Source organism: Armigeres subalbatus, chromosome 1 (assembly GCF_024139115.2).
Source record: "Armigeres subalbatus isolate Guangzhou_Male chromosome 1, GZ_Asu_2, whole genome shotgun sequence".
In the NCBI taxonomy this organism is placed as follows: Eukaryota; Metazoa; Arthropoda; class Insecta; order Diptera; family Culicidae; genus Armigeres; species Armigeres subalbatus.
In genome coordinates this window covers 59,413,536-59,485,624 of record NC_085139.1, presented here as the reverse complement: position 1 = coordinate 59,485,624, position 72,089 = coordinate 59,413,536, and the positions used below count along the sequence as shown (strand labels likewise).

Sequence of the window (72,089 nt, the reverse complement as noted above, 5' to 3'; positions counted from 1 at the left end):
TTCGCGTTATAGACAATTTTTTTCCCATTGCGTAGTGTATAAAGGGCTATGCGACAAATAATCAAAAGGACAAAACGTCTAATGGATAAATTTGCAAAATGGCCGTCCCAACATATTCGAAACAAAATGTTGTATAATATGTTAGGAATATGCTTTCAAACTAGAATCTAGAGTCTGAAGGCACGGATGCCTTCACTTGAGAGGCATGCGAGCTTTTTTTTTCGAAATGTTCAGTTGCTTCTGTACAAGAGAATTGGAAGCATCCTTTTATGCTTTTCGGAAGTCTACTTTCAAGAGATTCGGGAGACTCCTTTCAAGAGGCCCAGAACCTTCCTTTCAAGAGGTTAGAAAGCCTCCTTTCAAGAGGTTTGGAAAGCTTTTTCAAAAGGCTCCTTTCGAGAGGCTCGGAAGCTTCCTTTCAATAGACTCGGAATTCTTCTTTCAAGAGGCTCAGAAGCATCTTTTCAAGATGCTCAAAAGCCTCCTTTCAAGTGGTTCGAAAGCCTCCTTTCAAGAGGCTCGGAAGCCTTCCATCAAGAGATTTGGAAGTCTCCCTTCAAGAGACGCGGAAACCTACTTTAAAGAGGCTCAGAAGCCTCCTTTTAAGTTGCTCGAAAGCTACCTTTCAAGAGGCTCGGAAGCCTTCCTTCAAGAGATTACTTTCAACAGGCTCAGAACACTTACTTATTTATGGATCCTGTACACCTCCGGTATTGCAAAGGGCCGACTTGAAAGATCTTCATCCTGAGCGTTGCCCGGCTATTGCTTTAACCTGTTGCCAGGTTAGATTTCGGTCGACTTCTTTTATTTCTAGGCTCAGAAGCCTTTTTTTTAGTGACTTGAAAGCTGCCTTTCAAGAGGCTCCGATGCCTTTATTCAAGAGATTCGGAAGTCTCCCTTCAAGAAGCCTCTTTTAAGTGGCTCGAAAGCTGTCTTTCTAGAGGCTTGGAAGCCTCCCTTCAGGATGCTCGGAAGCCTCTTATTAAGAGGTGCGGAAGCCTACATTCAAGAAGCTCGGGAGGCTCCTTCAAGAAGACTAGTAAGCATCTTTTCAAGAGGCTCGAAAGCTTCCCTTCAAGAGGCTCGAAATTTGTCTTGCAAGAGGCTCGGAAGCCTTTTTTCCAAGAGGCTAGGAAGCCTTTTTTCAAGAAGCTTGGAAACCGCCTTTTAAGAAGCGTGGGAGTCTCCAATAGTCATAAGTCCTGTAGGAAGCTTGATGGTAAAAGCTAATAAAATTAATTTTACGTAATAATGAAAATTTTAGCCAACTTTATGGAGAGCCATATATCCCATTAGTATTCAGGTCCGTTTTTCCAGGTCCGTTTACTTCAATTAATGCAAAAGCTCGAAAGGGTTCCTCTCAAGAAAAAGGTTGAGAAGCGGCTCTGTTTCAAGGAATGTCCTTTACGAACAAGATTGACGACAAATGAGCTGCGCACAATCAACCATCCCTAGTTCGTAAAGTTTTTCAGTGAAATTCATGGAATTTACTACAGAAATTATGAAGTTGAACCACAGAAGTTCTCGGTACATTTGCTGATGGATTAAATCAGCAATCATTATTGAATTCGGTAATGTTTTCTGATGAAACAGTGGTTAAGTTGTTGAAAGTGGATTGCATTACATATATCGAATTTAGATTAATTCGAACTGATATCTTTGTCTCACCATATAAGGATAGGTCCTTATCTCCATTCTTTGCCCTCCATACATTTCGAAACCCTTATCTGACTCTGAGTGTATTGCGCCATGCCCAGAGAGCCTTGGTAGCAAAAGCTTTAGGATACCCACTCAAGGGACAACGGACAGAAATGGTAGGGACGCATCCCGACTCTCTGCATATAGCGTCCTAAACACGGATGTTACTAATTGAAGCAATATTAAGCACAGGAAGCATGTAAAATTCGAAAAGAACACAAAGTTGAACATCAGGCCAAGTTCCAGTATGAACGTAGAACCACAAAAGATAAAAAAGAGGCCCGTTAGGCCAAAGGGGGCTGGTTATCAACAAATTTTCAATTTCCCCTTTCATAGAGTACGCTACTCACTTACTGTTGCCGAGTCATGTTGATCGCCGTGACTCGGCATATAAACAATGATGCCGCGTTAAACTGATTTTTGAGCACAGGAAATCTTATCAAATGCCGTTGATTGCGTGTGTATCTATTCGACTGCATTCTTCTAGGGTACTCCTGAAATAATTATGAATTTTGGTAAATGGTCTGAAGATATTTGATGATTTTTTGAAGAGAAAAGATGCATGCGTTTTTGAAGGCTCTTACTGGAGCAAGTCCTAAACCCTAGAATTCCTGGAAAATTTATAAAAGCATCCCTGGATGATTTCCTGAATATGATTTCTTGAAGAACTCAGGTATTGTTTTTTGCTTGAAGTTCCGTGAAGTTTGAAATTACTTCAGTTCTCCACTTGTCATGATATCGCTAGTGCTAAGGGAGCATCTGACAGGGGAGGTGGCTTAAAGCAGCGACTCTCAGGTCCAACCTAGGGTCCTTTCGCAAGCAAAAAATACAACACATAATAATTACCAAGGCAAGGCAAGAACTTCACACTTAAAAAAAACATTCAAATTCGGTAGGACTGTAAAAGCTATGCAACGATATGACGAAAACTCAGGACAAAAGACATCAATCACGGTTGTCTTTCACGGTGGGGAGTTGCCATCGACAAAATTTGGCCGGGTGGCCAACTATGGCTGTACGGATACCCAGGAATGTAATGGTTGAAACGCGCTGTTCTCCGCAGTTGAATCGCTGCATCCGGATAATCAACAAACAATTTAAGGTGATTATAGAATGAAGTCAGTGGTGAATTTCAAATTTACCACACGTGTATCTACATATTTTTAGCTGAAGAAGCCTATTTTAGTTTTAAAAGCGCTTTACTCGTCTTTAATGTTTGTTAGGTAGGAAACCCAAACTCAGCGTATGACATCGATCAATAAGGAAAACTTTTCGAAGTGAAGAATTTCTGCAAAACTATTTTGATCGGAGGATTTCCGCAATAAACTGACCAGATGATTTCAGATCGCAGTCAAGCACAAAAAGAAATCGCGGAACAGAAAAATTGCTCACTCTGGAAGCGTCAGTTGTGGCAGTGTTTCGGGCGGTTTTGTAGCACAGCAGTAACATTGACTGAATCAGTCAGAACAAGGACCGGTTTATCGGAGGGTGTGGTAGCGGAAATAAACATAGCCGAAATTTCCACCGAGAAGACATTGCATTGTTCAGGAAGGCTATCCGCCACCGTTAGGTTGTTCCTGTGCCGCCTAAGTTGACCTTCTCTTCTCTCGAAAGGAAGCCGTCAGTGTAGCGATGCTCGGGGTTTCTTAACTCGGTGCTTTGCATCTTGGTGACGGATCTATGCTAACAAGCTCCCGAGTCCTGACGTACTACACAAGTCAACTCCAGTTCGTACTGCAGTCTGCTGTCAATCAATGCTTACGATACCGAATTTATTTTTATTTTATTAATTTCGTCAACCGTCGTAGACTAGTACATATAAATATACATAATTTTTTCATTTCTTAATGCTAATATACATAAATTGTGAAGTATTTACCATATATTTATAATAAAAATTAACTAGAGATTAAATAGTACAGATAAAAATGTTATATCTTTTGTCTTATGTGTCTATTAAAATATGTTTTAAGATTCTGCCGAGACATTGTAAAGTCGATAGCTTCGCAGTGTTGATTGTAGATGTTCATTATTCGATTCAAAGGTCCAAATTTGGCATAATTTGTTCGATGATAGTTTGTTATAAATAAGGTGCGATTACGAAGTTGCCTTGAAGGAATATAAAAGTTTAATTTTGATAAGATTTCAGGTGAATCAACACGTTGCGAAACGATATCATTTACGAAGGAAACCATTGCTATTTCACGCCGCTCTTTCAAAGTCTGTATGTCAATAAGCATGCAGCGTGCTTTGTATGATGGGAGTGGAAATGATGTCCAGCCTAATTTACGAAGAGCAAATAGTAAAAATTGCTTTTGTACAGATTCTAATCTCTCTTCGTGCGTGATTGAGAAAGGAGACCATACAATACTGCAATATTCCATTATTGATCTAACATAAGCTACATAAAGTGTTTTAATTGTATATGGGTCATGAAAGTTATAGCAGAAACGCTTTATGAACCCTAGCATGTTATTAGCCCTGTGAATGATTGTGTTGAAGTGGTCTACGAAAGAAAGTTTAGAGTCTAAGATTACTCCTAAGTCCCTTACTCTTTCACATTTTTCCAAATACTGATTTCCTAATGCGATTGAAATGTTTGGTATTGTTCTTTTTCTGCTAAATGATATTAAGTTGCATTTCTTTGCATTCAGTTCTAATAGGCTTTTCTTGCACCATATGTAGAATTTGTCTATTTCATTGCGGAATACATTGATGTCGACTTCATTTCTTATTTCCATAAAGAGCTTCATATCATCGGCATAAATTAACACTTTAATGTTTTTCAGAATGAAGGAAATGTCGTTTACGTACAAGATAAAAAGAAGAGGGCCCAAATGAGAGCCTTGAGGGACTCCTGAAGTGACTTGAATTGGTTTTGATTTGTGTCCATTAAATTTGATAATTTGTTGGCGGTCAGTTAGGTATGATTCAAGCCATTTCAGGAGTCGTGGTTCAATTCCAATTTTGTGTAGTTTAAAAAGCAGCATCGGTATATCAATGCGATCGAATGCCTTGCTAAAGTCCGTATATAGAGCTTCTACATGGTTGCCGTTATCCATTGCATTCAATGAAAAATCTACGAATTGAAGGAGATTTGTTGAGGTCGAGCGACCTTTAAAAAAGCCGTGTTGTGTGTCAGTTACTCTGTTTTTGATTTGCAAAAATAGCTTCTCGTTGACAATTGCCTCGAAAAGTTTTGGAATGCAAGAGATAAGGGCTATGCCACGATAATTACGTACGTCTGATTTTCGACCAGATTTAAATATTGGTACTAGAAAAGAGCTTTTCCATATTTTTGGGAAGATTCCAGATTCCAGAGACTTATTGAAAAGCCAATATAGAGGAGTAGTGAGTTCTTTTGCTATTTTTTTTAATAAATACTGGTGGAATCGTGTCCGGGCCAGGTCAGGTCCCTTTGAAGCATCAAAGTTCATTAGAGCGACGAAAATTTTCTGCACTTGAATTTGATTTACACCAACATCGCTGGAAAATTCTGGATAAAACGCAAAATAATCGCGATCGCGATCTTCTTCCGAAAATGTAGTATAGATGTCTTGGAAAAAATTGGCAAATAAATTACAGTTTTTTCCAAGCTATCCCCAACATTTTCGTCCAGATGCATTACTGTTGGAAAATTGTTTGATTATAATTTTGTTTTACGTAATTGAAAAAGTTTTTGGACAGGACTTTATTTCAAGCTCAATTTTGAATTATATTTTTCAAGTGCATTACTGATGGCTAGATTCAGTTGGTCGCAGATTTCCAAATATTTCGCTAAGTTTCAATCACTCTCTTCTTTCTTGTAGATTTTATGTGCTTTTAGTTTGCGATTTTTCAAATTTTGATTTGACTATTGTACCAGCTTGGACTTTTTGTATTTCTTTGTCGTCGTTTTTCTTAAGTGGAATTTCTTGTTCAATTATTTGCTGTAAAGTTTCGTTAAAAGTGTATGCAGCAGTATCGATGTTTCCTTCATTCCTTATAATTGACTGCCAATTAATACTATTTAATCTTAGTTTAATTCTTTCATAGTCTGCTGAATGGTATTCGAAGATTTCCTCGTACTCATAGTCGTTGGGTCTTTCGTGAGCAAGAATGAATAGGAAATATTCATTTGTTGGTTGAAACACCTCATTTTTCCACAATGGATTTAATGACTCAGTCAGACAGAAATCTTCATATATGTAAGTTAATAATAATAATCCAAATAACATTGCTGAATGGTATGGTTAATTTAATTCAGCCCAAATTATGAAGTAGAGTCGAAAATAAATTGCAATGTTTCATTGTCCCCAACGACTGGCAGTAGAATACTTTCATTTTCAGAGTCCAGAATGAAATCGGCATTGCGTTGGTTAAAGTCACCGTAGATGTGAATTTTAACCTCTGGAGGAAGTTGTGATATATGTAATTTGTTCAGCACATTGGAAACAACTTACATACGTGATTTTATGAGCATGTCAGGTGGGAGAATACACTGAGCCAAACACGTGTGTTTCACCTGCTAATGTATGATTTCACCTAAACATGCTCAAATTCTTTAAACTTAGATGTAGGAATTATTTCTGCATTAAAAGTAGTCGAAATAGCTACAAGAACTCCCCACATGATTTTCTATTGGACACATGAAAATTCCTGTCGTTTCGAAATACATTAAAGCCGCTTCCAAAAACTTCTTCACTTTTTACGCTTTCGTCCCAGCTAGTTTCGGTAGCCAAAATTGCCAAAAAGACGTGCTCAAAATGTTTTTATAAATTTCCTTCATTTTAGCTGGACTTTTCATGCGATTGAAATATTTTTAGTATAGAACTATAATGGCCCTGTTATTTGTCCTATGCGGTCTTGAAAAGGGTTTAACATGATTATTCCTCAATCTGCTGCTAGCTTTGACTGCTTGAAAATGAGGGGCGAAGGGTAGTCCTCGGTCGATGGAGACTCTGAGAACGTTGACGAGTTTACGGTTTGCCGCCTGTTGAACACATGTCCGCCTACGCTTTTCCAGGCCGACATGGTGGAGCCAACCACTGTTTATGTTCGGATACGCGTTCGAGCGCAGTGTCTTCGACGACCACAGGCAGGATTGAAGGACATGTTTGCTGGGGCTCGGCTGTGCGAATCTCGGTAAAAGTTCAACAATTTGCTGAGATCCTGATAAAAAAATAAGTGTTCATGGATTTATTCATAGAGATTAACTAGTACTAATTTGAAAGACAGCATCTGGTCGTTTTTTAGCTAGCGAGAAAAAAATGAAGAACAAAAGCAAATTTTCTGCTTTTCAAGACGTGTTGTATATCATCACTTTTTGGCTGAATAGTTCAATAATCTGTTGGAAGGGTCATGGGTTCAAGTCCCATCGAAGGGAAAGTGGTTACCTCCAATACATTTTCCAAATCAATATCTTCCACATAACGTACATATTCACATATGAGTTTTCATAACATTGTAAATTAACGTCCAAGTCGGGTGGTTTAATCCCCGGAAATAGGAAATTACCTTTGATTGAACTGTTGGAAGCATTTTTCGAAACTATTCTTGATACAGCTTTTCATTTAAATAGATCTTCTTCTTCTTCTTCATTGGCATTATATTTCCCACTGAGACATTGCCCTCTCGCAGCTTAGTGTTTATTAAGCACTTCCACCGTTATTAACTGCGAGGTTTCTAAGCCAAGTTACCTGCCAAAACTAGTATAGAAAGAACTGAAAAGGCATTGAAATATTTTCGAGTTTTGTATAAACGTAAAGTATTTCAGATTCTCCAAAACGTCCTGGAATTCAGAACACGTGATCTCTACCGGATCAATCAAGTCATGAAGGATTTATCCGTTCAGATGAGCTAAGCTCAATGGATCCTCCTTGAGTCGATGCTTTTAGACTCAATTTTAACTTGTGGAGGCATATAGTTCTATACCAAAAATATTTACTAGAGATACTCGAATGCTGAAGGTGGCTGGGTTCTAATTCCGGTCGCAGTCTAGGACATTTTCTCGTATCATCGTGCTAGCCTCATAATATACGAATACAGTGGCTTCTGTTCACATTTCTGAACTTCTGAACGCACTGGTTCTAACCCAACAACCCAACCCAACAAAAAAGTCCATGTCTGCATTCGATTGAACATTGCTCAACCATACACTTCCTTAGTCATTGTACATCTGCTAGATACCTTAATCTTAACTCAAGATCATTTTAGAAGACCTTAAACATCCCAAGTTCAAAGAAATTTGAATCATATGCTTATTGAACCGGATTGGATATATACCGATGTCGAGGACATTCCAAAAGCCTTGGATGGTCTGGTAGAAACTATGGGCTGATCTCGGGGGTGTTTTGGGGTACGTTGAACATCTCACATTCAATAGAATTGGGTATACATTATGCGCATATTTTTATTGCACCAGATTAAATACATACCGACGATGAGGATATTGCAAAAGTCTTGGCTGATCTGGTAGTACCGTGGGCTGAACTCGAAAATATATTGGAGAACCTTGAGTATCTCGCATTCCTGAAAAATTGTCTTCAGGGTATAGTCACACTTCATCTCCGATATTTTTTCTGTAAATCCAACATCCTGATGAACAACTTTGCTGAGGAAAGTGAGGACCTGGCTCTTTTCTGTGATTTTAGTGTGGTAGCACTTATCACTCGGGTTGAAGTGTCCAGAAAGCCCAGGATGGTTGTAGACTAAGCTTTGTTGTTATAAATACGACACCAATACTACGGTATATGAAAATTTCATTGCACCAATATATTCAAAGTTTTGTCATGAGTACCTCAGAATAAATCTACTTTGAATATGCTATTATAGAATATTCTATTGTCAGTCAACAACAGAAACTAATGAAATTATTGTAGAGCCGTACCTAGACGTCAAATCGGATCATTACAAGTTTGTTAAGATGGGTTGGCAGGAAGCCTGAGGAAATATACTTCCACCTGACCCAGTTTCTATCAGGTCGCAACTTCTATAGAAGTTAAGTAAAGAAGTAAAATCACAAATCGACCTCCTTCAGATTGATGGAGGGCACTTCTCCGAGATTATCGACGTCAGGACCTATCGTGGCGCTAACATCGATTCTGACCACTGATGATGATAAAACTGCGCCCAAAACAATCCGTAATAAAAAATGTTCGGTACCGACGTATGAGCGCCAAGCGCATGCGGTCGCAGGCAGCAAGGGACCCGACGGAACGCTATGGACGGAAAGGAAGGCAATAGACCCTCCTCTTTCAATTGAAAAAACTCGGTCAGTAAGAAGCGAAGTGCGGGAAAATAGAACAGCTGTACGGTTCTAAAGAAACACACTAGTTCAATCAGAAGATCAACGCATGCCGCAAAGGTTTCGTGACGAGATGTGAAGTAATAAGGATTGGAGCTTTTTGGCTGTCGCGAGTGAAGTGATCGAAAGGTGGAAACAGCATTTCGTGGAACACTCGAATGGCGCTGAGGGTACAGACAGTAAATGTCTAGGTGGTGGAGACCAATAAAGCAGCTGGTAAGAATGGTAGCAGAAGATGGGCCTTCGTTCAAAAATTCTTCTAAGAATTCGTTCGAAATTTCAGAATTTCGGAGATAACTTCCTAAAGAGTTTTGTATGGATTTAGAAGAATTACCGAAAGAAGTCTTAAGGAAAAATCCGAAGGATTTCCTAAAATATCTTCCAAAGAAGGAATCACATCCACCATTTTCATAATCTGGGCAAACGCCTACTTTTAACGAAGGGATCACATCTACTATTGCCTCAATCCGGGTAAGCGCAACTTTGAAAGAAGGAATCACATTCACCATTGTCATAATCCCGGCAAGCACCTTCATTTAAAGAAGGGATCACATCCTCCATTGCCATAATCCATGCAAGCGGTTACTTTTAAAGATGGGATCTAATGTACCATGGCCTCAATCCGGGCAAGCGCCTTCTTTCAAAGAAGGAATCACATCCACCATTGTCATAACCCGGGCAAGCGCCTACTTTTAAAGAAGGGATCACATCCTCCATTACCATAATCCATGCAAGCGCCTTTTTTTAAAGAAGGGATCGCATCCACCATGACCTTAATCCGGGCAAGCGTCTATTTTCAAAGAAAAGTTCATATTCTCCATTGCCATAATTAGAGCAAGCACCTACTTTTAAGGAAGGGATTACATCCACCATTGCTCTTATCCGGGCATGCGCCTACTTTTGCATTGTATTGAAAATGCATTATTTCCACGAGAGGATAATGTCTTTTTAATATTGGTATCGACGGGTGCTTTATTTACTATTCCGGGGTGTTTCCCGCACTACTTAGTCACCATTTAGCGAACGCAAAGAAAAGTTATGCAAAATGTCCATTATACCAAAAGACCTTTACTTTTGGCGCTGGTCACAATTATGCCAAATGTCCGTTATGCCGAATGACCGTTATGCCAAATGGCCTTTATGCCAAATGACCTTATGCCAAATGGCGTTATGCCAAATGGCCCGTTCCCGGTTAAATGCAACATTCGTGTAATCCGCCAATAGCAAAGTTTGAGACCATTTTAAGAGAAATTGAAGGCACCTCAAGCTTTTTGTCTTTCGATAAGAAGAACATTTTCTTGAAATGTCATCAGAAACAGGTGCATTTGATTTTGAAAAATAGGGTATCTGTTCCCATATTAATAACAGCCCGTATATTAATCCCAACCGTCGATAAAACAAATAAAAACCCAACTTAATTCACCGAGTGGTGATATTGCCTTTCTCGCATTTAGCCAAGACACCAACCTTATATGGTGTTTATATAGTTCAATTCATTAAATTAATAACTTTCAAACGCAATGGTCAATCGTTATCAAATTCAATAAAAGAGAAAATCGAATAAGAATTACTATATGAAAAAGTGGCTAATGTTTTTGGTTTTCGTGTGCACACACACACACATACACACGGACAGACAGACATTTGTTCAGTTCGACGAGCTGAGTCGATTGGTTTATAACATCATGGGTCTCCGAGACTTCTATAAAAAGTTCGATTGTGGAGTGAAATGATAGCCTTTCGGTACAACTTTGTTGTACGAGAAAGGCAAAAACCAATTTAATTACAATTTCTCACATCGTATGTACACAATAATAGATGTGTGATGATAATAATAGTTTGGAATATTATTCAAGATTCTTTTAAAGTAATGTTTTAATGCATAAGAATCAAATTATTGAAAGATAAAATTATAAAAGCACTTTTATTTTCATTTTCCTACCTCTGAGCTGTTGGTTTCACGCACTGCCCGATTGCTACTAGCAGATTCATCTGTTTTCACGCTAAAAAAAATTCTATCCCTTCAAAATTCACTTCACAACGCATAAAGCACATCACATTTTCACTATACATATAATTATATTTGAAAAACTAACGCGATTTCCTATAGTTTGATATAGGTTTATTTCGAACAATGTCTAAATTCTCCTTGTCCGTATTCCAAACTGTTTACATGCCTTGCAGTACTCTCAAGGGTTGCCGATCTAGATTTTTATTTCAAAAATGCTTGAATGAACTTTCATTGTGAAATTAAACTTTTATGTTTGTAAAATAAGATATATCGAAAAGATAATTTATGACAAACATAAAATTAAACTGATAAGTTTAAAATCTGAAATTTTGTAATTATATTTCAACTGAAATACAAAACGCTGTAGAATTCGGCATCACTGCAATCATATCGTTACGTGTACACTAGAGTGGGTCGTCATGGTCATTTTTTCAAATCAATGGTTTTTCGAAGCCATTCTGGGTCCTGAACAACTGTGCAGAATTTGGGACCGATTGGTTGCTTCCTCGCTTTCCGCATCGCGTTTGAAGTTTGTATGGAAATTAGTATGGGAGAACGTATATTTTTGAATTTCTACTACTAAAGGCTTCAGTTCATCGTAAACCAAGTGGCACATTGCGTTAAAGTATAACCCAAAGGATGCCGAAAAACTTTGCTGAAGAAGGCACGTTGCTGGAACGTCCATGAAAAAAGTTATAACGCTTAGAACATTGAGTGTTCAAACCATATGAAAAACATCTTTTATTCTGCCAGCACTGCCGTACTACGTAGACCAATAATTTAATTGAGTGTTATTTCAAAATAATTGATCTTATAGGGCTTTAGAGCTAATAAGAGCTATCCGGAATCATTTCACAAAGAAAAAAATCCGACGAGAAGGAAGATGGGTTTTGCCCTACGAGGACCATAGGTTATCCGGTAGTGCTGGCAGAAACATTGATTTCTTGCATATGGTTTACACAATCAATTTTCGAAACGTAATAACATTTTTTGTAGACTTTCCAGCTACGTACCTTCTTCGGCAAAGTCTTTCAGCATCTTCCAGACTAGATGCTAACGTATTGCGTCACGTGATTGATGATAAATTGAAGCCGCTAAGAGCAAAAATGTAAAAAAGTACGTTTTCCCATACTAATCTCCATGTAAATTTAAAACGCGATGCGGCATGCGAGGTTGCAACCAATCGAGCCCATATTTTGCACAGTTGATTGGGGTCCCAAAACGATTCAGAAAAACCTTGATCTCACTTGATCGGACGAAGTTGGCGTTTTTCCATACAACTGCGCCCCACTCTAGTACACACAAGTAATAGTGTGCGTATTTTATGTTGGAAACAGTATTATTGATATAGGTACAAGCATAGAATTAACTATTTTTGAATGTTATTGAAATAGGTGCATGGCGGTGATGATGTTTTTAGCTAAATACTTCTATAATAAGATAATAATTTCATTTTGAAGTTACCAAATTGTTTTCAATTAAAAATTACATGAGCCGAGCATAATTATTCTCATGTTTCTTGATTATTGGGTGAGAAATCAATACATTTTATATGCGCATTGCCTTATTGTTATTGATATATACCGCCGGAAATAAGTATAAAGACAAGCATGATTTTCATACATTTTCATCATGATTGAGGATCGATATCTCGATTCGTAGCGATTCGATTTGGCTGAAATTTCACTAGGCACCTGTTTTTAACTTGAACTTTAGATCTTTGAGTAAATTGAATACATCTCTGTTGATTTTGACCTCAAAATCTGGAAATAATTATAAAGACACCACTTTTTTATATGGAGCTCCATACAACGCAACTGTCTTTATAATTATTTCCATCAGAAACGCGTATAACCAGAATATATGCATAAATGTAACTATCATTGAACAAAAATTCAAGTCATTTTAGGCTTGTTGGCAAAAAATCACCCCAATCGAATCGCTAAGAATCGAGATATTGACTTCCCAATATGGCCATTTTGTATGGAAACCGAGCTTGTCTTTATACTTATTTCCACCAGTGTAGGAACAGATACCCTATATGAAATATATTTATAAAAATAAATTACTCAATGTCACTCTTTCCTTCTGGAAATAAATTTGAAAGCCTCGAACGATTTTGTCACCACAATTTTTTTTGAAAATTTTAGTCGTAATTTTTTGTTTCGTGAATAATACCGCAAACAACAATGATTTTCATGAAATAAGGTTCATCGCCTGTGGTTTATTATGAATCATTTCTGACTGTCTGTGAAGGATTTTGTAAGCCTTTTTGACAGGAGATGACAGAAATCGTATACACATTTTGTAATTCTTAGGGTAACCGTACTCTTAGTGAAGGTAACACCAATATTGGAGGTTGTGGGATTTTAATGAGATTTATCATAATCATACTCTTTATGATGGTTTCAGTTGATAAAACGTGCTATAAAGATAATCGTGTATTTGCAGCAGAAAAAAATTGATGAATTTTCGACGTCTTGCCTTTCCCGTATACAAAGTATACTTAAAGGCTATGTGTTCGCACTAAAACCAAACTTTTTATTGCAGGTTCTGAGACCTATAGTGAGATTATGTCTGTTGTGTGTGTGTGTATGTGTGTGCGCACCAAAAGTGCAAAAAGTATAGCTCGCTTTTTGGTACTTATCCTCAACCGATTTATTTACAACAAGTTCCATTCGACGCAGAATCCTGTCTCAGGGAACCCTATTGAAAATTTGGCAGATCACACTATAGGCACAGAGAACAGACATGGAGGCTCGAACAAAATTTCTTGCAAAACATGTGCAAAACACACCGAACCTCAACGCCACCGACGTCGACATTGCAACTCACAATCTCATATTCACAACACGATGGCGCTGGTATGCTTTTGCATGCATAACGACACAAGCGCACAGTGGCATTTTTTGATGACGCTAGCGCTGATTATGCACGGGATAACGTCGACATTCCAAAGTTATTCAAAATGAACAGTATCACAACATAGCGAGTTCAGCTTCAACGTCTGTTCTCTGTGCCATAGGCTCAGAAATTGAGGAAATACTTTTTGTTATAAAAAAAGCGCGTAAAAAGGTCTATCTCACTTTTAATGCACTTACTCTCAACCGATTTACTCGCAACAAGCTACATTCGACGCAAAATCCGGTCTCATTAAACTCTTTTGACAATTTGACAAATCAGACTATGGGCTTGGAAGCTATGGCCAAAATACTTTGTGTTATAAAAAGCGCTTAAAAAAGTCTAGCTCACTTTTGGTACTTTTCCTAAACCGATTTACTTGCAACAAGTTTCATTCTTTTATTTAATTAAAAATCGCCTGAAAAAGTCTTACTCGCTTTAATGCACGTACCCTCCACCGATTTACTTGCAGCAAGTTGCATTAGACATTGCACCCTTTCCTATTATTTCCTATTGAAAATTTGGCAGATCAGACCATGGGTTTGTAAATTATGGCCAAAATACTTTTTGTTATGAAAAAAGGGCGTCAAAAAGGCTAGCTCACTTTTAATGCACTTACGCAAATCGATTTACTCGCAATAAATTGCATTGGACGCGGAATCCTGTTCCTTTTTTTCTATTGAAAATTGGCCAGATTGGACTATTCCCTTAAAAATAATGGTCAAAATAGTTGTTTTGCTTTTCTCGTGCAACAAAGTTGTACCGGAAGGCCATTTTTCTATTTTACTCCTAACTTCTAGCTCATCTATTTTCGAGCGCACACATTTTACAAAGGTCGAGAAAGGTAACATCAAAGCTAGGTGCATTAATTTGGTTATTTTATCCCACTTCCCCAAATGAAAAATCCTAAAATTTTGCCCAACATTTTTTCTACGTAGTCAAAGAAACTTTCGGAAAACATCAATACAATTTTCGATAACTGGCTGAAAAAAAACAATGCACTATGGTCTAGGATACAGATTTACGTGTTGTTCTACAAAATTGTTCGGAATAGTGAGGCCATCATTATGGTGCTATCAAAAAATAGGGTGGCCCATTATACAAAACAAGTTAATTTTTTTTGATTTCTTGGATTGCTGACGATGACATATAGTGTTCTACAAAGTTGTAGCGCAGCTCATTCCAATAAATTTTTGCTAAAAAAGCTTTCTCTGTAGCAACATTTTTGGATGACTTTTAGAGCTCAAAAATGCAACTTTTGATTGGTGGAGTCTCAGTAAGCTATGCTGAAATGCGGACGCAAAATTTATATCTGTCTTCAAAATGAAGTGTGGTTGGTTTTTGGTTTAGACAGTGTTGTAGTTGAGGACCGGCTCTGCCCAAGGACCCTATTCCCGAAGTTGATAAGACCACAGCGCTACAGCCATGACCTACATTAGTGAAGAGCTTGGGAGGCATACATCAGGATTCTGCATTGTGAATCAAAATGGCTTTTTCAAGAACACCCGACCACCAAACGAACGAATTTCTCAGTGAAATAGACTGATGCCCCACATCCTCTGCAAGTCTTCAACATCGTACGATCCGGGGATACTGTAGACGGCGGCAACTCACCTATTCAAGTAAGATCGGACCAATTACTTTAGACCTGACCTTTAGAACTCCATTAACATATAACAATTAGAAGGAAAAAGGTGTTTTGTTATGCAAATTGAAAAAAAAAATGGTTCCATTTTTGAGATTTTTTCTTTTACAAATATTTACGTACGACCCTTGTCCATAGATTCTTTTTTTCTGACAATATGTGAATAATGTAAACTTTTTTTTTCTTTCAAATGTGCGCCACCAATTGTGTTTGCTTATTTGATCTTATTTTATGTGTTGTTATTTTGCAAGATTTTTTAGAATTTATTAATTAATTTATTTATTTGTTAATCGAAAACACAATCGTTACAGAATGGAATTACAGAATGGACACAATCGTTACAATGCCTTACGGACGTTATGCTCAATAATCGATTCAACTCAAAACATCCATGCGGTGAATAGAATTAATGCTCTCTCTTTCTTGGTAATTTGCTTCTCACGTCCAACTCGCGTGTGCCATATATTATTTTTTTGCATAATAAGGGAACCACCCCTACACTGTGTATAACCCATTAATAATTTCCAATGTGTCTATTATACTAAACAAACAAATTCTTTTTCATATCCATTCATTATATCAATTCTTTTTATAGCGTTATTAATACGCTATGTCCAGAAAGGTTGTCCTGAAAACATCCTGGTCCAGGCAGTGAACCCGAATATTGATAATGTGTAATACATTGGGTAATTCGCCAAATGTTAAACGACTAATTTCTTCGCTTATTGTTGAAAGCACGTGCATTTCTTATGAGAGTTCAACAATAGGTGACATTTGGTGGTTTCCCTACTTCCTTGAGCTTATTAACGATGCGCTCTGTGAATTTAAAGCTCGAATGGTAGTTGATTACACTTTTGCCTGCTAGTAACGATTTTTGTTAAGCTGAATAGTCCATACTCCATGGCTATATGTTAATAAAAAAAAACAAACCGCTTATTTTTCTTATATTCATTTTCTTTTGATTATCATTTAATGTTTTAATTTAATATACATTTGATGCTTGTTATTATGTTTGATACTGCCATCCACTTTTCCCCATCCTTTCAGGATTCAAGATTTTTCATCCTTGAAAGACTTCGGATATCTGGTTCCTCAATCAAGTTATTGGTTCATAATGAAACATACCATCAGGATATTCATCGAAAGGAAATTTGGTGAGCTAATTCCAATATATATTTTAAACAATTTATATCTGATATTGATTATGAAACCATTATATGAAACCACCAGGGCACCCGATTGAAGCGATTTGGATAGGAAGAGTGGAATCGCCAACTTCCTATTGTTAACATCTCGTGGATAAAGGGCGGGCTCTTCTCCCCATCTATTGGGTCAATCTGGGAAACGAGGGCTAGATTATATTATTGTATGTACGAACTTTCTTCTGGAAGGAGATTCTCTATTCATCCCGTGGATTCGCATAAGTGTCTCTGCTTATGGAACCACCCCACCCATTTTGGCCCTTCATACAGGAGTTTGATGAAATACAAACAATAGTATAATCATGATCAAATCGTTTGTCAGATATGGCCAGTGCTATCGGCAGGTGCCTTGCTACAATAGATGGTAGTATCATCATCATCATCATCATCAAAAATGCAACTTTTGATTGGTAAATTAAGCATATGCGGTATTCCGAAAAAATTCGTTTCAAGTGGTTCGAAACGAAACTACGCGGAATTTCGCGGAATTTGAGCATGGCGAAATCTGATTTCTTGATTTCGTTTCGTTTCGTTAATTTGCATAAATTTCGTCATCAAAAACTAGCTTTAAACGAAATTTAACGGAATTCCGCGGAATTTCTAAACTAACTTAAACTCATATCATGCTTCAAATTACTCAAAATTTTCTGTTTTTTAAATTTTGTTGTCTATATATTGACGTCTACTATTTACGCTACCCCATTCCAAGTCGATAAATACGTAATTAATTTTCTTCTAGAAAACGTCTTCAGTGTTTTGTTGCAAATGTTCAATAGAAAACAAATAGCATCTTTTACTTTTTTTGAGATTGTCCTATTTTAACGAAAATGAGTCGGATTTAACGCAACTTTAGTATGTCAGGCTTTGAGTGTAAATGTTAGTAATAAGAATTAGTTTTACTGATAACTTTGTCTAGCAGGCAAAGTCGTGGATACCTGGCGCCTTTGACGAAGTCTTTTCTGGGCGCCTCTTTCTTACTAAAGGCCTTCACCTCCACTTAGGCCTTAAACCAGGTTTAAGCGTATGAGTAAGCACCGTTCAATAGTTAAGCGAGCATGAAGAAGGCCCTAAGGAAAACAAAATGTGCAACATTTCACATTCAAACTACAATTTGAATCTCACCGAAAGTAAGAATAAAATTTTTAGAGGATTGAAGATGCTCCATATAACTTATCTGTGAAGTAACAGTCAACAAAACTAAATATAAATACAGTCCTTAATAAGGTTTGAAATTGTGTCGTATTGTTTGATTACTTGCAAAATATGTAAGTAACAGTGCAGAGTCGTGTGTATTTCTAGATCTTTGTATGGAATTTACCAAAGTCCAGAACGGATTGAAAGATCAGTAGAATTGCTGAAAGTAAAGACTTCAGGTTCAGCTCATACTGTTCATAGCAGCTGTTTCTTGCACTTAAGGAGGAACAAAGATTGGCATCAAACCACTACACAAATCCATATTTTTTGAATGAGTGTTTGTGATATTTCTCAATTTTGCACTACTGTAATATCAATTTTTCAAAGGACGGAAAGAAACAGACGACACAACGCCGGTGGTAAATCATTCAGAAAGCACTTTTCATCGTCCAACTTTTCTTTAGCCTTAATTGAAGAAGTCGACGTACTTTATAGTACATCACGGAGAAGAGGGCTTTTAAAACATGACAAATAGTGAGAAATCATATCTCGTGCATAATTTCATAAAAGCGTGACTGTATTGATCGAAACTCATAGATTTTTTCTGTCGTTAATAACGCTTCGTTGCTTCTGAAGCAAGATGCAACCATTCTTAACAAACTTAAACTCTAAAATCTATGACACGCTGTCTAAATTCGTAGTTACGCCCTTTTGATCATAAGCGCGAGATACACAAATTTCAGATGGTTAGCCACCTCTGAGGTGGATCGATCGAATTCGCTATCGAACCTCTGATGGCTAGTGCAGATTGTATTGCGAATTCACTTTGCTCATCGTTAGTATGCTTTAGCATAATCAATTAAGTTAAAGGTGAAATAAGGGTTTTAACAGCATTATATCCGTTATGTGCTCGTCACGAGAAGAATTGCAAACTGATATAAAACTAATCATATTCGGGCCATACGCTTCAAGATAAAATTCTTTTCAAACCGTCTCCATAACCTGCTTCTTCTGTTACTAAAACTTCATCTGTTGCATGACAGTTAGGACAATACAAATATTTTAAAACAATTATCTCTCCCCTCTTCTCGGATTTTTTTGTCCAAAAATAATATTTTGAGGGGTCAACAAAAAAAAATCGGGTAATTTTGAGGATTTTCAAAACATTCTTTAACAAATCCGAGGAGTTTTTTTATTTTTTTTTTGTTGTTTCCCGCTCCTTTAACCCACCCTGAACCTTTCGGAGACCGGTAGGACATAATTTAATCGCGTACGTAAACAATTTAACAAACATTCCGCGGAAAAAAAATGAAAATTTCGTTTCGTATCAAAAAATTTCGAGTTAAATTGACTTTGATTTCGTATCGTTTCGTGGTATCGAAAGTAAATCTATATTTCGTTTCGCTTCGTTTCGAATCAACATAGACATTTTAAATTTCGTTTCGTTTCGTTTCGCCAAGAAAAAGTGTATTATTGCAAACCCTTATGGTAAATATGCTCAATATCTTTTGATGATCGAAAGTTATATTCGTTGTTCTGTTAAAATCACATTTCTTTCAAAAGTTGATATCTCCGATTAGGGCAGATCAAAAAATATGTTTTCACGGCTTTTGGAAGAACAATTCATATCTTTTGTTATGTAAAAAAATTGGAAATATGGTATTTTTTTCTCAAGTTTTACCAATTTTACTAAAATCATATTTTTTAAAGTTAATTGATATAACTCGACAACGGTAGAAGATACGGAAGATGTTCTTATGGGAAAACATGCGTCTAAAAGTCTTCAGAAGGTGACATTCGTGAAAATGGAAATGGAGCTTCAAAAGTCACCACTTGTCCAAAAATCGATAACAAAAAGTAGATAAAAATACTGTTTTTTGGAGCACCCTAATCCAAGTAGATAGAATTGCTCTAAATCAGCCAAGTCAAAAGCTTTTTAGAGCAAGAAAAAGCTTTAGCAAAACTAATTGGAGTAAGCTGCGCTATAACTTTGTATAACATTGTATGTCAGTATTCCGCAAAAAAAATTAATTCATTTTTGTTTATATGATGAACCACCCTATTTTTTGATAGCACCATAATGATGGCCTTGCTATTCCGAACAATTTTGTAGAACAACTTTTTTTCTTAAAGTTATAGTTTTGGTGTAAAATGCATCTTTCCGTGTAAATCTGTATACTGGACCATAATGTAATGCTGCAGAAAATTCTAATTTTCTTGGTTGTTCTTGAGTTGTCGCTCCTGAAATATATATCAAATGAAAGCTCTTTAGTTGCTCTATTGTTCTACAGGTTTAGTTTTTTATCAAAGATCTGTTGGTAAAAATATTTTCTTTGGAAAACCGACTATTTTCTCTCGTTAAAAAACATTTTTTCTGAAAATAAAAGATTTTATAACCATATAAACTACTTGTCATAAAGTGCTAATTAAGCAGAGAAAGCATGCAAAATTTGAACAAAATCGGACAATCACCGCCAAAGTTATTGCATTTTTTAGATTCTCGCATTTTTTTTACATTTATTTTTGAAAAACTGTTTTACTCCACTCTCCCTTTAGGTAAAAATATAAAAATTTCCAAAATTTCTTATTTTACATATTAAAACATATCCTGAAAACTTCAGACAAATCGGAGAACATCGTTGCAATGTCCCTTGGAAAGAAGTGACTAGGAACCCAGAGGAAGCAGATTAGGTTCGACGAAGATATTTTCAAATATTTAATAAAAATAAAAAAAAAACCTGATAAATCCACAAAGGTTCTTTATTTAATTGTGAATTCAATTCATCAGCATCGCTTCCATATTTGATACATTCATAAAGCACAAATTCTCAACAAGGGATTAATTCCATTCAAAAAAATGTGTACGGCTTTAAATTCTTTGAAAATAAATTAACAGCGTAACTAATTTCTAACATCACAATTTCACAACTGAATTTGGTATTGCAACCTACCGATAACCGATGAGAGCATCACCACTACTGCTTCCAAAAAACCATTGCGCTCAATAAATTCGCTATAAATAAGCACACAAGCCACACGAACTGAGAGTACACATCAAAACCAGTTCTCGCGTTAGTCGTTCACTGACCACGGTCAAATACGGTTACAAATTAATAAATGGGGCTACTGAATACGGTGATTTTCTTGGTGCTGCCAGCTGTATGGCTGTTGTACATCTACTTCCGTAGAAAGTATTCGTACTGGGCCGACAGAAATGTCCCTCAGGCGCCTGGATCGTTGCCCTTGGGGACGTTCAACGGAATGGGATCCAAGTACCATTTCACCGAAGTGTTGCAACAAGTGTACGATCAGTATCACAAAGCTCACAAAGCGGTTGGAGTGTATCTATCGGTGAGACCGATTTTGTTTGTTAACGATTTGGATTTGGTTAAACAAATCTTGGTGAAGGACTTTAACAGCTTCCGCGATCGGGGCATGTATTACAACGAAAAAGACGATCCCCTATCGGCACACTTATTCTCGATCGAAGGTGAGAAATGGCGTTTTTTGCGAAACAAGCTGAGCCCCACATTTACGTCTGGTAAGATTAAATACATGTTCCTGACGATGTGCGAAATTGGTGACGAGTTATTGGCGTGCTTCGAGAAGTATGTGGGTCGGGAGGACCCAGTCGATATTAAGCCACTGGCTCAACGGTTTACTAGTGACGTGATTTCTTCTGTGGCGTTCGGGTTTAAGTCAAATGCGTTGCAAAACGAGGGCTCGGAGTTGCTGCGGAAAGGAGATAAGGTTTTCAAACCTGGACGTTGGGAAACTATTCGCATGTTTGCCGTGTCGAGTTATCGTGACCTAGCTAAGAAATTAGGCATGCGACAGCTACCCAAAGACGTGACAGATTACTTCATGGACGTCATCACCGGAACGGTGGACTATCGAGAGAAAAATAATGTGACGCGACAGGATTTTCTGCAACTGCTTTTACAGTTGAAGAACAAGGGAACGGTCGAAGAACATGAGCAGGAATCGAAGGAGAAAATAACATTGGATGAATTGGCAGCCCAAGCATTCCTGTTCTTCATCGCAGGTTTCGATACTACTTCCACGACTGTTTCATTTGCGCTTTTTGAATTGGCTAGCAACCCAGACGTTCAGGAAAAGGCTCGACAGGAAGTCAAACGAGTCCTCGCAAACCACGACGGACATATCACGTACGATGCACTGAAGGACATGACCTATCTAGAACAGGTCGTCAATGGTGAGTTCAATTCAATCAACTTTCTAAGAACAATCTGATTGTACTTTAATGATTGCAGAAACCCTTCGAAAGCATCCTCCGGTGGGAAATTTGATTCGTTTGGCAAATGGACCATACAAACTGGATTGCCTCAATACGACACTCGAACCGAACACCATGATAATGATCCCGGTACATCCAATCCACCATGATCCGGAAATCTATCCCAATCCATCCCGCTTCGATCCGGATCGCTTCACGCCGGAAGCGATCAACGCCCGCCACTCGCACAGTTTCCTCCCGTTCGGAGATGGGCCGCGAAACTGCATCGGAATGCGATTTGGCCTGGTCGAGGTCAAGTTCGGCATCGCTAAATTGTTGAACCAATTGCGCTTCACGGTTCATGAGAAGACGCAGCTCCCGATGCGTTACGAGGCCAAGTCACAGTTGGCCGATGCGAAAGGTGGCATCTGGTTGAATGTGGAGCGGGTTTAGTGGATTGCGTCGTTTACGCTATACCACAGAAAGAGAAGAGTCGATTTGTGAATATGAGAGAAGCGGACGTGAGTAAATAATTAGGCGCACCACAGCCAGAACGGAAAAAGAGCAGTTGATTCGCTGTTTGGCGCACCATGTGACGATGGAATCGTATTTTGATATAATAATTCATGGGTAGAAGAGATTTCAACTGATACAAATACTGAGAGCCATAATAAAAAAAAATATCGATGGGAAATAGTTTGTGTTCTTGTAACAGCGCATATGCAGTTTTTGATTTTAATGTGGCGAAGCCAGTTTTCAAGAATGGAATAGAAAACATCAGATAAGAACGATAAGAAGCAGTTAGGGAAGTTTTTTCATAATTGAATACGAAAAATATTAAAAGAAACCTTACCACAAATGATGAGCACACTGTGTAAATAGCATAGCATAGCATAGCATAGCATGAACACGCGCACAAATCGTAGATGGAGTTGCAGATATACGCATATTCATTATTATTGAAGATTTCGCCAATATCTGCAATAATGTAGACTCGATTCTCTCTGCACACCTGGCCACGTACTTACGAATGTTTTTATGTTTTATATTCCAGAGGCAACTCTGCTATGATGTGTGATGTTTTTGGTTATCGATATTACGTTTTTACGTATTGTCATTGAGTTTTAAATTTGTGCTTGAATGTTCTGTGATGTTTAACAGCACCGTTTCTCTACTGATTCATTTAAATTTCAATCAATCGCTGAGTAATAACTGTTTTGTTCTTACTAATTTATTACGCGAAGTTATTAATCAGCATTATTTATTGCTATACTATAAGATAGTTCTATTCAATGTATGTACATCGAAACGCCTCCTGCCGGAGAATAGCGGAACATCGTAGCACATTCCATCGTTTTAGTCAGTTCCTGTTGTCTACCAATCAGGCGAACACGCAATGGGAAAAATTTGCGCCGAATGCAGTGATGCTATCACAGGCATTGATTTTGTTGTTTGTCGTGGTTACTGTGGGCCTGTGTGTAGAGGTGTGCGCCGGTCCGATATTCGCGGGGGTGGCGTTGGTCAGAATTTTGGTCGGCGGCGGCATGAATCGGCGTGGCGATTTTTTATTACGGTTCTTTAAGATTTTCTTTTATTTTTTTCGGGATATTTTCAAGACATTAACGGAAGAATCTTTTAAATTTCGTTTGAAAATCTTTAAGTTTTCCAAAATATTCATTTGGAAATTATTTTCGGATTTTCCACGAGAACTACTTTCGCGATTTTTTTTTGATGAGAAATTCCAAGTTTTTTTGAAATCACGAAGAAAATTGTTTGGAATTTCAGCAAGAGATTCTTTGGAATTTACAATCGTTCCAAATTTCTAACGAAAATGTATGGAATCCCACGGAAAGTTCCTGTTGAGTTCCTGTTGAATATTTTTCGAAACTTACACAGAAAACTCTTCAAAATTGAATAAGAATGCGGCTGGTAGAATAGGTGTTGTAACAACGATGGCTTGCTCAGTCTAGAATAATTATCACGGCTAGTTTGTCATGGCCAACGATAAGACAGAAAATTCTTCAAAATATCCGCGAGACAGTCCATATAGATTTCAAGGAAGATTCTCTGAAGTTTTCACGAGACATTTTCCAGAATTTCAACGCAATTTTTTTAGTATTGTTTAAAATAAAATCTTTAGATTTCAACGGAAAATTGCCCGGAACTTTTAAGGAAATTCTTTGGATTTACAAGAGAAATTCTTGGTTTTTTTGGAAGTTATGTTTAATTTTGATACATAGTTAAGTTTGCCATTTTAAAGGTGTTTTATGAGATATTGCGTAAAAAGATTCGGCTGCCGATGAGACTTGAACCCACACTATTCCATTAAGTACACGGCCGTATTACCAATTATACAACAGCTGGTCCCACTGGCAGCCAAATCTTTTTTCGCAATATCTCATAAAAACACCTTAAAATGGCAACAAGTCATCAATTGTAACTGCTAGTGACGTTCGTCGACTATACAGTGGACATCCACACGTCCCAAACAGGCTCACCGTTGGGGTTCTCAGGGCTGCCTTACCTGCTCAAGGGATTCACGAGGGGATAGCAGAAAGAGGACAAGACAACGACGCACTTACATGCATAGGGATAGCGTATAAAAGAAGTTTACTGTTGAAATACATTTTTACTTATAATTTATTTTTTTCCAATTCATAGTGCCAGGAGTGGGTTAGTAAACAGAGATAAGGAATGGATGCGCCCGATTAAAACATGGCGGCCCATTGGCGACATGCGCGCGGTTGACGTACCTTGGATGACTTTTCATTACCGCCGATAGCCAGCTGGGCTGCTAGTTGGACACGAAAACAAGGTGGTGGGGTTCGACGAGCGGGTTGGTCTGCAGGCGGGACCGGATTTCGGTTTCACGAAGTGGACAGCCGGCGGGGCCGTACACACTTAATTTTTTTGACGGGCTCGGTTATCAGATTACCGAATTCTCAACAGCTGAGCTCTCGGTAGTCACCTCGGTAGACCCCATCGACAACCGATTACTCGGTACTGCATTCTATCCGTTGAAATGTCAAAATTTTACTGATATGCTCGGTAAAATCTACTGAGCTCTCGTTATACTTTTGTACCGAACATCCCGGTAATTTAAATGCCAAAGAACACAATTTTGCCGATTACTCAGTACTTTTTAACAATTATTCTGTTTTTTTTTACGGGTCACCAAAAAATCCTTTAATAACTAATTTGCGCATTTGCTTATAGCGAGGAGAATGACTGAGAATGAAAGACAGCATATCTTGTTCAGGTTTTCCCGGGTTTTGTCATCTTTTTCTTATTTGGAGAAATTGGGTCACTACCCTCGGCTTAGTCATGTCTGAGATGGCTGCCCCTCGGGAAAATATTGGGCTTGAAATCTCCTGCTTTTAACCCTTTCCTTCCCATGGTAGCTGTAGAGCTCCATCAAATTTTGTAATTTCTAACATTCATCGAATTGTTTCAACAACAGAAAGCAGTATTTGGCACCACTTTATGGTTCCATTAGACTTTAAATATAATCAATTTTGGGTAAAATAGTGAAACTATTGAAAACAATCAAGTAACTATTGATTTGGAATGTTATTAATTTGAATTCAGGTGCTGCGAGACACTAAGTTTAAAATTTAAAAATATAAATTGTTGAATTGACATTTGAATTGGCTAATATATCAAAACTGCTATTATTTTGAACAATTTGACCTAGTGCGTAATTTTTGAACGCGTCATTCGAAAAAAAATGATACGTAGTATATGTAAATTTCATCATATTTATAGTTCACTGCCAAAAATTAAGCTCAATCGGTCATCGGGGTACAAAGTTACAGCTTGTCAAAGCTGACCATTTTGTATGAAAAACGGCTTCCGCTGCTATTATTCTGAACGCAGGTGTATGTGTTTTTAACTGAGTTAACAATTTTATTACTTGCCACATGCAAAACAATCGTATTAATTGCCTAGGAAAATTTGACACACCGCTTAAAAATATTTTTTTTTCCACTCATGCAGCCTTTTGGCTTTACACGTAAAGATTTATAAAAAATGGCGCTTTATCAGGCATCACGCTAGATCAATCCTAGATAACTGAGAACTCGCTTCAAAATTTAACGAAATCGGTATAATGAATTACGGAACACGGTAAAAAATACACATTTCTATGGAAACTGAGGATCTCGGTTATTAATTACATTATTAATTACATTATGACCTTTCATTTTACGGTGAGATCGGTGGCGGTGGCTTCGTGGCGAGAACAGCCGGCGTGGCCGCAATGGACAAGCACGAGGACGAGGGTTTTGCAATTTGCCAACGATTCTGCTTCTCGGGTTGCCTTTCGGCGGTACCGAGGTTTCTTCTTCTCGGCGGGTTTGCTGTCGACGGGTCGGATCGTGGCTTCGTGAAGAGAACTGCCGGCGTGGCCGTAGTTATTAAACTTGAGAACGAGGGCTTTCTACTCGCCGAGGCTTCTTCTCGGCGGGTCCGGATCGTAGATTTGCGGAGAGAACAGAAAGCGTGGCCGCAAGCACGAGGACGAAGGCTTTGCAATTTTGTCAACGGGACTGGATCGTGGCTCGTAGAGGGAACAGCCGGCGTGGCCGTAGTGGTAAAATACGAGGACGAAGACTTAGCTACTTGTCGAGACTTCTTCTCGGCACACTCGGCACTTAAGCTCTATCTGGAATAAGGGCGAATGTCGCAAGAGAGGATTCTCTTCTTCGACTTCCCCTCTTTTTAATAAAAGTGACAAGCAACGGATTTCTTAGTGATTTATCACCTAAGCACAATAGAAAACAATGCGAACTTGCTTTCTGATGTGATAAACTGCAAAGGAATCCTCTGCTTGTCACTTTTATTTAAAAGAGGGGAAGTCGACGAAGAGAATTCTCTCTTGTGACATTCGCCCTTTTTCCAGATAGAGCTTGACTTAACGACGCGCAAGGGTTTCTTTGTCGGTCCCGCGTGTTTTTCGGGAATTTAACCCTTCGATGATTGGAAGCCACTCACGAACACTGTCTGCACTACTTGGCTCCGTACCACGTGAGTATGAATCTATATTTTCTACGGGAATTTTAATAATTTGCAGGTCTTTTCTAGACGGCTATCTGATCACGACTCCGGCTTTTTCGATTCTCTCCTACCCTATTCGTTGTTCGGCTACGGCAGCGGATATGGTGTTGCCTTTTCTTTTGAATCGGGCGATAGGACAGATTTCCACTTTAAATAGCAAAGTAGGCCAAATGCCTCGAAATTATTCCCTTAACGGTATGCAACGGTGACGATGTTTGTCCGTTGGTACCATTTTCAGTAACACAGTCAAGAAAAAATCTTTGTATAGTAGACGTTTGATAACAAGCAAGTCATATAACTGCAATGCTTTTTAACTGAAATACGATAGGTGCAAAAGTTTTGCAGATATCGGGCCGCTGAACTTCAAAACGATGTCAAAGTCGATGATAGCTGCATTGCGCTGCACAATCAGGTGCGCTTCTATTGCATCTGACGTCGACTGACAACCGTTTGATTTCTAGAATTCGTTGCAGTTATCTAACGGCTAGTGTATTGTACATAAGAAATTCTTGGGAATTTCCATGATTTAAAGCAAAATACTAGTAATTGAACCAAAAAATTCGTTTTCTCTTTTGGTTCATTTGGCCAAAACGGTCATTTGGCCGAATAGGTCATCAGCCCAAAATGCCGTTTCGCCGAAATGGTCGTTTGACAGAATTGGCCATTTGGCCGAAAATATGGTTGAAAATATCCACCCGTTTGGCCAAATGACATTTACGGCGAAATGGCCTTAATGTCAAAAGATCATTGAACGTAATTTCGTAAACTTTCTAATTTGTAAGTCGATTTAAGCCAAAAGTCATCTTAAACCAAAAAAGCCGAATTAAACGTATATCCGAAACTGTTATCAGGTCGCAAATGTAGTTTGACCGAATGCGACATAGAGCCGAAAGACCGAAAATGCCGTTTGGCAGAAAGAGCCATTTGGCCCGAAAATGTCCTTTCTGCAAAACAACCCTTTCGGCCAAACGGCATTTTCTGCCACATGACCTATTCGGCTAAACGATTTCTTAGCAAAATGATCAATTCAGCCGAACGACACTTTTCGCAGAAAATGCCATTTGGCCGAAATGGTTGTTTTGCAGAAAGGACATTTTTGGGCCAAATGGCTCTTTCTGCCAAATGACCATTCTTACCAAATTGCATTTTTGGTCAAATGATCTATTCGGTCAAACGACTTTTTCGGCCGAACGGCATTTTCAGTCAAATGACCTGTTAGGGCAAAGAACTTTTTCTTTCAAATTACCAGTTCGGCCGAATGTTCCTTTCGGCTGTATGTCGCTTTTGGCCAAACTACATTTTCGGTCAAACCATTTTCGACCTGATAACAGTTTCAGATAAACGTTCAGTTCGGCTCGGCTAAATGGAATTTGGCTAGATGACTTTTAGCTTAAAGGCCAGTGTCGACTTAAAAAGTAGAAAGGTTATGGAATTTTGTTCAATTGTCATTTGACAAAAAGGCCATTTCACCAAACGAGTGGCCATTTTTAACCATATTATCCATCCAGTAATTGACATTTGGCCTTACGCAAAACAACATTTTTCGTCAAATGGCCAAAAGGCATTTTCGCCTAATGACTTCTTGTCAAACGATCGTTTCGGCCAGATGAGTTGATAGGGCAAACGGCTTTTCAGCCAAATTACCGGTTTGGCCGTCTGGTGTTTTTGGCTAATTGAAATTCCCAAGAATTTCTTATCAAACTAGTAGTCTGAGAGCACTCCTTATCCTAACGGTAAGACGCGCGGCTACAAAGCAAGACCATGCTGAGGGTGACTGGGTTCGATTCTCGCAATTTGGGCAATTTGGAAATTGTACCGATTTCTCTGGGCATAAAAAGAAACCTCGCAGTTGATAACTATGGAAGTGCTAAGCGACGAGGCGGCAATGTCCCAGTGATGGATGTAATGCAGTTAAGAAGAAGACGAAGAAGTAATAGTCTTAATTTTCCTAGATTGATAAAGTTAAAGCATCTCTTCTTCAGTCACAAGCTCCTACAATTATGAAGGATTTTTTGTGTAAATTTTGAAGAGTACTTAACAGAAATTCAACAGGAACTTTTCGTGGATATTCCGAATAGTGAGTTAGTATTCTGATGAGATTCTCATGTGAAATCCGAAGAATTTTTCGCTGAAGTTCCAATCAATTTTCCTTGAGAAGTCCAAAGAGCTCCACTTGGTAATTCCAAAGAATTCTCGAAACTTCAAAGTAGATCCCTTGAAAAATAATATACAAATGAATATTCTGGAAAAAAAACTTAAAGTATTTTCTGGTGAAGTTCATCAGAATTTTCCTACGAAATTCAAAAGATTCTTCCGTTAATTTCTTGGAAACATAAAAAAATGACCAATACAGCCGAACGATCGGCCGAATGTTCATTTCGGTCAAACGTCGCTTTCTGCAAAACGACCATTTCGGTGTAAAATTATAGATAAGCGGAGTGACAAATTTTAAACAGTGGCCAGACGAAGCAAAAATTTCGGCGGCAGCAGCGTGCCAAAAATTGTCGGCGATGGCGCATACCTCTACATGTGGAGCTACATTCCACATGATGAACGTTCGTTCTGGTGGTGTTACTCGTGCGATGTTTAATTATTTCCCCGATCTCTGAAACAAACCGTGTGGGATGCAAGCAACCGTTGCACACTGGGAAAACCCGATTGCTGTAAATATTATTATTTGACAACAAAATTCCCCAAATTTTCAGATTTTTCCAGCAAAATATATTTAGTGCTCTTCTGTGGATCCACAGTGAAGAGATAAACAGAATTTTAGAACAATATGTTAAAGATAAAATGTTAACAAATATGAAAACTCGGGGATATTGAGGCAAAATGAGCTCAATAACTATATACAGAAGTCTTTCACGTCTATAAAAAAGCACTCCCTGAATTCCTTGGGAAACTCCCTTTTGAATAAGAATTTCTGTAAGAGCTGCTGAAAAAATCTGGAGGAATGACTAAAATAATTTTCAAAAGAATTTCTGGAGGAAAATTTCGAAAGCATTTTCTTCCTAGGGTTTCCAAAGGGATGAGCAAGTAATGGGAGAATTCTTAAAATGCAGTGACGGTATGAACCAGCCAGCCAGGGTGTACGGAATCAAATTGCACCACTTTCAAAAGTCGATAACATTTCACCTACTGGGCTGATTACAAATTTTGTGAAAGACGGCTTCAGCATGTGTTATTCACACTGCGTGAATTTCATTAAGAAACTTCCAGTAGTTTCGAAAATACTGCCGAAGGAACGTGTGAAAATAAATCTTGCGCATTCACCTCCATATTCCACATCTTATAAAAAGATGTTAGTAATACAATTTTTTGCCTTTGACCCCGATATCACCAGAATTGCGGCAGATTGAAAGATACTGGTCTGGAATGAAAACACGAGCTTCAGAAGCCTCCAAAATTGATTATTAGAGCACCTCCACGGAGTCCCCATCTGGGGCCCTATCGCTATTTCCGGGCCCTTTATAGGGACCCACTTTTACACCGGAGGTATCTAAACGGGAATGTAAAATAAGAACGCAACTCAAAATTAGCCGTGGGTTTCCAAATTTAGCGCCCCATATTGGGTTGCTAAATTTCCATACAGGGTTGCTATTTTGTGAAACGTCACTTTGTTATTGATAAAAAATTGCAGAAAATCTGTTTTCCTTTTTCTAAACAATTTCGATGAAATTAAATAGCAAGGGAAATTTGTTTTTATCTAGTGTCCCAGTTCAACTTCGCGAAGCAGTAATTGTAGTTCTAATTGATCAGCTATTATGAGGAGCGATGCGCACCGGCGCCCGCTAGAGCCCGAAATATTCATGGATTTTTCGCAAAAGAAAATTCTACTGTTTTTGTTTTGCAGGTTATTCCAAGGAGGAGGTCTTTCAGGAATTCCTCAGAATGTTCCTTTAGTAATTATTCAGTATGTTCTTCAATTAGTTTCTCCAGGAAATCTCCCACAAGTTTCTCTTTTCTGTCGTTCATTTAAACATTTCTTGTCTTAGAAATTCATGTAAGATCTCTGGCAAATTTCTCCGGGAGTTCCCCAGAAATCTATGTGTTTTTTTAAGAATCTTTAGCAGTTCTCCCAGACTAGTTTTAGGATTTATTCCAGAACCTATCGGGATTTTTTGAAAGAATTCCTGCAGGATTTTGTCAAGAGTTTGCTGGGAATTGCAGGAGTTTTTTTTTTTCAACTTCCAGGAGGAAGGAAGTCCAGAAGGAATCACGGTGAAAAAAATTACAACGACGGATCTCCGGGTAGCTGGAGCAAAAGCGCAGAATTGCCTTCCGGAGATAGCGAGTTCTATTCCCGATTCGGTAAAGGATGTTTTAGAGTGGACTCCTTGGGCATAGTTGTGACACAAAATACACACTTATGAAATGGCGGGCACAGAAAAGTTTTCAATTAATAACTGAGAAAATGCTAATAGAATACTAAGTTGAGCAGCTAGCCATATTACAGTTGGAATGTAGAGCCATTGAAGAAAAAAAGACTATTTTTAGCAACACGCGGTGGGAACTCAATATGTTAACAAAGTCGCTATACCTAAAACAGAAACCACCGGTGGGAAGACGGGGCGCTATCCTAAAACAGCACTCGGAAGGGAGCGCTATAATAAGAATAGCGATGAGGACTCCCGTGGAGGTGCTCTTACGGAACATAAAATGTTAATTTGGCCTTTCGCGTCAACATTTCGTATTGGTTTCTAACTCCAACCACAGAGAACAGACATGAATGCTCGAACAAAATTTCGTTAAAAACGTGTGTAAAGATTTAAATCGAACCTCAGCGCCGCCAACGCAGGCTGCCAGACATAAAAACTCAATGTCACTAAATGATGGCGTTGGCATACACTGCATAAACAGTGTAGTGCTGCCACCTAGGAGTGAGCCTAGGAGCAATTCGAAATGAACACTAGCGCTAAAAGGTAAAACACGGCAAATTTGTACCACATTTATCAGCACACTAGCACCGCGCAACGGGGCATAACGACATACTTCGAAATGACCAGTACAACCTTTACACAAGCACGCGAATGAAGATGAACGTCTGTTCTCTGTGCTCCAACGTTAACATTTTCGTTTATCCGACTAATACAGGTAAACTTTTCAAAAACTTTCTGTTTTGTCGCTTCTATAGTAAACAACCAAAATCAAAAAATAAGAAAAGCACTGAAATCTAATTTTGGACTGATATTTGTCAGATTTTGATAGAGCATCAATCTCATTGTTCAGGCCGTTTCACACTGCAGAACTTTTTGATTTTTGTTTTCGATTTTTGTAATAGTTAGAAGCGTCAAAAATATGGTTTCTTTGGGAAAGTTGACTTTAATTAAGTTAAATAATCGACTGCGACAATAAAATTAGTTAATTTTTTTGTTGGGATAGATTGCAGGATGAAAAATGTTAGTCAGGGACATGTACAAAATCTTATGAGTTCATTTAAGAAAAAAGTTTCAGCATTTGGATGTATTTAAGAATTACAGTGAAACAGTGATACATAGTCAAAGCTTCTATATTGTATTTCAGTCCCTGAAAATTTCATGACAATCGGTTGATAGACTAATTTTTGGCGAGTAGTTCAAAGTGGTGCAATTTGATTCCGTACACCCTTTATTCATCCAAGTGATATTTTTATAAATGTATTCAAAAGTTCGTTCGGAAAATCCTCTAGACATTTTTTCCTAAAAAATACCCTCAGGAATTAATTCGATTAGTCATCCAGAAATTATTTCAGGCATGCTCTCAAAATTCATCCAGGAATTCTATCGTAAATTCCTTCCTCTCCTAGAGAAATTTACTTTCAGAAATTTTTCAGGGATCCCATTTGAAATTCCATACCCTTGGCTCCCGCGATTTCACCGGAATTCGAAATTTCCGAAAGAACTCCTGAAGGAATTTCCGAAATTCTCTTTCTCTTCGACCGTTTCTGCCTTTTGAGAATTACTTCAGAAATTCTTTCAAGAGTCATTCGGAAATTACTTCAAAAGTTCTTTCGAAAATTTTATTTGGAAATTCTTTGAAATTTCCGTTAGACACTCTTAAAAAAGTTCCTTCAGCATTTCCTGTTTTATTTTTTAATGAATTCCCGAAAAAAAATCCTCCAGCTTATATTTCCGGAAAAATTCTTGCAGGAATTTCATATGGGTTTATTAAAAGGATTTCCGATGGATTTCCTGGAGGAGTTTCAAAGACATTTCCGGAGAAATTTATGAAATCCTTTCAAAAGAGTTTTCTCAATATTGTACGTAACATCTTCAAGTCGTAAAATTCGAAAGCCAAACTTAGTCTTGTAACTGATAACGTAAGCCGAAGGTAACCTTATTCGTAGTAGAAATGCTTCACAGGAAACGTCATAATCGACCATTTTGTCATTTCAACACCTTTAAACACAACCCTTCCAGTACTACCTCTGTACAATCAACTCAAAACTTATCTCTGTCTCTACACGCAATCATGTACATCGTCTGAGCAGTTCTAACGCATGTGCTCCTGGGTTTAGCAAACGAAATAGAGCTCAATGGGAACGATGACAGAGAAGTGTGTAGTGAATGTGTATGAAATACGAAGTAGATTGTAACGGAAATAGAATAAGAGGATATGTAGGAGATGTGACTGGATGTGTTTAGGACATTGTTTACCTTGGAATGCTTCTGAAGTGGAACAATGATCCCTAGTAATATCGTTGTACTTATAATGGTTTCATTTCACAATTTCTATTCAAATCCTTATCTTCAAGAACATTATAAAGCCATAATTATTACTTGGGATGTTTCCCGTAAAGTTGAAGGACGTATTGCTGCTGCGAAAATAGTCTTCTAAGACGTAAGTAACCAGTTTACTGCCCATAAAAGCATGAATAACCCCCGCAGATATGGACCGAATCAAATATGAGACAGTCGAGCGTGTAGCAGCAGCTTAGCTTCCATAACATACATACAGAAATGAAATTCGCTCTATATAAAACTTTAGTTCATCCGGTAGCCATTTTCGGAAATGAAGCATGGAAATTATGAGAAGCTTTTGTGGTTTTCAAGCAAAATGTGATGTGTACCACAGAAACTATGAGACAGTGTATCAAGGAGAAAATATTATGAATCCTTTAAAATATGGCAGACTGACAATGGGCTGGCTATCTAGTACGAATGTTGGAACAAGGAAAAAAAATACAAATACATACAACATTGAGCAGGGAACATAAAGGCTGGAAATAGATGATAATTGCTGGCAAAAGATTGTGATTCATGCATAAATAGAAAAAAATTAGGCAAAACATTGAAACGCCTCAAATTCAAAATTAAATGATTTTTCAACATTTCTGACCCGTTTAAAAACAAATTTCATGAAGAAATGTTACAAATGTGTATATTTCAAGTTTTGAGGGTAAATAACTATGATTTATCCATTGCTGAGTTATCAATTGATTGGAAAAATTGGAGAAGGAAACAATGAAAATCACTTTTTTAAATCGCCTATGAAATATTTTAAAACACTCCGTGTTCAACTTTCAGTGAAAAAAAAAGTCAGAAATGAACTTCGATAATAATCCAATGTTTTACACCGTGTGTCAAAAGGAATTCCTAGCGTAATGTGCTAAATTGTTGATGGAGTGAATTCCGGGAAATTCTGAACGATTAGGTATCTAAAACGTATTCTGAAGAAATTATAAAATCACTTTTCGAACATATTCCTTAAGGCCCAAATTACCGTAATCCAGTCATTGACAAGAAAACAGCCACGTGCTTGTACCACCCCCAGAAAAAAATCCGCCCACTGAGGAGAAAATGCATTCCCCAGCTGAATCGGGGAAGCACTCTTGTTTTAAACTACATCAACATATAGTGGTGACTTCAATACATTTCGTAATATTATTTGAAAAACTGCCTTTTGCAGAAAATATTGCAAAGTTGAAAAATATTTTTCCAGGAGGAAACCGTCGATTTACTCTCACGCTCTCTTATACTTTGCAGATACTCGAAAATCATCGTTCAGTGTTGCGTGTTGATTTGTTCTATATGTTATGCTTGTTTTCTCGAATATGTACGTAAACATCAAGCAATAATTTAGGAAAATGATGATGAAAAGCATATATTAACACTAAATATTAGATGGGAGCTAGAAATGTGAAAACCTAAGCATTCATAAGCAACGCAGGTTATTAATTTTTTCATAATTCAAGTGTTGCTAAAACGGCATCACTTTTCATGTACACAGAGAGGAGACACATATGGTTATGTAAACAATCCATTGAATCTGGACGAACATTTGAGAAGGTAGTCAACTGCATCATAATTCTACATTCATGTAAAATGGATGTAGAAAATTGTGTAATTAGGAGAAGGATGCACAACAAATCAATCTCAGATGCATGTTTGAGGTTGTTCATGGGTATCACTATAATCTGTGCGCTGCACAGTGGCTAAAATCGTGTTTTTAGCGCGTTTATTTAATTGTATCTTTATAGTGTGATTTAGCGTGATGGTGTCTTCGAGACATTTTATCAGTAAGTTGACGCGCTTCTTTGGAGGTATTCATCCTTATAAACCATCCTCCTAAAAGTGAGATGAAAATTTATTTTTTGCACTTCACAACATATAAAGTTTGATTCTTCATAAAAGTTGTAGCAAAAGTTCTCCTGAAAAACTTTGTCGAAAACACCGAGTTCGTAATTTCTTTACTTTTGGAGATTTATTGATTTTTATGCCAACAAGTTTTGAGCATGTTCGATGTATAAGCAACCAAGCACATGGAGACGCATGGTGCATTAGTTCATCAACTCTTTGAAGGGTGATTGATTACTACCTTGCATAGTAGGAAATGGTTAAGGAATTTCCAAAGTATTTTCGAAGGTATCCCTTAAACAATTTTTGAAGGTATTCCTGAGGAATATCCGAATGATATTCCTTTACGAATTATTTTAGGATTTTTTCAGAAATTCTTTGAGAAATTCCTTCAAAACTTTCTTCGGATATTCCTCAGGAATATCTTCAAAAACTGTTTAAGGGATACCATTGGAAATACTTTGGAAATTCCTCTAGGAATTTGATCGGAAATTGATTTCATAATTCCTTCGGAATGCGTAATCCGTCATAAATTCTTTTGAGAACTCCTCCCGGAATTTACTCCGGAAATAATTTAGAAAATTACGCCAGGAATTCCTTTTGATATTCGTCCAGGGAATCCTTCGGAAAATTCTCTGGAAAGGCCTTTGTAAATTTCTCCAGAAATGCGATGGAAACTTCCTCCAGGAAATCTTCCGGAAATCCTTTAAATAAAAGTACATGAAATTTCTTTCGAAATTTCTGCAGGAATAATTCCAGAAATTTTCATGGAAGATTTTTTTCGGCAATTTTTCAAACAATAAAATAAAAATACTAAAGGAATTTTTGGAAGAGTTTCTAATGAAAATACAATTCGATTCGATCAATTTCCAGATAAAATTTTCGAAAGAACTCTCAAAGTAATTTCCGAATGATTCCTGAATGAATTTCTGAAGAAATTAAAAAAAAACATTCAAAGGAATTCCTAAAGAAATAGAAAGAATTCCTTGGTGTAGTCCTGAAAAAAAAACGTAGGAACTCCAAAAAGAATTTCTTCTTAAAGTTTCTGGAGAGATTTTCTAAGAAATACTTGAATAATTTCTTCAAGAAATTGATGAAATAATTGCTGCAGCAATTGGTCCCAGAATTGTGGAAATGATTCTTGTTCGAAATTCCGGAGGAATTACTGGAGAAATAACCATCTACTTTCAAACTGGTCTATAATAAATAAAAAAACCACAACTGCTACAAGACAAAACATCAAGAACGTGGCTTGCTTCCCATCTAGTTAGTCAAACAACGGCAGAAGCGATACGATTTGTCCGATGTCATCATCGTCAGCAGCAGGAGGAGCAGCAGCCGCACAGTCTCCACCGTTGTGTCAGCTGGCAGCATCGTCATGGTACGCCCAAGTCTGTCTGAGGTCCGACACTGTCTGGCAGGAAAACTTTGCCGTGCAGTTTCCGTTATTGTCTCCTTGCCATGAATTCATCCCGCTCGATTGTGAAGTCACAGCCAGACTGATGAAACAAAAGGAATTTTTTCCAGAAGCTAAGAATTTACACCGCATGTACAGGGGCCATAATGTGAATAACAAGCACTGATTCTTGAACCATAGAGAACTATTTACCAATTAATCAATAGAAATATCGTTACTGTAACGCCTGATTGTCTGTGTTTCAGACGAAGTTATTTTAAAGAGGGGACACGTAAAGGGTGTACCTCGGTCAATGCTGTTCCAAGCCCAGTACAAACAACTTGAACGATGCTGAAGGTACTTTTCAAAAGTAATTTCGCCATAACTAACTTTGAAACCGCGCACCAACTGAAACTTGTACGGACTATTGGAAGCATCACGCAGTAACCGCAAAGAGTTAGGAAGTTTGCACCCGATCGCAGTTTGGCACGGGAACAGGCAGGACAACAGAATTTTCATACGTGCTCGAAAATCGTACTCGGCCACGGTTAAACCAAAATTTAGCCTCCTTCGCATATGCCCAAACTAAATTTATTCACTTTTCGGTGGAAAACTTATACACGCGATCCGTGATTGGATTGACAATACCAAATTTAACTAAGCCTCTGTGACTGAAAACCTTCGAGTGTGCCATTACTTTATTACATCCTTTCTGAGTGCGGTAACGTGCATTTCCGAATATCAATGGATTCCATTATCTGATCCTATCGAATCGAACGATATATGAATGTTTCTGGATCGAATGGCCAGCATGGGGAAAATTTAATTCACGATTATGTCGGTAGCTGGATCCCCCACTGAGATGGAGCAATGGTTGGATAAGCGGAGCCTTGGCTAGGTAGGTTGTGGTACATTCCTAGCAGAGTCCTAAGGACGCAAATTTATTATCGGTTACTCAATGGACTTTGAGAAGAACAGTGTCGTTTGTCGTCGGAAGGATTAATCTGCGGCTTTTACAATGGGTACCAAGAGGTGGTTCTGTTCAATACGAGTTTTGTGTCGAATGTACACGACAAAATATGTTCGATTCAAGAATTCAAGTATCCAATAAACCAATCGTAATTGTACAGAGTCTAAGAGAAACTCGTACAAATCAAACTCTAGTAAGCTCCCTGGTGTAAAAAATCGTTCGCTTTCGCAATGTGCAGTGGAAAAAATCGAGCAAAAACGGATGTTTTACCGTCGCCGGTTTTAGTCCACTCGAATGTGTTTCTGAAGGGAAACATCTGAAAATCGTTTGAACTGTGTTTCGTGAGCTTGAAATAGGTGGAAGTGATCAATATTGCCGCTGTTTACCCCCTTTTGACCTATTATCAGATCTGTCTTGGAATAATAAAAATTCAAGATCATATTGCTTTTCTCACTGAAAATAGTCTACCGTGCAAATTTGTCGAACTACTAAAACTAAGGCTCACACGTTGATTATCGTCCGAGTGCCAGCGAGGAGCTCTAAGCAAAATTATGCACACCATGCTCCATCGTGTCAGCATCGAGTAGGCAGCCACGATTTAGGTAGCGCAACCCTGGTAAGGAAGCCTACCGAAGATTCTACCACATTCTACAGTTACCAAGAAAGGCAAAAGTAGAGCGCCACCAGAAGCTGAAGGAGCTGATACTAGATGCCACCCGATCTGGCGACGTCAACAGATTGCGGGAAAATATCCACGAAGCTGTGACTACAGAAGCGCAGGAACTCTAAGGCACTGCAAAGCGACGCCAACGAAATGGTTGGTTTGATGAGGAGTTTGGAGGGGAATTTGCTGACAGACTATGGTGGCAGCCAGGTGGAAGGAGCACACAAGATTTGTAACGGTGAAAATTAAGGCGTGATAAGGAGCATGATGGATATAGTCGGCGACGGTCGAACTGTGGAACCACCAACGCTGGACGAGGTAAAGAAGGCTCTAAACGAGCTGGAAAACAGTAAAGCTGCTGAGAAGGATGAGATCCTGGTCAAGCTTCTCAAACACGGAAGTGAGCAGCTGCATCAATCAATCCACCACACTATCCAGAAAATAGGGGAGGATGAAGAACTGCCTGAAGGCTGGTTGGATAGCTTCATATGCCCAATCTATAAGAAAGGGAACAGACTAGAGTTTGCCAATTACAGAGATCACCCTTCTGCATTTGGCGTACACAATTCTATCGCGTGTCCTGTTTGACAGACTGAGACCGTTTGAGGAGTCCTTCTTCGGCGAATACCAGGCAGGTTTTTGTGAGGGCCGATCAACGACGGATCAGATGTTTAGCCTGCGAATGATCCTTGATAAATTCCGGGAGTACAACTTGCAGACTCACCATTTGGTCATTGATTTCAAATCAGCGTGCGATTCAGTGAAAAGAAATGAGCTGTGGCAGATAATGTCCGAACATGGTTTTCCGACGAAACTGATTAAACTGATACGTGCAAAGTTGGATAGCTCGAAATCAAGTAATCGGATTGCAGACAAAGTTTTAACCTCGTTTGTGACCTAAGATGGATTGAAGCAGGGTGGCGCACTTTAGAATTTATTGTTCAACATTGCATTCGAGGGCGATACTAGGAGATCTGGTGTGCAAAGGAACGTCTGTATCATCACACGGTCGCATGTACTGCTGGTCTTTGAGGATGACATCGACCTTATCCTTTTGTCCCACTGAAGAAGGAGACGGCGAGGATAGGCTTAACCATGAACTCTACCAAGACAACATACATGGTGGCAGGTATAGACAGAGGACGACCTAGTGGTGTTAGTGCAGAGGTAGTGCTTGCTGGGGATGTGTTTGAAGTTGTTGAAGAATTTGTTCACCTTGGAACGCTTGTGACATGTGACCATGACGTTTGCCGTGAAGTGAAAAGACGTATTGCTGCTCCTCCAACATGCAGGCGGAAACGAAATTTGCTCGATATAAAACTCTGATTATACCAGTAGGTCTTTATGGACATGAAGCATGGACGTTAATAGAGGCGGACTGCGGCCAACCGGCGATTGTTTTTTTCTAACAATTTTGTATAAGAACCTACCAAAAATTGTATAAGAATTGGGCATATGCGAAAATGCTAGATTCTTATACAAATATTGTATGAGACCTTACAATTTTGCAAGCTTTTCTAACAATATTTGATTGTGAGCTTACATTTTTTTTTTGTATAAGAATCTTACAATTTTGCATATGTCCAGTTCTTGTACAGGTTTTGGGAGGTCCTTAAAGCCATGTCCATTTAGAATCCGGAATCATTTATTGTATTGCAGCGGCACGGAAAGTGACCGCTGCAAGAATTCTTTTACAGCGGTTTGTCTACCTAGGTGCCCACTTGCTGTGGTATAAATTTCACGAAGTTTCGTGCAGCGTGTCAAAAATTATTCCAGATGGAAGCCGAAAGGAGAGAAAAAAGTCTGCACACCCACGTTGATAATCCTGTCATCGACGATGGAACCTACGTCAAAATGGATTTCGGACAGCTTCCTAGCCAAAAATTCTACATGGTGACGGCACGAGGAGTAGTTCCTACGAAGATTAAGTTTGCTTTTTGGACAAACTTGCAAAAAAACGGATGATTTTGGCAAGGGATATGCAACTGTGGGGCAAAGATTCAAGTGTTTGTGACGAATAAGACGATGGACTCGAAGCTGTACAAGGAGGAATGTTTCAAAAACCGCGGTCGACCTTCCATAAAGCCCATAAAGGTCCCGTGGAGTTTTGGCCATATTTGGCGAGTTGCCACTACAGCCGGGAAGTCATTCAGTGGTACCGCGATAATAACGAAGATATCATCGATAAAAACATAAATCCACGCAACTGCTCACAGCTCCGGCCCATCGAGACATTTTGGGCAGTAATGAAGCAGAAGCTTAAGAAAAGTGGAAAAACAGCTCAGGACGCGACTCAAATGACCAAAATGTGGAACAAATGTGCCAAGGAAGTTGACTCTGGAGGTGTGCAACTTTTGATGAGAGGAATGAAGAAGAAAGTGCGAATTTTCACTAGAAACAAGAAGAAATTATTTGCATCAATATTTTTTTCTTAAAGTACAGTGAATTACCCTTGTTTTGATGTATTAACCTTATTTGTACGTCAATCCGTTACCGAGATACAGATGATTTTATTATTCCGGATTCTAAATGGACATAGCTTTAAACAGAATTGTTAAAAAATATAACAGTTGCAGGTTGGGTGTGGAGAGCTTTCGTGGTTATCGAGCGAAACCTGCTGCGTACAATACTCGTACAATGAGCTGTATTAAGTATATAAAGAGTGGGCTGATGGCTTAGTGCGAATGTCGGAAGAAAGAATAGCGAAAACAATATTCAACAGAGAACCAGATAGAGGCCGGCGACTTCGTGGAAGGCCACGAACATGCTGGCTGCACGCGGTGGAATCGCACCTGGGGACCCTAAACGCTTAGCTCTACAATACGCCAGGCATAGGTATATCGACGCTGTAGCCAGCCAGGTATCCAGTAGCAGAACGAACCATGTCCTAGTCGATATGTCAATCACGTTAGCAGGCCGCCGACGGCAGCGGGTCATGTGGACAAGGGAGATGAATCAATACGTGATCCGTTGCTACTACGTTTGCACCAGGATGGAGGCGGATATGTTCGGCAGACCGGCGATGCTGGAGATGTTAAATGAGAGGTTCCCTCGGTTTGTACCCCAGCTTGACCAGAACAAGTTGTACACACGCCAGAGAGCTATCATGTCACATAATATGCTGTCTCCAGAAGACGTAGAGTACATCAAGCGGGAAGTGCAGAGGGAACTAGAGGAGGAGGAAGCAAGATCGAGGGATATGTCGAGAAGGAGTTCTGTTGAGTTGGATGCATAAATCGCAAGTAACCGTCGCGATTCAATTGCACCTGCCGCTCCAGGAGTGGAACAGTGGAATTGCAACGACAGCAATTGAAGGACGAATTAGCTAATCATATGGCACAGCAGTTACACAGTTTCGTGGGACAGACCCCATGCCCCGACATCGAATACCTAAGTTGCAGTAGTCCTATCAGTTGACGAGTGCAGTAAGCATCCTTAATCAGGATATTCTGCCACAGTACTTGGAAACCGTGGAGAACCTTGAGGAGCTGCAATTTATCGTGTATTCGGCTACAGTGGCTGTTGTAAGAACGTTGGGATTGCGAACGCGCCCACAAGGTGAGAGTGTTGGACGCGCACGGCCCAAAGCACGAAATCCCGCGTTGATGCGACGTCTGGAGACCCGCATCGCCACACTGCGGTCAAAGGTTGGTCGATTAACACAGTACAAGAAGGGGAATCGATCAACCAGGCTAGTTCGGAATGTTGCTGAAATTGTGAAACCCACAGAACTCCGTGATCTCACCGAGGCGAACATAACTGAGATCCTCGACACCCATGTACAGCGGTTGAGTGCTCTTGCTAAACGACTGCGACGTTATGGAGTATGTTCGAAGAGGATGGAGCAAAATCGAATGTTCAACATCAACGAAAGGGAGTTCTACAACCACATCCGAAACGACAAAGCCGACTTTGGCGAGGGTCTTCCGGAGATTGGAGAAGTCACGCAGTTTTGGTCCAATCTATGGGAGAACCCCCTCATACACAATGGCGATGTGGTGTGGATGGCAGAAGAAGAGCGATATTGTGGTGGAATTGGAGACATGACCGCTATCAACGTGACCGCCCAAGACATATGTGAGGCTACCCGGTATACCAGGAATTGGGCTGCACCAGGACCCGATTTTGTGCATAATTTCTGGTATGAAAAACTCACAACGGTCCACGGGCGGATGGCGGAATGCTTCAACACGGTACTAGATAACCCCGGGCAGCTACCTCACTCGTACCTTCTTAAGGTACTGCAGTTGAATAAGATAGACGGTAACGTCATCAGACTAATGCAGCACGCTATAGGGATGTTGAGTACATTCCTACACATTACCGATGGAGAAAAGGTGTTGCGATCCAGGACTCTCAGCAGCAGGAGGGGCATATTCCAAGGCTTTAGTCCTCTATGGTTTTGCCTTGCCATGAACCCTCTTAGCAGAGCACTCAACCAACACAACTATGGCCATCATTTGAAGAGTGGGGAAAGGAGTACAAACATTACCCACACCTTCTTTATGGACGACTTGAAGCTGTTTGCGGAATCTATGGAGAAGCTGCACCAATTTCTGCGGCTTGTAACGTTATTCAGCAACGACATCCGGATGGAGTTTGGTATCGATAAATGTCGATCCATACATACGGTCTACACCGGGGTCACCTAGTGGATGCCGACAGTTTCCGCGTCAACGAACAGGAGGAGATTCGAAACATGGTTGAAGGCGAAACGTACAAGTTCCTAGGTTTCCTGCAACTGAAAGGAATTTGCCATACGATGATCAAGAAAGAGCTGCAGGAAAAGTTCTTGCATCGTGTCAACGGTATTTTGAAGAGCTTCTTGTTGGCCGGCAACAAGGTGAAGGCGATAAACACGTTTGCCGTGCCCTTGTTGACATACAGTTTTGGGGTGGTGAAGTGGACCAAGACTGACTTGGAGGCGTTAGAACGAGCAGTACGAGTGGGGTTCACTAAGCATCGCATGCGCCATCCAAAATCGTCCATTGAGAGAGTCACCCTGCCACGTACAGTAGGAGGAAGAGGCGTCACCGATATACAAACACTATGTGTTTCCCAGATCCAGCAGTTGTGAAGATACTTCGTGGAAAGCCAGAACCGCCACGAAATCTATCGCGCTGTGTGTGAAGCTGACCACGGATTCAGTGCCCTGCATCTGGCGCAGAAGGACTATCACCTGAATTGCGAGATCAAATCTGTCGACGAGATGATCGCATCATGGAAGCAGAAGGAGTTGCATGGGACGCATCACCATCAACTGGAGCTGGAATATATCGACCAAGCGGCGTCGAAAACGTGGCTGGTGTTGGGTGAACTCTTTTCAGAAAGCAAAGGATTCTTGGAAACTATCATGGACTAGGTAATTGCGAAGATGAACTATCGGCATTATATGTTGCACAAAAAGGTGGAGGACCGCTACAGGAAGTGTAATTCAGTAGGGGAGACGATTGGGCATATCGTGCCCGGGTGTTCAGCCTTAGCTGATTCAGCCTATCTCGGTCGTCATAACGAAGTAGCCAAGATTCCCGAGCAACACACATGTTGTAAATCAGTTGATGATACTCATATATGACCAAATTTGGTCATATATGAGTTATTGCAACTAAATCAACGTGAATTGTGCTGCTAGGGTTGTGCACCAACAGCTTGCTTTAAAGCTCAACTTGGTTAACCAGTTTGTCGCCTACTACAAATATGTGCCTGTCCCGGTTCTGGAAAATAGTTTCGTGAAGCTGTACTGGGATCGCGAGATCCGTGTTCTTGAAAATGGACTGAAAAAAGCACGTGGTTTCCAAGATGGCCAATTTGTGGCTTTTGTGTATAACCACCTTAAAAGTTCATGTTCACCCGGTAGCTTTTTGAGGTGTACACTTTCCAGGTACTGCTGACCAATTTGTCAAGATGAGCACTTGTGCAGGAAGCCATTAGACTCGTGAGTCTACTGCACCTAGGAGGTGGGATTTGCAATATTGTCAGCAAAGGGATTAAAGCGAAGCCGAAGATTGATGGCATTCCGAAGGGTAATGCTGCCTGGTAAGTGTGTGTCTACGTACGGGAAAATTAATGTGCGGTGCGATTGTTGATCCCTACGGGTAATGGTTGGAATCGTTCTAATTCTGGAATGGTAATTATTAGAAGCACTGATGTCAGGTTATAGAGCAAGGTTTTGAGACAACTTTTTTTCTATGGCACTCTCAAATTTGAAAATACTAGAAGGAAATCGGAAAATTTTTTTCGTGTTATGTATTCTTATATGTCTCTTGGAACGCTCTTGAAAGAGAATATTTAAATAGGCTGAGATGCAGGCTGAGCGATGCATTTATACGAATAAATAATGCAACTCAATGTTTGCTTTACGCAGCACGTATAGAGAAACATTTGCAACGCTCTATGTTGAGCTCGAGAAACTTGACATTCCTAAAGGAATTTACAATTTAGCATTTCGAAGTCATTTTTAGTAGTTTTCAAATCAATTCTAGGATGAGTAGAAGAGTTCGGGAGAATTTCAAAATAATTTCGAAGATAAAAATGTTCGAAAATTCGATTTTAGTCCATCCTTTAAGGTGACTCGGGGAGGCATTAAACACCGTGTTATTTTTCCTATCTTTCGTCTCTTTCTAGCATTATCACCTCGCAACTTTGAAGCGGCGTATTTCGGTTTTTAGTTGTTTGATGTAACTGTGAATGTATCAGCATGTAGATTGCGAGTAAGCACGCACCGGTGCACAGTGGTTCGCTCCAGAACAAAGGTTGACCAAAACCTCAAAATGTTCCTAAAAATATCCCTTATGTTTGTATTATGGTATTTTGATGGTTTTTGTCACATACAGACTTGAACGTGAGTGTTGGAAGCACTACTTTGGCAATATACAGCCGTTTTAGGCATCTCTGTGAATAGTCAATACTTTCATTTTACTGCTAAATTCGGATTTTGAAAACAGATTGTTTCGCAACAAAGATGATCTAACTTGCCATAAAACTAGTTAATACTATTCCATTTAATTCCATTACTTGATTGTTACTTCACAGTTACGTATTTCGACTTCAACAGTAAGGCCGTTATTGGTTTTCTTAATGACCTTACTAGTGTTGGAATTAAATGGGATAGTACAAACTCGTTATTTGAAAAGTGAATAAAGGCTATAAATAATGTTCGTATCAAAAGACTTGCTTGCTAAATACTGGCTGTGCATGTGCTAAGACAAATAATTTTATTTGGAACATTCACAATTATGGAACATTTTTGAAAAAAGTTGTAGGGTAAAACGACCTATTATGGAGGGGTTAAGCACCGTGTCAAAACAAAAGTGATTACAAAAATTCTTCAAAAATTACCTGTTGGTTGATTTTCACATTGTAGTAGTTGAATAGGATGCTCGTAAACTATAGTTTCGTAAATATTACGTCAATTGTGCTGAACTTATGTTGTTTTGCTTTTATCACAATAAAAACAAACTACCGCAATAATAGGACGCAGGTGCCTATCGTTGCGATATTTTTTGAAGGTCAGTCCTATTGTTGCGGTATTGCATGTAATTCTTATGGAGAGCGATAACGCAACAATAGGACCTTAGCACTACCGCAATAATAGGCTCTTCTTCTTCTTCTTATTGGCATTACATCCCCACACTGGGACAGAGCCGCCTCGCAGCTTAGTGTTCATTAAGCACTTCCACAGTTATTAACTGCGAGGTTTCTAAGCCAGGTTACCATTTTTGCATTTGTATATCATGAGGCTAGCACGATGATACTTTTATGCCCAGGGAAGTCGAGACAGTTTCTAATCCGAAAATTGCCTAGACCGGCACCGGGAATCGAACCCAGCCACCCTCAGCATGGTCTTGCTTTGTAGCCGCGCGTCTTACCGCACGGCTAAGGAGGGCCATAATAGGCTCAAGGGATTCAAATTTTTAACGAAAAATGTTGATTTTTCATCATTTTGAACGGAATTTTGTCAAACAAAAGCTGTTCTGGTCGTTAATCCGAAGAGTTTTAGCGTACCCACAATTGTTTTCAATGGTATTATATCCAGAATGGACTACTTTAACACTACCGCAACATTAGGGCATACCACAACGATAGGACGTTTTACCCTATTTTTGGAGCAGTTCAATCTAAAAATTGTGAGTATTTACACTAATTTTGTATTCAAAGTAAACTAAAATTGAGTTCTGTCACCAATATTTGACATAGACATACTATTTAAGATCCCGACAATGCAGGCTTGAAATAATATTGGGGTTAGCGATGTAATTGAAGCCGTACGATGCTGATCTAAACGCCTTGTCAAACAGCGTTTTTATTAGAAAATCTACATTTACGTTCAATTCAAAATTATGTAACAAAGTCAAAACTCAACAGAACTACTTCAAATTTTGAATTTGAATCACGTAAGTATTCTATAAAATGAGAAAATTATAATACTGACGGAAACACGAATTTCGATTTTCGAGGTTTTGGCTGCTCTCGAACCATTGTGAGTGCTGCGAAACGCTGTTTCTTGACTAAACTTTGATTTGACTAAACTGATTTATGGAATCGCGGTAGTTTTTTTCATCTGTTATGCTTGTTCAAATAGTTGTTTTGGTTCTGCTTTTCAGTTCAAATATCAGTACCAACATTGTCTATTGCTGGCAAGAATAATGTGTTACAGTTTTTTTTATTGTCTTTATTAATGAGGTTTTCGGCCCTTGACCGGTTCACCTCATATGTGTTACAGTTTAGCTCGAGCTCAAACAGTCAAACTTGAAACTCTTTATAGGTAAAATCATTTTGATTGCAAAGTGATGAACAATGCTAATATCCAATACTAACAGTTTTCATATGGTCTATAAAAATTTTCAGCATGATTACGTATTTCGGATTAATAGACATAAACAAAATCTCAACAATAAAATTCACGTGAAAAAACTAAAATTGATAGATTCTCGGATGCCAGGAGAAGATTTTGGAAGTAAGACACTTCAATCTAATAATTAGAAAAAGGCATTTTTATGGTTTTGTGAACAAAAAATACGCATTTGTAAGGTTTTAGTAAGAATCAGACCAAAAAATACTATGCACATTTCAAACTAAAACGTTAAAAAAAACAGCTTATCGCAACTTTTCGCAAAACAAAATAGTGATTAATAGAAAGCTATTGCTTTTAGCTTTGTAATGAGCATAGAATCATAGCGGGCACTCATAGGCGCCTATACTTTTGAAGCCCTCCAATCAAAAAAATGTGAGTATTTTAATTAAATTTGTATATAAAGTTAACTAAAGTTGAAGTTTGTCACCTATATTTGACATAGGCATACTATTTAAGACCCTGATAATGCAGTCTTGAAATAATATTGGAGATAGCGATGTAATCCCAACAAACATTCACTAGTTTAACTAACATCAGTGTGATGATTCAGTTCAGCACTGTGTTGAATTATGTCTGTACTATTTCTTATCGAAACTTCTGTTCAGGCTTTGTTCACACAATTTTGGAGAAGTTATACAGCTACAACATCTCATTTTGAAAAACAATTTTATTACCTGATTCGTTAAACCTCTTATAAGCATTTTACTTAGCCTTAATTCAGCTACATGTAAATTCTTCGAAAATAATAACGCATTGAGAGTAACACCATCAAGATCTCCCCATTGAACGTATTGCAATTGCTATTTTCATATAATAATTTTAAAATTTTCCTATATCGGGTCTCGAACTGCTGTCATTTGATCATCCGCCGGTAACGTTGCCATCCACGCCTTCCTTCATTTGTAAGTTATGGCTTACTCAATGCAAAACATAAATAATCGTATGGCTGAATATGAATCATAATTGGACTCTTAATCAACAAGTCAATCTGTCAAACTACAGTTTGTTAATAACTGGACAAGATTTTTATTTCAACCATTGTTCAGCCAGTCATAACCATTCAACACTGGGAAAAAAATAAGAAAATAATGTCAAAACCATAAAATAAAATTCGTCTCCAATGATGGGGTTTATGAAAATTTAATGAATTTATGTTCGACCTTGCTCGGAATCTCTGAATAACCAATTGCGAAATGATTGTGCCATCAACATATCAACATATCAACATTTATTTACATATAGAAAAAACAACTAGTACATAGGAAATCTGTAACAGATATCCAATATGGTCGATTTTTTATGAATTTGTTTGTGTTCGTTTCCGCACAACTTTACAACAACTGCATAAATTTTCTTCATTGCTCCAGCAATTTTGTTCGTTGAAATCTCCAACATCTTCTCCAACAGCAGCCCCACTAATATAAAAGGCATGAGTGTTCTTGACAATGATTCCAACAATGTCTTGAAAATAAATTATTATTTTCCTATCCAAATATCATCAATTCAAGCCTTCGCGATTTTCTTTCAAACGGAAAAAGCATAAACTATTATTATGTTTTCTTCCACTGTGCGATAGATCCGGTAAAGGTGAAATCCAATGGTTAAGAAGGACAACGGTTAAGAAGGATGTCTAATGCTTGCTTATTAATCTACTATTCAAACGCAATTCGACCACACTTTTAGAGCATCACATCATAGTCGAACAGAGAACTTTAAAAATCATTAGTTCAGCACATTGTTACACTTCCCCAATGTGCTGAAATGTGATAAAACAAAAACGTTAGTTCGACCTCAAATAAAGGTGGTAAACAAATAAATAGGCCAAGTCGAATATTAGTTGGATCAAATGCTGAGATGAAATCTGTCTAGCGAATTATTCAGCATCCATTTTATTCAGCTATGAAGATTACAAATAAACAGTAATTTAACTTAGATGCTTATTTGTAGCTTGTCGTTGTTTGTTGGGATTGAAGCCGTACGATGCTGATCTAAGCGCTTTGTCAAACAGCGTTTTTAATTGGAAATCAACAATTATGTTCAATTAAAAATGATGTAACAAAGTCAAAACTCAACAGAACTTCTTCAAATTTTGAATTTGAATCACATAAGTATTCTATAAAATGAGAAAAATATAATTCCGACCGAAATACGACTTTTAATTTTTCAAGTTTTGGCTGCCCTCGAACCATTATGCGGTGATACTTTTTCAAAATCATATTTGTTGTAGAAAAAAGTTAAGCATTCAATGATGAAGGATTACGATTTGATGATTGTTAGTGCTTCCCGTGTCACCTTAACATAAGGTAGATTTATTTGCGAGTTTCTTTTTACAAATTCCAAAATTAAAAGACAGACAATGTCCCTTTCTTAGAGTACGCGTTTCAGCTATTGTCGCCAAGTCACGTTGGTCGCCATGACCCGACACATAAACAATGACTGCGCGCTAAACTGTACACAGGATATCTTATCAAACGCCGTTGGTTGCGAGTATCTACTTAATCAGTGCTTAATTTGTTGACCGTAGAGTACACTGCGTCGAATTTAGATTATTATCGAGCTGATATCTTTGTCTCTCCGTAAAAGTTTCTTATCTACATTCTTTTACTTTGCCCTCGATACAATGAGAAACCGGTATCTGTCTCTGTTTGAATTGATAATAGCGACCAGAGAGCCTTGATAGTAAAGGCATAGGGTTGCCACTACAGAAATAAGGGGTTCAAATAGTAAGGGTATGCGATAACACACTTTTTCCTAACGAAACGAAACGAAACGAAATTTAAAATGTCTATGTTGATTCGGATCGAAACGAAACGAAAAGAAGATTTCTTTCGATACATCGAAACGATACGAAATCAAGGTTCATTTAATTCGAAATTTTTCGAAACGAAACGAAATTTAAATTTTTTTTTCCGCGGAATTTTTATCAAATTGTTTTTACATTATGTACTAGTACACAGATAGAAAAAGTTGTTGAAATTTACACGAAAAGTAATGCACATAAATTTAAACGATATTATCGCCTGAATGTATGCGATTTCCATTCCATTATGTCAGTTTTTTTTTGATTTATGCTATAGGAATTTACATAACGCTATAGAAATTGCATACATTTAGGGCGAACTTGTTAGAAAAGATCCATGTCCGCCCAAAATAGTATAATTTTCCACGTCTAAATTTTTTACGCGTTAATTAGTTTTCAGCATTTTTTCTGTGAAGGACAAACCTGGGAAAAGCTGCACCTCTTTCTCGTTTATGCCATACTTACAACGAGGGCTACAACGAAGTGGACATTTTTATGAAGCTTTCGCAATTCAAAAAGATTATCCGAAACTAGCAGCTTTGCTTAGCTTTAAAACTTTATTGTATTGTGGTCCGATTATTGGGTAACCCTGTAGGACACTATACAATGAATAATATATAAGATAAATAAATAACTTAATTAACTAATAAAAGGACAATTCACACTCAAATTCATTGGTTTGAATTTATTTATCTTTTTTAAGTGGATATCTTCAAAAGGTTACATTCATAATAAACCGATTGACAACATTTTGAAGTGCCTTTTGTTCTTATATCCGGAAGTAGTCTGAATTTTTGTGTAATTTATAGTTCAGGTAAATTTCCCGTTTTTTGTTTTTTTCACATTTCTTCTTATTATAATCAAATGTATATTGGTCCTCAGGTGGACGGCAATTCCGACCATTGAACAACCCACTGCATAGTTGAATTTTATCAACACAAATATATACAGGAAGTGACTTCAAACTATCGAAAGACACAGTCCTGAGTTAAATTTTCCTTGATCCAAACAGATCCGTTGGCGATTTCGACCACCAACCAATTTACACACCGTACAATTATTTTTTATTTAATTTGCCCTAACTGGGTTCAGTGGTCTAAAGTTACATTTTACTTGATCCAAATAGGTTCAATGGCAACTCCCGGCCACTAACAAACCCACTCCAAAAAATGGTTTTCCCTGATTCGACTAGATCCGGTAGAAACTCTGACCTTCAACCATCTCACCCCAGAGTGAAATTTTATTAACTCTGTTAGGTCCAGAAGTGGTTTCAAAACACCGTCAGACACACTCCAAAATTGGATTTTCCTTGACGCGAATAGGTCCGATAACGATTCCGATAATCGACCGACGCATTTCAGAGCTGGATTTTATTGACCCAACTAGACGCAGCAGTGCGTAGGCTCTGAAAAGAACCTTAACATTTTTAATGAACTTCCAGCACGGCTCTGGAAGGTCGCTTAAATAACTTGTGAAATAATCCAACAAAAAAAAGTATCACCAAATGGAAACAAATCTTAGATGGACATTCTGCAATTCAAATGAACTTCAGGAACAAAAGTTCTTGTTCTCTTCACAGTATTGAATGACGTTTAAAACATCTTTAAACCACTAAACCTTCTAATTTTACTGTTGATGTATTTTAAATTGTAAAATTGTTGTTAAATTTTCCCATTTTTATAATCAAAAGAGGGGCGCCAAATCATGATTTCGCCAAGGGCGCTAGCAGTCCACGCTACGGCTCTGCTTACATATTGTGCAAATAGTCAAAGAACAGCTTATTAGCTTGATTAACTGTACACATCGTAGTTGCTAATCATGATTGGCCAAAAAACAGCAAATATGCACAGCTCACCAATTAAATAATATTCTTGGGATACAAAAAAGTTATTCTTATTGTATACTTGCTTCGGTGTTTCCAATTCATGACCAATAATGATGCTGGTCACGTGCTTATAGTCAATTTAGGATTAGGAGAAAAAAAAAGGTTAAACACTCATTGTTATACAAGACCAAGGAATGCTCTGCATCTCCGTGAGCGCTACGGGACAGGAATCGTTGGTTAAATGAGAAGGTAATTCGTGTGAAACCCCATGGTAAGCGACAAAATATGTATAACGAAGTTATTTCAAAAACAAGTAGACAACGCAAGATCAATGTGTTTCGTTTAATAATCTTCTACAACACGATCGATCCCGCACTAAATAATTTTGTGCTCTTCCATGCAGACATAAGTTTTATCACTTCAGGTTCTCCCACACTAGTTGGCGTGATCAGCATCAACACGATCGATTGCACACTGGTTAAACAAATTTCTGCTACGCGAGGTACATTTTTTTTTCACTTCGCGTTCTACCGGACTAGCTGCATGACCAGCATCCACATGATCGTTTTCGCATTCATATAGAAGAAAACTACATACGAATTTGTCGACTAAGAATGAGGTTATGTAGTAAGCGTTAATAGGAATATTGTATAATCCAAAGCTTTGAAAACAACTTCATGATTATGTTCAGCGGCGCAGCCAAAAATTTTGATAATATAAAGTATGGTTTAAGTTTAAATTTGTTTCGAAATTCCGCGAAATTCCGTTAAATTTCGTTAGAAGCTAGTTTTTTCTAGCGAAATTTTTGTAATTTTACGAAACGAAACGAAATCAAGAAATCAGATTTCGCCATGCTCAAATTCCGCGAAATTCCGCGGAATTTCGTTTCGAACCACCTGAAACGAAATTTTTCGAAATACCGCATATGCTTATCAAATAGCATGTAAGCTTCTCGACTCTCTGAGTATAGTATCCTTACATTTACAGTGATCGATCGCTAATTGGGGCACGACCTAACCCCAACTATCGAATGTCGTTCGTAAATTGGGGCGTTTAGACAAGCGTCAATGTTGTTTACTTTTTGCGTTGAATTAAGGTAAATTTTACGTGCCAAGAAATATCGATCCTGCCAAACACGGAAACATTTTGACGTATAGCTGCATGTTAATTGGATTTCGTCTCAATTGGCGAGCCCCAACTAGGGAAAACCCAATTAGCAAACGTTCACTGTAGAAAGTCTTAAATTGTTAATTAAAAATCCCAGAAGAACATTAAGTTGAACAACATTCCAAGTACCAGTATGGTCGTAGAACCATGGAAGGTAAAAGACGCCCATATATCGTACTGTTATCAACAAATTTGCAATGTCCCATACACAGAGTACGCGCTTCACCTACTGTTGCCGAGTCATGTTGATCGCCATGACTCGGCATATAAACAATGATGCCGCGCTAAACCGGGGTGACATTGCGCATCTAGATTCGAACGAAATTCTATCGAATCGAGCATGTTTGGCATTACGGCTTTCGATTCGATCTCGAAAACGAATAATCGTTCGAGAATGTTCGACGAGGTACAAGAATATTGAGATGTTTTGGCGACGTTTTCCGCAAGTTGTTGCGATAATGAACTGATCCGGGGGGCTATATCCTTTGATAAATTTCTTCAAAAAAGCTCCAATCAATTTGTTTTATACACCAGTGCTGGAAATGAGCGAGATTGGAGCGTTTCATCATAGCCTCTTGGTGGGGGCTGCTTATCCGGTTTTGTTTTTTAGAACTTGTATACAAGTGGGATAAACTTGTTTTCATGTCTTGTTATAATTCGAAGAGGTTTTAGCCGCTCTTTTATCGTTGTTCGTTATCTATTGAGAGCGATTTCTTCAAACCCTACATATAACGCATATTTGTTAGCGCCTCTAACTATTTTCAAAATTTTAATATAAATTGAAAAAAACTGCTGCAATTTAATTTTGGTTCAACATTTGCCCGTTTTGGGACCCATTTCAGGCCGGTTTAAACAACCAGCACTTTTTCGTTTTTTGTTTTAAAATTTTAAAATAGTAAGAGACCAACAAATTGAATTGGAACAGCTTTTGACCTGGGTTCTGCGGATAGAGCCGCTTTTCTGCTCTCAAGCGAGTAGCGGGATATTTTGAAATTATTCCCACAAGCAACATTGTTTTGCATTTACTCGACTGTCAAACATTTCCCGCTCTTCGAATTTCTCTTTCCATGCTGCGTGAAGGCGCACAAATGCGCGAGACTTTACATGACTTTACGATGGTTTTAATACGTTCCTGCCCCAATCATCTGCTGAATCTGAATCTGAAGCTGTGAAATCTCGTAACGAGTGCTTTTTAGTTGTATTCCTACTAATATTCCACTCAAAATATAATGTGAATATATTTGTTAAAAAAAATGCAAAACTCAAACTAAGGTTATTTTTATTTTTTCCCCAACTAATAACAATACTTCTCAATATAAAATCTAAAATGAACATAACCACAATCTTCAATGTTTGGCTCCGGCACAATAGAAAATTTCGGCTTCAGTTTGACAACTAAATCGTTCCTATCCGCACCACCCAGGGAAGAATGAATGGTAAAACGAAATGTCAACCATTCCCTTCCCTGGTGATGAGAAATGAGACGGGAGAAAGAAAAATGAATGGAGAAGAAGAAAAAAGACAAGCAAAAAGGAAAAAGAAGTACATAAGAAGAAAGAAGGAAGTAGGAGAAATAAGAAAAAAGAAAAACAGAAGGGAAAAAGAAGGAAGAATTAGAAAGAAAGAAGAAAGAAGGATGCATTTATAAGAAAAAAGAAGGAAAAAAAGAAAGCAGAGAAGAGGAAAAGGGAGAACCCTCGTAGCACAGTTCAGTTCGATTTGGTTGCAGCGACTTCAATGTGACTGGATTTGATCGCATATGAGTCACTGATATGTGACAAGTGTGCTACTCGGGAAATTAAAAGAATGAAGGAAAAAGAAAAAAGAAGGAGGAAAACTGTAGAAGGAAGAAACAAGAAGGAAGACCAACGAAGAAAGAAGAAAAAATGAGGAAGAAGGAAGAAGGAAGAAAAAATAAGAAAGAAAAGATGCAGACAATAGGAAGGAGTAAGAATGCATTAGGAAAAAGAAAGTTACAAAAAAAGGAAAAGGAAAGTAGATAGAAAAAAAGAAATAAGGGAGAAGGAAAAGGAAGCAACGATGTGGGAGAGTAGAGAGAAAGTAATAGGAATAAGTATTAATTTCTCACTATTAAATTCTTGATTCTCACTTCAAACTTCTCTTTTTTCACTTTCAACTGCTTACTTCTAATTTTCTTCTTTTACTTCCTACTTTCTCACTTCTGACTTAACGATCATTACTTCTCACTTCTCACTCACTGCTCGTATTGCTCACTGCTCACTTCTTATCTCACTTTGCTCACTGCTCACTTCTTATCTCACTTTGCTCATCTCACTCCTCACTCCTCACACCTCATTTCGTAATTCTCATTTCTTACTTATCACTTCTCAATTCTCACCACTCACTTATCACTTCTCATTTTTCTCTTATTACTTTTCACTCCTTATTTGTCATTTGTGGCTTTTTTCTTATTATTGCTTGCGTGATGTGAGAAATGAGAAATGTTTTATTCATGACTTTATACTTCAATACCAAATTTTCAAAACGACTTATCTGCTTTAGTAAACAAAGATTGAAATGTCGATTTGACAAATCTGATAGCACTCCCACGCAAACCAACACCAGGAATAGGTGGCAGAAGCCTCTACCTTCGCATTGATGGTGTTGGTTTGCGTGAAAGTGCTTTCAGATTCGTCAAGTCGACGTTTGAATCTTTAACAAACAGATAAACAGGCATAACAGTGATGAAATTCCCATCGTTCATGCTCAGAACGGTCGTTTTGAATGTTTCACACCTAGAGGCGCCCGCATCGTTTATTTTCAGATTTGACGTCTAACAGTAGCGCCATCTGTTGACATTGTCGTACTAAACAACATTTAGTGCAACATGCACGCTAGATGATGATAAAATAACCGGGTGATGAAGTATTCAGGAAATTGTTCTAGCGGTTACGTCTGTTTGTCTGTGCGTTTTGGTTCTTAGCACTATCGGATTTGCTCCCTTGTTGGAAGACGGTGAATATGGTGTAGTTATAAAACGCCCGGAGACCCATAGTGTTATACATATACCGATCGACTCAGCTCGACGACTGGAGATGATTAAATAAATTAAATGTAATGGTATCTTTTTATAAAGGGCTATTTTGAACTTTCTAATGTGTTTTTCACATTAGTTTAAATATGTGATTGGCAATTATAGGTGAGGTTAGGTTACGAAAAATTTTAAAACTGGAATTAAAATTTACGGTTTCTTAACACTTCAATTGTAATAATCAAAACTGGGTTTTCATTTCAAAACATTTTCTTACATTTTTATCACAATAAACATTGCAAAGAATGCGTCAATCATTAATTTATCGAATGATGATCCTTCGTTTTCAACCTAATTTTGTCTGCCAATTAAATCTAATTAAAATAAAATTTGGTTTGTTTTTTTTATTATTATTGAATATCTATTGAGATTATTGCATATCTTGAATCTATTAGAAAAACAGCCTAATTTTAAATCAATTTCGAAAAACTTAATAACTTCGCGTACTGAACACCCCTATCTTTATTGTACTGTGGACAGAGCTGTCAACCTGTGAGCTATCTGCCAATTCAAAACACTTTAAAAATTAATTTTAAACATCAAATTTATGGTCTACGAGTATAAAAACATATGCTGCAGCGCAGGAAAAGGCATTAATTGATAATATTTACGAATTTTTTTAGGGGAAATGATGGCTTTGGCAGGTTTTGTCCTGTTATTGTAAGGAAGGTTTATTATAACTAATTGTGCTCAAACTCGGCCTAAAAATACTTCGCATATCAAAGAATATTGTGGCCAAATTTCATAAAATTTCGTCATCAAAACCCCCTGACAATATTAGGACAAAACCTGCCAAAGTCATCAAACGGAAAGCCTTTGGTCTTCCAAACTTTTTGGGGATTCCTAGTGAAACTCTTTTTGCCTTTCCGAACGGAATGTTTTTAGGCTTTGGAATCCCAAAAGGATATCCCTTGTACGGAAGGAGAAAAAAATCTCGACTCCACTCGGAATTCCAAAAGTATTCCTTTCGAAAGCGTAAAAGGAATTCGTTTGAAAGTAAAGTCCAAAATAACGAACGAAATCCAACGCAGTCCAACAAGGTTCCGTTCGGAAACCCAAAAGAATTATGTTTTGGAAGTCCAAAAGAACTTCGTTCAAAAACTAAAAAAATCTTTCCAAAATGCAAATAATTTCGTTCTGAAACCCAGAGAAAGGGCTTTTTTTGGGTTTACGAACCAAGATTTTTTTGGTTTCTTGAACGGAGCTCTTTTTGGTTTTCGGAAGGAACTCTTCTAGATTTTCGAATCGATTCCTTTTGCAGTTCCGAACAAAATTCTCTTAGGGCTTCGGTAGGAAATCCCTTAAGTTTTCTGATCGGAATCCTTTGTCCAGAAGCAGAAAAAGATTCCGTTCATAAGCCCAGAATGCTCCATTCGAAAATCCAAAAGTATTTCTTTCGAAATTCCAAAAGGATTCCTTTTGGAAGACCGGAAGACGTATTGCGTTCTGAAATTCAGAATGAATTTGTTTAGAATCTTACCAGAATTTCGTTTGGAAGTTCAAAAAAATTTCTTAGAGAATCCCATTTCGAAAGTCCAGGAGAATTTTTTTCTTTATTAAGGAGACTTTCAGCCTTAGACTGGCTCGTCTCCGCAAGAGAATTTCGTTCAGGAGCTCGGGGGGATTCCGCTAGTAAACCCAATAGGATTACGTTCGGAAGTTCACATAACTCTGAACGGAAATCCGTACAAACGGATCAGCTTTCGAATGGGATCATTTTGGGCATCAGAATGGATTAATTTTGAACTTCTGAATTGTATATTTTGAGATTTCCGAAAGGAATCAAAGAATCTTTTCATTTAGAATTTTAAAAGGATTTTGTTTGAAACCCAAAAGGAATTCCGTTCAGAAGCCTAAAAGGCGAAATCCCCATAGCAATTATGTTTGAAAACCCAAAATAGTTTAAATGGAAAGCCCAACTGGATTCTTCTTGGCAGCCCAAGGTATTCGAAAACTGAATGTCTGTAAAAGTCTGTAACTTCAATCAAAAGTCTGTATAATGTCTGTAATCTGTATTATGTCTGTATGCAAGACCAAATGTCTGTATGTCTGGCATCCCTGTATAAAATAGGGTTGTCTCTTATCTTCATTTTTTTTTGCTCTTGATAAAATTGACATCTTGGATTTGTCGTCATTGAAAATGACGACCTTGTGTTAGTCAATCCAGAGGCAACGGGTTCAAACTGGAAAGTTTCTCGGCTCACTGAGCATTAGTTTGTAGTGAAAATATTTATAAAAACCAAGATTAATCTACCTAGTGGTCTCGAATATTCTAAAGTGTGGTAAAAATACTTGAGAGAGGTCAAAATATTTCGGATAACGACTAACAAAAAGAGTACAGTAACGGCGTAACGGGATGTTATATCTGCCTAGGATATAATCACAGACAAACAGACATAACACTCGTCAAATTTCCATCGTTTACTGATTTACTGGTCAATTCAAATAATCATTAGTTGGCCAATCGGTCACTAGCGGCGCGCGTTTCGGATTTGCTCGAGTTTGACATTTGCTCACTACCGCCATCTGGTTCGTGATTTGCCCAACTAACTAAAACCAACAGATGTCGTTAGTGTTTAAATGACGATGAATTTGATGAGTGAATGTTCAATGTGTTATGTCTGTTTGTCTGTGATATAACGTTGGCTGATCACGCAAATTGATCAATAATTCAACGGTAATACATCGTTTTGTAGAGAGAATTTTATCACTGTTTCTTTGAAAAAGTGTATCAAGCTTGTTTTATTTACATTACGCTAGATTCATATACTTTCAAACTTATAAATGTAATAGATTTGGGAGGAAAATCACTTTAACTCGGATTTTTAGCAGCCACTAAGGCAGGCCGGCTGTGCAAGAGCTTTTTCTTTTGCCCAATAAAGTAGTTTCCTGAATGGACTTACCTATTTTCGCACATTAGATGAACGGATAACATTCACACTATTTTAGCATTCATATTAAATTAGCAAATTTCTATAGATGCTGAGATCTTGGCGAAAAAAATTAAGTGTGTAAGATTAGGAAAATATGCCGATGTTGTTGTTTTCGACTACTAGACGTAGTAACCAAAAGTAAGCATAATTTTGGTTGAAGATTCAACATATGAAGATTTACAACAATAAATGTGCACATTCACAGCATAGTAGGCTAAGGTTTGAGCCAAATACCCTAATTTAAGTTCTGTAAAATTTGAATCTTCTTCTATCTTCTTCTTTCTATATATAAAAATGAGTTTGCATTTCCTTTGAGGCCCCACCTTAACCAAAGACGTTTCATAGCCCTTCATTAGTATTTTATCAATCCCATAATAAAAAGGTTACAAATCCTTATGTGCTTGACATTAAAAAATCAACATAAGTCCATTTAAGCAGGTTGGAATTACATTTCAATAGTTTCCATATAATTTGGTAGCAACTGCTGCAAGCTCGCCGCGCTTGTGTCCAGTTGGTAAGGGCATATCGTCCTGCCTACACTGGGGCGTTTTGACCAGTGAAACATATTTTTGAAAAACGTTACATTTTTGAAGATGGAAGCAATTTTATACCATATTAACCACTGAGAAAAGTTATTTGGTTGCCCAACTGAGTGTTCCAGTGCAAGTTTTGCGGACAGTATGCTAGCGTCGCTCCAGAATGTTGAGCAAACAAACATTGAAAGTTACATCAAAACTGTAACTTTTTGTATTTTTCTATTATTTTTATTACGTAATAAAAAAAATACTCCCATATTCACATAGGATGATGGTTTTACAAATATGTATAGGTACCAACTGATTTTGAACCTTAGTTAGTTATAGTTTTCTAGAAATCAAAGTGGGGCGTTTTGGCCAGGTGGGGCGCATTATACCGTCTTACCCTAATTAAATGATTGTCCTATCGAAAATAAAACCCGAGCGAGATCGAGAAAATGTGAAAATGTAGTGCAAAAAAAAAAACAATTAAGTAGGTCAAATCTGAAGCATTTCGTTGATGCGATTTTATCGCAGATTTTCACCGAATAGTTACAAAATTTAAAAGTTCAATTAAAATCATTGTCTCCAGTGATGCACACAGGCGTTTTTCCATATTTTTCTCGATCTCATTTTTTTGGAACAAGCAATGTTTTGTCAATGATTCTGGAACGCACTGCCCGATTGGGCCTATTTTTAATGGGGAAATCGGATAAAGCTAAGTACCAATAAGTGTGTCTCACATTCTTCGTACGTACATACGAGCGTACATACACTGAAATTAATGCAGGAATGTCAACATTTAATCGGGCTGAGTCAATTGGTGTATAACACTACGGGTTTCCGGGGCTTTTGTGAGAAATTCAATTTTTGAGTGATTTTATAGCTCTTACTTATGTTAGGTGTACGAGAAAGGCAAAACAATAACGTACATAGACAGGCTTGAATTCAAAGTTGAAACAAACCTAACAATAAGAAAAAAACCTGATTAATCCACCTACCCGTGATGGTGCATTCCTCGTGCAAAAAATATTCAAAAATATAAATGAGCATTTTCTAGCGTGTTTGAGGCATGAAAAAATTGTATTTTGGCCATAACTTTTGATCCCATAGTTAGATCTGACCAATTTTCACTAACATATTGGGATAGAATTCTCCGTCGAATGGAACCTGTTGCGAGTACATGATTCTTTTTTCACACGGGGGATGCGTTCCGTGTAAAAAAAGTTTTCAGTTCAAAATTTGAAAATCCTTGTAAAAAAGTTTTATGATTTCTCGATTTCTCGAATCATACAAAATGGAGCATCTTTGCGAAAATTTTGTGTGGATTTTTTTAAACGGCCGTGTAAAAAAAATCTGTGTAAAAAAAGAATCGGGTGTAATTCGGACAATGCTAAGTAACAAAAAGTGTGTCTACAAATTTTGTACACATATAAACACACACGCACAGACACACACATACAGACATCACCTCAGTTCGGCGAGCTGAGTCGATTGGTATATAACACTATGGGTCTCCGGGCCTCCTATCAAAAATTATTGGAGTGATTATTTAGCCTTTCGTTACAACTTTGTTGTACGAGAAGGGCCATAAAAACGAGCGATAGACCATGTTCCATTAGGAACGTAGAGCACAGAAAGATGGAAAAGGCGCCAATAAATCCTACAGTCTGTTATCGACAAATCCCCATTGTCCCATATATGGAGATTTTCGTATATGCGTCTCACCTTGCTTGTCATGACTCGGCACGTAAACAATGATTCCGCACTAAGCTGAACTTCTTTCACATGTGCTAAACCATTCCTAGTCCCTAATAAAAACGGTTCTGGTGCATTTCAACTCAGTAATCAGCATCGGTTCATTTGGAGAGGACTTTTTTGAGATGGATATTATCACGCTAGTTCTAGCAGTTTTCACCTGCCTGTCGGGTTTTGTTTACTACTTCCTGCGGCGTGAACAGCAGCAATGGTCACGGTTGGGTGTTCCGATCGCAAAGAATCCGCACCTGCTTTACGGGAATGTTCGAGGAATATTCCAGAAAGAGCCCAGCTGCGAAGTTCTCCAACGGTTGTATTGGGAGTTCAAGCGACGTGGTCTGAAACTGGGTGGAATCATGAACTTCTTCCAGCCGGCGGTGCTGGTGGTTGATCCGGAGATCAGCAAAAGTATTCTGGTTAAGGACTTCCATAAGTTCCACAATCGTGGACTTTTCGTGGATTCGTCAGGAGATCCTCTGAGTGCCAGTTTGTTCAGTCTGGAAGGTGCTCAGTGGAAGGCGATGCGAATGAAGATGTCTCCTACGTTTACGTCCGGTAAAATGAAGTACATGTTCGGATCAGTGGTGAAGGTGGCAGATCAATTGAAGGAGTACGTAGCGGAGAATTGTACGAGGGAGAACATCGAGCTGAAGAATATCCTGCAGCGGTATACAATGGACGTGATTGGTAATGTGGCGTTTGGAGTGGAGTGTAACTCGATCAAGAATCCAAGCTCCGAGTTTCGGATGATGGGCCTTAAAGCAAATCGGATGGACGTGTTGAAATTCCTTAAATTTTTCATCGGTGGTAGCTACAAAAACTTTGCTAAGAAGATCAAAATGAAGGTTGTTGAGGAAGACGTACACAACTTTTTCACGAGTTTGATACATAGTACAGTCCAATACAGAGAAGATAATGGAGTGCAAAGGAACGACTTTTTGGATTTATTGATTAAAATTAAGAACAATGGAAAGCTTAGTGATAAACCGAATTCCGGTGGAGAGGGCATCACAATCAGTGAAATCGCAGCCCAGTGTTTCATATTTTTCACCGCCGGATTTGATACTTCCTCGACCACTTTGCACTTTTGTCTTTACGAATTGGCCAGAAATCCAAACATTCAGGATCAACTTCGGCGAGAAATTGAAGAATCGATTGCAAAGGACGGTGGAGAGTTGAAGTACGATACCTTATTCGGAATGTCTTACTTGGATCGCGTCGTTAGCGGTATGTACTCAAAATGTCTACTTACGATACTAATGAAAATAAAATTTTCATTTTACAGAAACCCTCCGGAAGTACTCCCCAGTGGACAACCTTTTCCGGGTATCTAACTCGCCATACACCCCAGAAGGCTGCGATTTCACCATTCCTGCCGGCACTTTGTTCCAGATTCCCATCCATTCGATGCACCATGATCCGGAGTATTTTCCGAAACCGCAACGCTTTGATCCGGATCGGTTCCTTCCGGAAGTGGTAAAATCGCGACATCCCTTCGCCTACCTGCCATTCGGAGAAGGACCTCGTATTTGCATTGGAATGCGGTTCGGGCAGATGCAGACCAAGATTGGTTTGGTTACATTGCTGCGAAACTTCCGGATTGCTCCCATGAGCGAAACAACGGATCGGTTGGAGTTCGACTCGAAGACGTTGATTCTAACGGCCAGGACGGAAGCGTATTTGAAGATTGAACCGATCGGAAATGCGGCTCCTGTTGATCAAATGCCGAAAGCTTGAAAGCTCTGGTGTTGACGAAAAAGGAAACTGCACGAGCAAAAACCAATTATTTTATAAATCTTGCTTCTTACTTACATTTTGGATCGATATTATCGGTTTATGGTTCAATAATACTTTTATGCTCTGTTTATGTATTTGATTATAATGATGAATAATAAATATTTGCCCCGCATTCCATGCATGACTTTTTCTACAATCAAGATACATAAGAAATTAATTACAAATAAAAAAGCGCATAAACCCTTTAACTATCATAGAATAAGCGCAGCGAGAGCATGAAAATTTGTCTGAGGAATTATTCAGAGTTATATTGTTTTCCCATAAGCGACGTCTTCAAGATCTAGTTCAACTACGTTGAGACTACGATTAGTTGACTAGTTGAGACTACGCCCTAGGTTTGATTAGTGCGGGTCGTTTTAGCCTAGCATCACATTTGTCATGCATGGACGAATTGTGCTGTTACGAGATCTGGATGTCCAGCTCACCAGCTGGAAGATCTGTATCAACGCAGCGAAGACCCAGGTCATCACGTTCCTCCATACGAAATCCCTCAGACGTGTTCCGACTGTGGAATGGGTCAAGGAGGCTGACTATTTTGACTTGACCCTCGATAGCAAGCCTATTTTACAGGTAACAGGTTGACAAAACAGTGACGTTATGTAACGTTTTGTTGAAACTACAGCTGAGCAATTGTCGGTCGTCATTGTTCCTGCAAACCATCCTCCCCTTGATCGAATACGGCAGGCGCTTAAATCGATCATCTTAAAGCCCAGGGTCCATTGCTTTTCCTCTGACCGTTTGTTCTAAATTAGGTTATCAAATTTTAGTGCAAAGGCTATTCAAAGATAGGCTATCAAATATTGTTCTAAATCTTTCTCAAACGGACAAATCCTTGTTCAGGCTACACTGCAGTTCGGTTCCAGTTACAATGGATTGGATTCGTAAGAAACTTCTTTGGTTTTCTCACCACTAGGATCCTTACCAAGAAGTTATCAACAATTATAGGCTTCTACAGACTATAATCCAGTAGGGCTGTAGAACCAAGAAGAGCGAGAAAGTCGTTCTTCCTTTTACCTTGGCTCTTATCGTCTACCTTCCGTTGTTCCGTTTATTGATGGTTGTGACTCGGCACGTAAACAATGATTTCGCGCTTCTGAGCTTCTCATAATCTTACGGAAATCTTATCTAGCGCCGCCGTTTGCGTTTAACTAATCAACCCCATTAACTGATAAAAACGGGCTTTGCGGCACTTGAAATCAGTAATCGTACGCGATTCATTTCGAAAGGACGTTGGTTCTGATAACGCTGGTTCTGACCGGGCTCGTCTGCCTATCTGATTTAGTTTATTACTTTCTGTGATGTTAGCAGCAGTGCTGGTCACTGCTGGGGGCTCCGATGGCGTTCCATGGACGTATGCCGAAACTGGGAGGAATCATGAACTTTTCTGTATTCTTTACTATTGAGATTTTTAGCCATATTGATGAACTTCTTCCAGCCGAATGTTCTGGTGGTTTATCCGGAGATCGACAAGAGTTTTCTGGTTAAGAACTTCCATAAATTCCAAGATCGTTGGATTTTCTTGGATCCAAAAGGAAATCCCTCGAGAACTAATTAGTGGTGGGAGCTCAATGGAAGCCGAAGAGTGTTAAGATGTAACCGACGTTTGCGTCAGGTAAAATGAAGTACACAATCGGGACAGTGGTGAACGTGATGAAGAAATGGTAAGATATTGAGCTGACGATTTTAATTTGTTGAACCATGGCAGAGCTTAACAGTCAACGGAGCTGCACGAATACAAATCAAACAATTTACGACGCTTTTTTGGTGGCGAAATGTTTTATAATTGATTACAATTTGTTAATTGCAGTGAGGTATCGCTATAGTAACCCATCGTGTAGATTTCAACACACTTATCCCTCAGCGAGAACAATCGATTAAGACCAGTTATGGCAGCTGATGCACAAATAGGAGACTCCGAATAGAGTTTGCCGCCGCACCCGCACCAAACAAACTATCTACAAAACGCTCATTAGACTTGTATTGCTCTAGGGACACGAGATCTGGATGATGCTCGGGAGGACCAAATGCGCTCTTGGAGTTTTCAAAAGGAAAGTGCTGCCTATCATCTATTATGGTGGAGTGCAGATGCCCGAGGAGAAGGCGAATGAACCACGAGCCGCATCATCTGTTGCGAGAACGCTCCACCGTGAAAATCTGACTACTGCGGTGGCTTTGGCTCGTTATCAGAATTTCGAAGAGTAATCCGGTAAGAATGATTCTCGACAACGATCCGACGGACACAAGAAGGCGAGGTGCGCAGCGGGCAAGGTGGATCGATCAGGTGGAGGACGATTCGCGGACCCTAGGCAGACTGCGTGGTTGGCGAAGTGCAGCCATGGACCGAGCTGAATGGAGAAGACTTTTATGTGCAGCACAGGCCAATCCGGCCTTAGTTTGGTAATAAATGGCTTTTTGGGCAAAGAAGACTTGTGCATGATTAGAGAAAATTAATTGGCCTTCCATTTATTCAAAATACGAAAGTTCTATGATAAGTTGAACCGTTCACGTAAGGGCCACGTGCCACAGCCTATGCCAAAATTTATTCCTTCTGATTCTTTGTCTACGTATATAGCTATACATGTGGATGAAGAATTAGAAGGAATAAATTTTGGTTGTTACGCTCTTTTCAAATGTTGGTGTTGAAGTTTGATTCGCTTAATAAATTTTGCGTTTACATAGTTTTGTTGACGGATTGTTAGTTTTAAATGGTGACTATGACCGAACAGATTCCGTAATACTGCGAAACTTATTCTGCATCGATAACTAGGGCGCGCAAATTGAATTAGAGCGTAATAAAAGGAGCTGTAGCATGATGGCTACTGTAAATATGTAAATAAAACTAAATGTAATAATTACTGTAAATAAATGTAAATAAATATTAATTAAGCTAAATTGTTTCTGGCTCTTGTTATGTAAATCTTGTATTCAAGTTATGGTTCAATGTTCATTAGATCTTTTTGTATGAATTATTAAATATAGATTCCAAATCGACACCTGACAAGTTCACTCAACGCATATATGTCAAATGTTACACGTAAACGTTCATTTAAAGAATGAACATTCAAGTTCATCTAAGATGAACACCGCCAAAGCTTCAAAGGTCGCTTCACGAACTTCCACGACCGTTCAAACCAAGGGGTGGGACTTAAGAGGGTTTAGAAGGATGAGAACCCTTTCAGATCCGATAGGTTATGAGGGAATGAGATGGCAGTTTTCATTCGTAGGTTTATGATGGCAAAAGATTTAGATCAGGAAGGTTGATTGCCTTTGGGAAGGGTCAACAACCCCGGACACGATTCGCACAACCTCACACGTATCTGAGGCAATTTGTGACGCTGGACACTGGATCTTTTCAACCGAGACCGTGGAAAGATCCAGGAGTGCGAGTCTTAAGTCTCTTAGTATCGTGAATTTGTTGTTTGAGATTTCTTTAGTGTTTGAGATTTTATTTTATTCCGTTCTAATGCTTAGTTAGAGAGTATTGTGCGGTTCCACAGTAATTGTTGTGCGAGTATCATAGGAAAATAAGGTAATTTGTGGAATATGTGTGTTCAAAATGTGTGTGCTTATACGCGCCGTTTGACGGCTTCTTAATAAGAAATTCTTATTGCCAGTTTTTGTGAACGGGATTTGAATCAACGCGTCTACCGACCTCTCTCGGCCATCGTTTTCGTCGATCCACGCGCTCTCGTTGGAAATTCTCCGAGTTGCGGCTTTTGATCCGTGAACCGGAAAGGGACCGCACCGTCACCATTGGGTCCGTCTTGGCCACGCCGACCACCGCTAGATCGAATTCTTTCATCCGTAGCCGAGCAGTCATCCCGGCCACCTGCGGAATCCATTTTCTCGCCATCTTCGTTGGCATCGCATCCCATGAGACGCCGTATTGTGCGACCACCGCCATTGTCCGGACACCGCCATCCGTTGCTATTGTGTAGCATCAGCGTCCATCGATTGTCATTGCAATCCGCTTCGTTCAACGACACGTATTCACTGAGGAAAATGGACGTATGATTTTCAATCAAACACCTTATGAAAATTTTCCACAAGGAAACGGTATGAATTTCAATATGTTGCAAAGTGTGGCAGTAATCAGTCGATTCATAAGGCGCCAATTATGAATTTCGATAGTCCAGTCCATTTAGTGTTGGCAACCGTTCGTCAGCAGATCAGCCATGTCCATCTGCCAGTAATCGAACATTCAAGTCCGTTCGCCGAATTGCGAACATCGCGGCCACTTGATGGAGTTGCCGCAATACCGCTTCGAGAGACGAGCCGCATCATAAAAGGTCGGTGAAGCAGAGCATCAGAATCCATCCACTTCGGGAAGCAGGGATTACGTCCAAGGGCTTAACGATCCCTCCCCAGGCCATCTGCGAGTTGTGGGGCTTGTCTAGGATGTGGTGGGGTTTGACAGTGGGCCCTGTTAAATTCCTATAAAAAGCTGCATATATCCGCAAGTAGGCCCCGCCAAAGCGACCGTGTGCCGCTCAAAGCGCACTAGCCCAAGTCCTGGTGTCAGGTGGGACACAAAACAGACCTGACACGACGGCCCTCCGACGAGACAGGAGGTTTGCGCAGGCCTAATAAGCCGCCTGGAAAACCAATAATTGCGAGCAATATAAGAGATCATACGACTCGATACAATCGGCAACGACCTAGGCGACGAATAAAGGATCACGATTGGAAGCGTGGAACATGGAACTGCAAGTCGCAAGCCTTCGCAGGTTGCGATAGGATAATCTACGATGAATTACATCCCCGCAACTTCGATGTCGTAGCGCTGCAGGAAATCTGTTGGACAGGACAGAAAGTGTGGAAAAGCGGGCATCGAGCGGCTACCTTCTACCAAAGCTGTGGCACCACCAACGAGCTGGGAACCGGCTTCATAGTGCTGGGAAAGATGCGCCAACGCGTGATTGGGTGGCAGCCAATCAACGCAAGGATGTGCAAGCTGAGGATAAAAGGCCGTTTCTTCAACTATAGCATCATCAACGTGCACTGCCCACACGAAGGGAGATCCGACGACGAGAAAGAAGCGTTCTATGCGCAGCTGGAGCAGACATACGATGGATGCCCACTGCGAGACGTCAAAATCGTCATCGGTGACATGAACGCTCAGGTAGGAAGGAGGGAAATGTACAAACTGGTCATCGGACCGGATAGTCTGCATACCGTATCGAACGACAACGGCCAACGATGCATAAACTTTGCAGCCTCCCGCGGAATGGTAGTCCGAAGCACTTTCTTCCCCCGTAAGAATATCCACAAGGCCACATGGAAATCACCTAATCAAGTAACGGAAAACCAAATCGACCACGTTCTAATCGACGGTAAATTCTTCTCCGACATCACGAACGTACGCACTTACCGCAGTGCGAATATTGAATCCGACCACTACCTCGTTGCAGTATGTCTGCGCTCAAAACTCTCGACGGTGATCAACACGCGTCGGAGTCGTCCGCCGCGGCTTAACATTGGGCGGCTACAAGACGATAGACTAGCACAAGACTACGCGCAGCAGCTGGAAGTGGCACTCCCAACGGAAGAGCAGCTAGGCGCAGCATCTCTTGAAGATGGCTGGAGAGATATCCGATCCGCCATTGGAAGTACCGCAATCGCTGCACTAGGCACGGTGGGTCCGGATCAGAGAAACGACTGGTATGACGACGAATGTGAGCAGTTAGTTGAGGAGAAGAATGCAGCATGGGCGAGATTGCTGCAACACCGCACGAGGGCGAACGAGGCACGATACAAACGGGCGCGGAACAGACAAAACTCGATTTTCCGGAGGAAAAAGCGCCAGCAGGAAGATCGAGACCGTGAAGAGACGGAGGAACTGTACCGCGCTAATAACGCACGAAAGGTCTATGAGAAGTTAAACCGTTCACGTAAGGGCCACGTGCCACAGCCCGATATGTGTAAGGACATAAACGGGAACCTTCTTACGAACGAGCGTGAGGTGATCCAAAGGTGGCGGCAGCACTACGAAGAGCACCTGAATGGCAATATGGCAGACAACGGTGGCGGTATGGTAATGAACCTAGGAGCACGCGCGCAGGACATGCGACTTCCGGCTCCGAATCTCCAGGAAATCCAGGAGGAGATCGGCCGGCTGAAAAACAACAAAGCCCTGGAGTTGACCAACTACCAGGAGAGCTGTTTAAACACGGTGGTGAAGCAATGGCTGGAGCGCTGCACTGGGTGATTACCAAGGTTTGGGAGGATGAGGTTCTGCCGCAGGAGTGGATGGAAGGTGTCGCGTGTCTCATCTACAAAAAGGGCGATAAGCTGGATTGTAGCAACTACCGCGCAATCACATTGCTGAACGCCGCCTACAAAGGTACTCTCCCAAATTTTATGCCGTCGACTAACACCAATTGCAAGAGAGTTCGTGGGGCAGTACCAGGCGGGTTTTATGGGTGAACGCTCTACCACAGACCAGGTGTTCGCCATACGTCAGGTATTGCAGAAATGCCGCGAATACAACGTGCCCACACATCATCTATTTATCGACTTCAAAGCCGCATATGATACAATCGATCAGGACCAGCTATGGCAGCTAATGCACGAAAACGGATTTCCGGATAAACTGATACGGTTGATCAAGGCGACGATGGATCGGGTGATGTGCGTAGTTCGAGTTTCAGGGGCATTCTCGAGTCCCTTCGAAACCCGTAGAGGGTTACGGCAAGGTGATGGTCTTTCGTATCTGCTATTCAACATCGCTTTGGAGGGAGTAATACGAAGGGCAGGGATTGACACGAGTGGTACGATTTTCACGAAGTCCGTCCAGTTATTTGGTTTCGCCGACGACATTGATATCACGGCACGTAACTTTGAGAGGATGGAGGAAGCCTACATCAGACTGAAAAGCGAAGCTAAACGGATTGGACTAGTCATCAACACGTCGAAGACGAAGTACATGATAGGAAGAGGCTCAAGAGAGGTCAATGTGAGCCACCCACCACGGGTTTCTATCGGTGGTGACGAAATCGAGGTGGTTGAAGAATTCGTGTACTTGGGCTCACTGGTGACCGCCGATAACGATACCAGCAGAGAAATTCGGAGACGCATAGTGGCTGGAAATCGTACGTACTTTGGACTCCGCAAGACGCTCCGATCGAATAGAGTTCGCCGCCGTACCAAACTGACTATCTACAAAACGCTTATAAGACCGGTAGTTCTCTACGGACACGAGACCTGGACGATGCTCGTGGAGGACCAACGCGCACTGGGAGTTTTCGAAAGGAAAGTGTTGCGTACCATCTATGGTGGGTTGCAGATGGCGGACCGTACGTGGAGGAGGCGAATGAACCACGAGTTGCATCAGCTGTTGGGAGAACCATCCATCGTTCACACCGCGAGAATCGGAAGAGTGCGGTGGGCCGGGCACGTAACCAAAATGTCGGACAGTAATCCGGTGAAAATGGTTCTCGACAACGATCCGACGGGAACAAGAAGGCGAGGTGCACAGCGGGCAAGGTGGATCGATCAGGTTGGAGGACGTTTTGCGGACCCTCTGCAGACTGCGTGGTTGGCGAAGTGCAGCCATGGACCGAGCTGAATGGAGCACAGGCCACTTCGGCCTTAGTCTGATAATAAATAAATTACTTCGACGTCGTGGCGCTGCAGAAGATTTGCTGGACAGGACAGAAAGTGTGGAAAAGCGGGCATCGGGCGGCTACCTTCTACCAAAGCTGTGGCACCACCAACGAGCTGGGAACCGGGTGTCAGCCAATCAACGCAAGAATGTGCAAGCTGAGGATTAAAGGCGGTTTCTTCAACTATAGCATCATCAACGTGCACTGCTCACACGAAGGGAGACCCGACGACGAGAAAGAAGCGTTCTACCCACTGCGGGACGTCAAAATCGTCATCGGCGACATGAACGCACAGGTAGGAAGGGAGGAAATGTATAGACCGGTCATCGAACCGGATAGTCTGCACACCGTATCGAATGATAACGGCCAACGATGCATAAACTTCGCAGCCTCCCTCGGAATGGTAGTCCGAAGCACCTTCTTTCCCCGCAAAAATATCCACAAGGCCACATGGAGATCACCTAACCAAGAAACGGAAAGCCAAATCGACCACGTTCTGACGTTCTGGTGTTCGGAACGTCCGCACTTACCGCAGGGCGAATATTGAATCCGACCACTACATCGTTGCAGTATGCCTGCGCTCAAAACTCTCGACGGTGTACAACACGCGTCGAAGTCGGACGCCGCGGCTTAACATTGGGCGGCTACAAGAACACCGCACGAGGGCGAACGAGGAACAGACAAAACTCGATTTTCCGGAGGAAAAAGCGCCATCAGGAAGATCGAGACCGTGAAGAGACGGAGCAACTGTACCGCGCTAATAACACACGAAAGTTCTATGAGAAGTTGAACCGTTCACGTAAGGGCCACGTGCCACAGCCCGATATGTGTAAAGACATAAACGGGAACCTTCTTACGAACGAGCGTGAGGTGATCCAAAGGTGGCGGCAGCACTACGAAGAACACCTGAATGGCGATGCGGCAGACGAAGATGGCGATATAATGATGGACCTGGGAGAACGCGCGCAGGACATAATTTTACCGGCTACAGGAGGAGATTGGCCGGCTGAAGAACAACAAAGCCCCTGGGG

At 39.4% G+C, this 72,089-nt stretch overlaps 1 protein-coding gene across 1 annotated transcript; it reads left to right on the top strand.

Annotated features, from left to right (window-relative positions):
* The first annotated feature begins 20,935 nt into the window (after nucleotides 1-20,935).
* LOC134206193 (uncharacterized) lies at nucleotides 20,936-63,560 on the top strand. Its single transcript, XM_062681883.1, has 5 exons — nucleotides 20,936-22,092; nucleotides 22,151-22,560; nucleotides 26,327-26,704; nucleotides 61,708-62,884; nucleotides 62,943-63,560. Exons 1-5 carry the CDS (start codon nucleotides 20,994-20,996, stop codon nucleotides 63,392-63,394), a joined length of 3,516 nt encoding a protein of 1,171 aa, XP_062537867.1. The 5' UTR covers nucleotides 20,936-20,993; the 3' UTR covers nucleotides 63,395-63,560.
* Nucleotides 63,561-72,089: the final 8,529 nt, after the last annotated feature.

What these genes read in the sequence shown, in the direction of transcription:
- LOC134206193 (XM_062681883.1), top strand. Translation starts at nt 20,994, where the DNA reads ATGGGGCTACTGAATACGGTGATTTTCTTGGTGCTGCCAGCTGTATGG. An exon ending in CAGCCGGCGTGGCCGTAGTG is followed by an intron (nt 26,705 to 61,707) that starts GTAAAATACGAG and finishes AACCATTCCTAG; the next exon opens with TCCCTAATAAAAACGGTTCT. An exon ending in CTTGGATCGCGTCGTTAGCG is followed by an intron (nt 62,885 to 62,942) that starts GTATGTACTCAA and finishes TTCATTTTACAG; the next exon opens with AAACCCTCCGGAAGTACTCC.